Genomic DNA, 57,175 nt, shown 5'->3' with positions numbered 1-57,175 from the left:
ATGGTTTATGAGCCCCGCTCTTTATTTACATGTGATTTAAGGATAGTTTTAATTATAAAACTGCTATGCCAATATGAGTGTCAATAAATGGTATTAGTGAGAATTTGTTTTTGAGATTTAACAGACACGTCTTTATTTATTGCCTAAGTAAAGTAAAAGTCATAGAAATGATAAAACTTTATTTGTATAATTACTGGCTTAATTATGGATAATTAATTATGTTCACACTGTGCGGTCTCAGTCTTTGTTCGGGGACGTCTTAAAACCATTAAAACACACACACAAAAAAATTCACATTTTTTCTTAAAAGAGTCCAAATCTAAACAGTTAGTGCAAAGTGGGATTCTGTAACTGAAATATAAGCACACATTACATCTTTGAGGCCGCAGGGACTGTGATTGGCTCTCGATAGCATCAGTTCCTCATACACGTTTCTGACTTTCCATCTGCTTTCAGTCACTTCATGGAAGAAACTCCACCACCAAAAAACTAGCTGGTGGTTAAGTAGAGTGATGCGGGGCGCATCACACGAGTATATAAATGTTGTGAATGTTGTCAGCGACCTACGTACTCAGTTGCAGGCTGTGCATGGATTCAATGACTGAGGCCTCACAGGGTTAACTGAAAAAAAAAATGACTGGAGCTGTTGTAATGACATTATTCAATGGTTTAATGAGGTGGTTCTGAAACCATGATGACGACAGTCAAATGACACGAAGCTGTGTTGAATAAGTAGAATAAGAGTGTGCTGATGCTCGTACAGTAACCTTTACGTAAACGTCTACTTGGATCTATTTTGTTGTTAATAACCAACAAAAAAAAGAAAGTTTGAAAAACAATAGTCTCACTGGGTGAGTAGAAGAATTGGTGCCACCTGCTGTTTAGCCCTACTTACATTTGATTGGCTCAAATAAGACAGAACTGATTAAATGTTGTCATTTCTGATTGGCTGAGAAGTCCTACGATGGGCGACTGACCTCATGTCAGGTGTAACAGAGCACAGGCGGGGACCCGAGGTCGCTGATCTGCTTCCAACCTGCTTCACTGACTCATTCTGCGCATGACTCTGTACAGTAGACTATCAGTAGTCCATTATAATATATACTACACATGTACAGAATACCTGACTCAAGTGATATTCTCTCAGTGTAAGCAGCCACACTGCAGGACTCTGAGCTGCAGATTAAACATTCAAAGACACTTTTGGTCCAGACCGGTTTGGCTAATCGATAAAACCAAAGGAAGCAATAATGATGACCCGAACTGAGTTTTTGTAGCTTTCCACACAGACCATCCACTGATTCTCTTTTTATTGTGTTTTATTTTAAAGCATTTCTGCAGAGCATCTTTCTCTGCTCAGTCTGCGCACAATAAGTACAACATCAATTGAGGGAAGCAAGAAAAGAATCAGGTACTAGCCATTTTCTTTTCTCTGCCACTTCTGTTTTTTGTTTTGTTGGTCACATTTTTTCCAGTGTTATTTCAGACTAGAGTCATTACAGTCTAGTCTGGATAACCAGAAACAGAAAGTATAGGCCTGATTTCCAGGATGTCTGTCGCAAGAGGAAGAATTACAAGAAGCCAGACTTTGGTCATCTGATTTCCCATCAGATGTGTAGCTTTATTTAAGTAGAACTGAAGGTTAAGATTGGATGAACCCAACGCAAAAATATCCTGAACTTAAGCAGAATTTTATTTTATAGTGTATTCAATTCAATTCAGTTCTATTCAGTTTTATTTATATAGCATTAAATCACAACAACAGTCACCTCAATAATGTAAGGTAATAGTACTGGTGAGTGTTTCTGTGGACAAAAACACCGTTAATTTATTGTATATTTAAATGTACGCACGTTTGATTTCTTCATTGAAAAAATGAAACCTGGTTTAATTGAAACTTGCACTGTTTCCAGATGGAGCTCAGTGTAGCTGCTTACAAGCTCTGAATATCTCATTAGATTAAAGACTTCATAGACTACAGCCTACCAAAATATTACTTTTTTAAATAAACTTTGTCTACTTTGTATTTTACACTATAGCTACATTTTATTCTACCATAATATATATTATACAGACCATATAGTCTACTGTAATGTGCTGTAAATAGTCTGTACATTCTATATTATTTTGTCCATAAAAGCATGTCAACATCAACTTGTAGAACTTTGGAAATCATGACTGCAGCTCGGCAGGTTGTTTGGGAACTGGACTTGGAAGGAAACGAGACAGAAGCAGTCGATCTGCTGCGGGAACAGGCACTGAAACTTCGATTGTGCTTTAGAGGGCGGCAAACGGAGGGATTCTTTTTTAAACCAAATTCAAATATTCAGAAAAGAAGGGGGCAATGTGACTTTAAGAAAATGTCTGAAATAAAATTCTATTCAAGTCTCCGGTATGTAAAGAACGCTGGTTTATAGGTTGGAGGAATCCAGTTTCCACCCACTTGCTGTTAATGTGCAAATGTAGAAAGACAGTGAAATAAAAAGGAGGCTGTTTGAGTTGTACTCAGGACTGCTCTATTTTAGTTTTCTGAATACAACACTACACTGTGTACATAAGCTAGAACATTCACTTTTACCTTGTGATGGAGCTAGGCTAACAGTTTCCTCCTGCTTCCATGCTTTGTGCTAAGTTAGGATAAACACAAAGCTCTCAATAAGTCTGTTTTCTCAGGCAAGAGGTCAAAGTGATGGATTATAATAGTATCATTATTAGTGCTGTAGTAAAATATGAAACCTTTACTTATTTTGTTGTCATCTGTCTGATGTTGTGATGTTTAATGTGTGTATATAAACACATAATGAGGTAAACATGAGTAGAAGTAATCCCTGTGAGCCGAACACTTGGCCTTCAGAGTACACCTCACAAGCACTGGATGCCGCCCCTCGGCAGGCTTCCAGAAGTTAGCCAATAAGAGCAAAGTAGGCTGTCAAGGAAAGAGCCCGAAGATAAATTGGCTTGTTTCAGACAGGGTGAACTGAGGGCCTGTATAAAGACAGGAATGTTACTATGAAGATTATTTGAACTTTGACCTGTACAAAGCTACTCTGATCTAGCGCCAGTATAAAAATATAAAGGTCCCCTTTAACGGTGCGTTCACAACAAACGTGAAGCAGAGTTTTCACACGGTACGGATACGATCAGTCTGTTTAATAATACAGGCAAATCCACATTTGCTCGCATGAGAACCCATCAGCGGTGATCCTCTGCTGATACCAGTGAGATCAGAAATGAGGGAGGAGCTTATCGGCGCTGGTCGAGAACAGCTGGAGCTGAAAGGTTCGACTTTGCTTTTAGACAAAGAGGGAAAAAAAGGAGCGAGCTCGGAGGAAACAGAGTGTAAACTGTGAGGATGTGTTTCTGGAACTTGTTTGCAGCTTCGTCTTTATCCCGCTGGCTGCTCGGTGAATATTCACAGGTCACCAGTGTGGCTGATTCCACAGGAGGTGAAACTTTGCTTCACATTTGGCGTGAACGACACATCAGGATAAAGTGCGCCAGCCGGTTTCCATAAACTCTAACTTAGATAGCTTCCTGTAATTTTGGACAGTATCTCCAACTACATGAATTCTTTCAGCTTCTTTGTGATTAGATTCCACAGCAGGCAGATAAATTACTTATTTACATTTATTAGCAGCATATAAACATGTAGTTAATATTTTTAGTGTGTCATATATGTCCAGAGGTTTGTTCCAACTCAAATTGAGCTTTTGAGGAGCAACTACAACTGCAAGCAGAAGATTTTCTGTTATTTCTGGTGACGTGATGGCAAAAACTGCAATCCTGACTATTTTGATCAGCCGTGATCATAATTTGATTTAAACTCGATTACTTTGGAAACATCATGGATTTATTCAGTATTTAAACCCAAAATGTTTCAGAAATTTTCGGTTCATTTGAGTCTCCTTTCCTGTTATCTGAGATTACATTTTGAGTGACAGCTCTACAGATCAATATTTCTTTTTGTTTGCTTGATTAAATTGAATCCATCCAAATGGTGAAATATATCTTTATAAGAGTCCTGGTAAATTTCCTTTAGGGGAAGGCGCTAAATCTCCAGAAAAGCCATATCTTACACTGCTTATAATATCGTTCCCTGTTGCCTATCCATCTAGTGGCGCTAATACTTTATTACAAGTTTATATACTGCTGGTAAGTGTAAATATACATTCAATTTAATTAATTGCAAGAGAGTGATCTAGAGTCTGCAGCTGTGTTGGATACTGAAACTGCACAAAAATCCTTCACCTCTGCATTTCAACTGTGACTTAACATAAAAACGTTTCACGGTGAAAAATTAAATAAGATGAAGTAGAATTAAAATGAATGGATGTTAAGTCTTACAGGGGAACTCTGATGTAAACTCTGCGGTCAGGAGGAAACCCCACATATGGCAGGGATGAAAAATCCCCAGTATGGCAGGGAGGAAACTCCATTTATGGCCTGTTCCTGAAAGTCGTTCTTTGATTAAATTTCAGGGGGCTAATTAATAGATATCAGGGTGGGGAAGATAAAGAGGGGAAGGAGGAAAGTATTTTCTGTACAGATGGCTTTAAACAAATAGCACCATGTACAGTAAGCCCTCAATAAGCAGGTTAGAAACCAGAGAGGTTTACAGTTGGAGCTCTGCTGCAGCTCTCCCTGAAACACATAGCACATCAGCACAAAGTCACACTCATTGACAAATCATTATGAATTCCAAAAACATCATCGAGATGACCTTGAAATTCAACTCATTGTCAAATCATAAGGAACTCAAAATCATTTTCCGGACTATTATAAACTCATCACCACCACATTATTGTTACTTGTTATTCATAAATTCTAAATGATCAGCTTTAAGATAGTATGAACTCAAAAATTAACACAAACTCGTCATGAGTGATTATTTGGGAAAACAAAAGTTAAGTCACAAGAAAAGGACGGACAAATATCCGCAGCTATAATTTCCTGGTGTTACAGTAGAGACTCCCAGTAGCTTGCCAGTCATCCAGCTCCGCTAGCAAAGGTCCAGCTAAACTCGTCTGGGGAAGCAGAACGGCACGAGGACACGACCCGTCTCGATGTGTTTGTAGTCGGATTGTCACATCAGCTCTTTGATCACCATTAGAGGCTGGCAGCAGAGCTGTTTGTAATGGTCCAGACCCGAATTCAGGTAATGCTTTCATAGCTGATGTTTCCAGATGTTTGAGTGTTTACTGTCCATCAAAAACTGTAACAACAAGCAACTGTTTGAATTTAAGCTGCAGCTTATAGTCTTCAAGAATCGTAATACATCATAAATTTTATTAACAGTTACTGAGTAGTTACCTTTGGATTAAAAAAAAAAAATGGCCACTCAAATCTCTCGTAGCTTAAGAGCAGAGTCGTGTTGATAAGATTTTTCAGTTCCTTTCATTGTTCTGCCTTTCTCAGATGCACTGACTGTTATTTTTCATTTTTAAATCCTGGCTGTACAGAAGCAGCTGTTTCATAAGTTACATCACGGTCAGGGAAACTTTGATGGTTCCCAGTTTGTTCACATTGTGGGACTTACTGGTACATTTTAATTCTTAGTAAAATTTAGTGGCTTGTAGTGAAATTGTATACTGGAGAAGATTCTGCTTTTATAGGTAATGTTATCCCAGCAATTGGAAAGACTAGCAAACATGCTATCAGAGAACACTGACAAATCTGTCACAGTGTAAAACCGAGTCCAGCTGACAAGATTTAGTCAGTTCATTTGGTTGTTTCAATAGTTCAGCGACCAGTTTTCACATGTCTGTCATCGATATTTTCTATTAGTGTCTTCTGACATTTTATAATTCCCAGTTAAATGACTGAGTGTCCATGTCTGGGAATGTTAAATGTTTTAGTGTTTTTTGTTGGGGGTTTTTTGACAAAAAGAAAACTGTTTTGGACTAATACTGAGGTGGCGTATTTGAAAAAAACAATTCTCTGATCTTTAATATTCTGGGAAGCATGGACTTATTTTCAACGCCAAATGAAATACTGCAGTTGAACCTCATGATTTTCCTCATGACCACCTTTGTTGGTGTCAGATTGTTAATTTGTCTCTTAATCATTCATCACTGTACATAAATAAAAAAGGATTCAATTTCTCATTTAAAATATTAGCCTATAGTTCATTTGACTTAAAACTTTTGGTATAATCAAGAACATTGAGTTAACACAATGTTCAAGATTATTAAAAACATGCCATGCACATTTAATTTCATGTTAATTTTGTTTTAAATGAATCTACGCAACCATAAGTCAGTCATAACTCAGTGTGAAGTGTTTGGTTTGGTTGGGAGTTTTTATGGGGCATGCAGACATTAACAGGCAAATGAAACATCAGAGGTCTGCAGCTGCTACCAGTCCTTATGTTGCTGATCAAAGAGCTGATAAACCAGAAAACTTCTGGTCTAAGGTCTAAATATCAGTCACTGCTAAGATTATTCAATTCAAAGAGATGGCCTACTGTCTGACCAGAGGTCAGGGGGTCTGAGGTTACAGTTTAGGATATCTAAGAGGTGGGTGGTCAGAGGTGAGGGGTCAAGTGGAACCATCCAGCAGCTGTCGGAGTGCCCTCTCAATGTTGATCCGGTGTCCCAGCCTGGTGACTCCCAGCTCCACGTAGTCCTCTTTGGTGAGGGCAGGGAGATGGGAGCCTTCAATCTCGTGGTCCTGGAAGCGCTGGCGGTGTTCGGCCAGACCCACGCTCTCCAGCCAGTCACCCACATCGTATTTATTCCACAAGTTGAGGGGCCGCTGCCTCCATGGTCGTAGGGACAACAAGGGCCCACTGAGGACCGGGGAGGGGCAGGGCGAGGCATGGGGTGAAGGGGAAGGGGAACGGGATCTGGTTCGTGCACTGGCGCTTCGCATCACAAACCGAACCTCCTTTGGTTCTGAGGGGAGGCTGAGACTGGAGGACTTTAGGATGGTTAGACCGCGACCTGAGCTCAGATCTGGCCTTTCAGAGCAGGGGGCGGTAGTGGAGGGGAGTCCCACTGACCTATCAGAGGGCGAGGGAGAAGGAGAAGGGCTCCGGCGAGTGACAGGGTAGCGACTTCCAGGTCGGACTGTATAGGAGGCGCCATATCCTCTCTGGGAGATGGTGTGAAGTTCACCGAGACTGGAGAACAACCTGCAACACAGCAAATAGAATGTTTAGTTATGAGTTAAACACAGTGTAAATGATCCTTTGTTAAGCTTTATAATCATTAGTTACAACTTCCTGTCAAGTATTGTATTCTTATGTGAAAGTTGTGGCAGATAAATTGTACATTATTCTTTTCAAATTTTGAAACAGTTGTTGAAGAGAACACCCTGCATTTTGACTGTCTAGATAAGAACCTTTGGTTCTGCAGGACTTTGGAAAACTACTTCAGGCTTCTTTCTGTTGAAAAACTGGGGCTAACGCTGGGCAAGCAATTTCATATCTTTGCTAATACTGATCATGTTGTACAGTCATGAAAATTCATGTGTAGCATTGTTTCACTGGAAGTTAAACCGTCAGATCACACCGATAAACCATTTTAACATAACTTGGTTTGGTTGTTTACATTTCTGTACAGAATATATGAAGATGGCTGTGTTTCTTGTGCTACCCACAAGAAACACAGAGATTAGGGTAAGATAAAATGTCCAATTTGATGCCTTGTCAAAGGCCAACATCCTATCATGTTTCGTGGAGTACCTCAAGGCTCTGGTCTAGGTCCTTTTTATTTTGCTAAGTACCTTAGAGTTATGTCTTAAGCTAGGCTATCTCCTTCTTCTTAGTATGTAATCTGTCTTAGATCAAAGTACATTAAAATACTGTTCAAAGTACTCCTTAGTGTCTGCCTGTCTCTGTCCTAGCCCCACTCTTAGTTTTGGTGTATATTAGGTTTAGTCCTAGCTCCTCTTCTATTTTTGTGATTTGAAAATGATAACAGAAGCTATTCCCCCCAAAAACTTCCTGTACAACTTCAAGATATAAACAAATACAAGGCTTGACAGGGCTGTTGTGCTCTGTTATAGTTGCTGAGCACTAAAAAGATTATTCCTTTCAGGTGATGTGGTTATCAAAGATTTCCCTACTTTAGTTCAAAAGACAGATGGGAGAGTAATTTGAGATATTTAGTAGTTAGTCAAGGGTGGTGCATGTTAGTCAGCTGTTAGCTGATGAAAGCCATCTCTTGGTAATAACAAGAAATGTTTACCAGAGATTAAAACCTACGATTTACTCTCCCCACTGTCCACACATCTGGAACAATACAAATAACAGACTGTTACAAAACATCTACTCAAGCAAACACACTGCATGACTGCCAGATCAACAGCACACCACACCAGTATTTACAATATTTGATGTACCTGGCACCTCCTACTGGTGACCTTCGACCTGGATCGAGGGGGCTTGGCTCCTCCCCCAGAGAGTGGCTATCTTTGTTGAGCAGCTGTAGCCGATTGGCTAGATCCAGTCCAGACCCCGCTCTGCCGCTTAGCTCTAGTGCAGAAGCTGACCGGCTTGTTAGATCCACAGCTGAGCCGGATCCCTGGCCTCCCAAGGCTGCTGGACGCCCCCCCCCTTCCTCTGGACTGAGGCCCCGTCGATCTTGATCCCCACCCCCCCACAACTTAGACCTCCTTTGAAACAAATAGCGTGGCTGTCGGCCTCCGCCACTGGTGGGAGAGGAGCAAAGTGGGGAGGAGGGGGAGGATGATGATGCAGCAGATGGGAGGAGCTCACTGTCTGACGACTGCTTTAATAGGGGGTCCCGGAGTGCAGAACGTCCTCGACCGATAGGTGAACGAAGGCGAGGCTTCAAACCTGATGGGGAAACGGCGGCGGATGAAGGAGATGGGTGAGTAGCGGGTGGGGAAGATGGGGAAGATGGAGCAGGAGGAGAAGCCAGGGTGATGGAGGGTGGAAGGGAGCTTGGGGAAGACGAGCTGTCATGAAGCCTTTCATCACCTCCTTCCTCCTCATCTCCTCGTCTACCCAAAGATTCAGGACCACTCTCTCCTCCCCCTCCCTCTCCACCTCGTCGTGGCAACAAGGTGAGAGAGGATGGGGGAGGAGCAGCAGGAGGGCTGCTAAAGCCAGGAGGGGGAGTCACCAGACCAATTCTACGCAGCTCCTCCCTAGTTTCCTCATCGCTGGATGATAACAAGGCAGGTGGGAGTGTCACTGTGTAAGCCCCTCCCTCCTCCTCTGAACTGCCAACTGTGAGGCTTCTACGTCTATCAATCAGAGGAGAATGAGCCTCATTGGCCAGTGGTGGCAAAGGGGAGGGTCTCCAGCGCTCAGGGGAGGGTGCGGCAGGTGATGTCACTCCTCCCTCTGTTTCTGGGCGCTCAACTTGTCCATCTGGGAAAAGGGGTGGGGTTATGCGTTTATGCCTTAACTCAGGACTCGTTTGGGGAGTGGTGCGTTTGGTCCGCTGCTCAGGGCTTGTCTGAGGAGTGGTGCGCTTGGATCGTGGCTCAGGACTGCTTTGTGGGGTGGTGATGGGCGTTCGCTTGTGTCTGCCCTCAGGACTGGCAGCCGGGGTGGGGATTGGTGTGGTGGAGCCAGAAGCGTGTTTAGTTCGAGGCTCAGGGCTCGGTGTGCGGGCGGTGAGCGCTCGTTCTCTTGCAGCAAGTGCCAGGGCGAGTGGAGAGGACGGGTCTGAAGACAAACAACACAAGTGAGAATAAAAATCCATCCAGACAAAAACTTGAATTCCAAGGTTCAGTATATTGTCAAGGTCTAGGATCTTACCTAGGTTGTGTTTTGTTTTGCAATATCTCTTAATATTCTATCTTATGTTTTCTGAAGTCGCTAGCTCTGTCCCGGGTCCTGTTATATTCTGTAAAGTGGTTTTCTTTTGAGTTGCCTTCTACTATGCACAGTACACAAAGGCCCTGTCTGCCCTCAGTCTTAATGCCTTTACTTTGTCTGGCCATTTCATGTTTTGTTGAGAGCCTCAACCCTGTGTTCTAGGTTGTGTTTTATTTTGTAAAGTGTTCTTCTACTACGTGGAGAACATTAAGATCTTGTCTGATACCTTCTTCAGCCTTAACACTTTTTCTGGCCTGGGTTGTTCCCCACTAGTGTTTTGCGGAATACCTCCTTAGTTTTAAAATCTCTATTTTTTATTTATTTTCTTCACCGGTACCGCAAGGTTTTACCTGTATACCCCTTTTGATCTGTCAAGCACTTCAAGGCTCTACTATTCTTTTCTATTCTAAGCTTGAATTGAATAAAACTAACTTTTCCAGAGGTGATTATTGTTATTAACCCATACAAAATGTGGCAGCCTGATTCTCATTGAGAACATTCATTAACTCTGTGCTGTCAGACAGACCTAGAGGTTTCCCTGTCAGTGGGTGGAGGAAGGTATGAGGCGTCGGTGAAGGTGACAGGACCGGAGCTGGAGGGGGAAGCTCGCCGAGGTCATCCATCGAGTGGCTCTGCGTCAGAAGAGGCGGTGCCTGATTTTCGGACCCCGCTCCCTCCACTGACAAGAAGAGAGACGACCGGCGACCCTGAACTCGAGCACGCTCTGAAAGAACCTGCTGCTGGTACAGCTCAGCCCTGCTGGGGCTGCTGGGTCCACCTCCTTCTTTGGATGAATCGTGATCTTTGATCCCAAGACCTGGAAAATGTAAATATTAGGAGTCTATTTTTCTTTTGTTTTGGTGTCTCAGCCTAATTTTATTTTAAATATATTTAAAAAATAAGCAAACACGAGTCATGGTTCTCTGAACAACATATCCAATCATGCACTTAGGGTTGAGACAAACATGCCACAGACATCAGACAGAAAAATGCTAACCCTGCTCTTCAACAGGAAGTTGTTTCAGTAATGGTGACTTCCTCCTCTGGGGTTTGGTAGGCGGAGCCTGTTGTCCCACATTAGCATAGGGGTTTTCTATTGCTCTTCCCCGACGTCGCGACAGAGGTGAGTGGCCAAGGGCGGGGCTAGTGCTGTGCAGAGATAGCGTAGATGTGTGTGTCGCGGTGTGAAGCGTGTGTGTGGCGGTGTGTGTGGCGGTGTGAAGTGTGTGAGTAGCAGGGGCACCGTGAGCATCAGGCTGCAGTGGTGGAGGCGTGTCCTGCAGGATGATCATGGACCTTGCTTTCCTCTGCCGCTCGGCGTGGGTGTGGCTCCTCGTTGGTGAATCTGAAAGCTCCTGAAGCCTTGGCTCTGCCCCTGGCTTGAAACTAGAGCGGGTCAGTCCATCTCCTCGTGCTGGAGGAGGAGGAGGGAGAAAAGAGGGAGGAGGGCCAGAGTCGAGTATGAAGAGCGAGGAGGTAGAGGATGCAGAGGGTGGAGGAGGCGGTGCTGTCTGAGGAGGAGGAGGGATGAAGCTGTCTGTCAGCGAAGAGCTCCGTGGAAACCGACTTTCATTGATCAGAGCTGTGATTCTGTCGTCGTCCGGTGTGCCTGTTGTAGTAACAATGAGATGTCAAAATAAATCGACCACACCGATTGGTCTTACGAAGAGATCTTATGTCTGCATTGGATCAATGAATTAAAGTTCTTGGTATAAAGTTATCTGTGGTGTTAGCTAGCTTGAAACCAGTCTGCCTATTACAGCAGCACTATGATGATTTGGCTTTCTTCTTGGGTCATAAAATGGGAAGCCAATGATGCCTCGACTTTCCTATTTCCGGTACTCTTATGCTCAGCCAGTGACATATTTTACAAAATGTGAGCCTATGAGATAGTTTGGTGTAATGCCACATTTCTCACCAAAACTCTTGGTTCTGGACATCCCTCTGGGTAAAGGCATGGTGCTCTTCTCTGGAGCTGAAGGGGGCACCAGACCCTGACGCTCAAACAGCGACTACAGACACAAACAACACAAAGATTTTGTCAAAAATCCAAGAGTTAAGATATTTATTTGCTTTTCTATGCTAACAACTATGTACTTTTTACATATGAAGTCAGTACTGCCATGAAGTAAATAAACCCAGTTTATTTTCCTGGGCAACCAGGGTAAATGTTCAAACAAAGGTGGTTATTGGCTCAATAAATCAACCCAGGGTTTCTCAGTCAGCTGCTTATACTCTTAAATAAATGTGTTGCTTAAATGCTTAAATACTTGGTACTTTTAAGAAAAGTAACAACCCCAACGAGTAAGTATTCTTATGGTGTCTGTGATCTCAACCACATCCTTTAAAGTACAGGTGTTTTCCCCTTTCTCAGCAAAAGTGTTCAAATCAGTCTTTGGACAGAAATACTTATTAGTCACAATGTTTTTCTTTTTACCATCCACCATCTCTCTCTGGCAATGCCAAACAGATTATTCTGCTACTGACATTCAGGTGCCTGACCTGTGCCTGATTAGCAATACCTCTGAGCATGAACCCGGCTACAAACAAGCCATATTTGACTGATCTGCACAGAGACCGTTCCACCGATTTTGAAATGTTTACCGTGACCAAATCTATTTCCAGTAAGTAGCGACCAGTTCAGCTAAAATAAATGCTTGTTTATTATAGAGATGGTCCGATTCGATATTACGTATCAGTATCGGTCCAATACTGACTTAAATTACTGGATCGGATATCGGAGAGAAATAAAAAATGTAATCCAATCCATTAAATATCAAAAAAGCACCTCACAAAACTTGCCACATAGCGTAACCCAGCTCATAACCTTTACACATCGGAGGAGCATGCGTCTCACGATAGAGCGGCTGTGGCGTGTGAGACCTATTGGCGGACTGGTTGAGCATTTGGAGCCTCGCTACTGCTTCCAAACCGGCATTTAAAGGTATCCCAGAGAAGTAAAGCAAGTGTGTAAGTTCATCTCTGAATGTCTGTAAAGCATTCCCAGCGAATGCTGGGAGCGACTGCCTCTCTCTCTCCCTCTCCTGCTGCTACTTCAATCATGAAACTAATCAATGATCAGCTGATCGGCTTTTCTGACGCAAGTCCCGTCTCTCTTGTTTGTTTATCGCCCACTTTACGCCAGAAAGAGGAAACAGGCGGATAAACAACAGTGGCACGTTTAAGCTTGAGAAGCTGTTGTTAGAATTTATTTAATATTACTTTCTACACCAGGATCCTTTTCTATGTAGCTGACAGCTGGTAACTGTGCAGGGGCGGGTCTAGCAAAGTTTTGCCAGGGGGGCCGATAGGGCATTAACAGGGAAAGGAGGGCACAAAGACATACTTTTCTTTCTAATTGTCATGTCTAGCTTTTAATTAGTCCTGTCAGCGTTAACCTTGTTAAAATTACATCATTTTAATGAGGTTAACGCTGACAGCACTACTTTTAATAAATAATTATCTGAATCTTACAACCAAAGTTTTCATCTGATGTAAAATTTATAGAAATCCATTATTGTATATAGGAACATTTTATAGAAATTAAATTTATAACCTAGTAAGCTATAGTACTTTTTCCTTTGGGAAGGTACCATCTGTGCAGTCTGCAATTCTGTTGAAGAAAGATGTTGAATCTATTTAATTATTGTAGAAAAATTATTGATTTCTGTGCATTTTCTTTTTACACTTGCATTAAATTACAGTCAATTACATCAGTTAAGCATTATGAGGCAGAGGGTTGGGGATGGTTCCCTATGGTTTTTATTTGGAGTTGACAACCCTATTAGTTAGGTTGTTTAATATTTCCACTAAGTACTCTTTAAAATACCAGAATAGGGAGGATAGTGTAGGTTTAAGTTTATTAGATTGGTCAGTATTGCTGATGTATGAAATATTTTCGGTGTAGTGTATAACAGAATCGCTTTAGTTTTGGTTTTTTTTTTTAACTTGAGTATGAACTTATACAAAATGCAGCAAGATATTTAAAAAAAACATTTTATTGTTTATAAAATACGCTATATCGGATTTATATCGGTATCGGCAGATATCCAAATTTATGATATCGGCATCGGACATAAAAAAGTGGTATCGTGCCATCTCTAGTTTATTATTTGATGTTATGGGGGCTTGAAGGCTTTGAGAGAAGAAAATCTGATTAGTCTGTGTGCAGGTAAACACTGAGCTGTGAAAGCCTGCGACTCAGGAATCTCTGATTAAAAATCATCCTCTCGCTACGGTTGCTATGTGTTTATCACATTAGCTCAACCCGTGTCTTACATTGATCTCTGCCTGTGTGATACGCCGGCTGGTTGGCCTCTGCTTCACCGTCGCCGCCCTGAAGTCATCTGATGGGCGGCCCCTCAAGACGACTTCCTGTTGACTTCCGGCCAACATCTCATCCAGTTTCTCTGGAGCGACAAAAAGGAACATGAACAGACTCCTAACAAGACATGATTAAGCATCCGGTACACGACCACACCACTGTGAAAGTTTCCAAACAGCGTGACAAACACTGTGGTGAAATCATGACATCAGAGCTACATCACAACATCAGTCACCAGGGCTGCAGCAGGACTTCACGCAAAACAACTCTCAAAAGTGTCAAAATAGACAAAAAAAGGTGTTTCAATTTAAAAGCACTTAGTGTTACTGTTTTTTTTTTTTTTAGGTTTTTCAAGCATCATTTTTTTGTAGCATCCCCCCCCTTTTGGGAAAAACAGGGGTCAGGGGGTAGATGAACTTATATCAATGATGCCTTAAAAAAATGGACGCCTCAAATAAAAACCGAACATGTGCTGTTTGTGTGTAATTGTAGAAGCTATACTCGATTCAGCTACAGCCCTGAAAAGTCGCGACATCAATGGAAAACATCAGCTGCTTTTCCACCTAACATTCCAGGAGATAAAATTAGGCCAAAGTGTTGGCCCGAATTCCCCAAAATCCTAACTCTGTGCCTTCTTGTCTCCTCTGTCATCCACCCTGTGCCCTTAAAATCAGCTTTGTTGTGCTTCGATGAAGGCTGGCCAGGTGACTAACTTTGTGGGTTTCACAAAGTCCCCATCTGGGCTGGGAGGAGTTATGTTCGTGCTAATGTTCTGAGTATTTGGGGGATTAGTGTCACTTGGAGGCACGGCTTCATCTTTTGGTTGTGTGTGTGGTCAGAGGCGCTAAATTTGTTCGTAAATCCCCGAAACATGTAAGTGTGACAAATATGCAAAACCCCCTAAGAAATCAGGAAGGGGACAAACAGTGTTTCACTGCACTGCAGGGTGGGCTGCTAAATATTTGTCAGACTGCGACTCTGACGGACACCTCATCTTTAAACCATTACTCAGTCACCAGCAACCTGTCCACGGTCACTACACAAAGGCGGGTATTTGGAGTTCCAGTGGATGTTCAGAGCTTGGTGTCATTGCTGTGCGACTGTGTCTGGTTAAAACTGTCTGCACAGAAATAACCTGGACTCTGGTGGAAATGCAGCTGATGACATCACTGCGACATCATGCTAACAGATTGCAAAGACAAATGTCACCGCAGGGTCACAACACGATGACCGTGAGGTCGATGTGACTCACCGAAGCGTCTCCTCCTGGCTGCAGACAGAGCAAAGGTCAGCAACACACACCGCTACAGTCTAACTGTGTGTGTGTGTGTGTGTGTGTGTGTGTGTGTGTGTGTGTGTGTGTGTGTGTGTGTTTACCTATCTCCTCCAGGTCAGCCGTCATGGACTTGGATCGCAGGGTCAGGGAGGTGCTGGGGGCTCGTTTTGGAGGGGGCGGTGCTACAAGGCAAGATTGCATATTAGTGGTACACAGTGTGTGTGTGTTGGGGGGTGGGGGTATTTTGGTCTACAGCACTTATAAAAAGAAAGAGCGCTGAGATAAGTTTCCCTGTAAAGAGTCACATGTTCACAGATAGCCGTCATGTCACTGACATGTCAAATACACAGAAGCTCCAGTGAGCACGTGCAGCTGCCTCCTCGCTAACTAAACTTGAACTTCGTCTTGTATTTATACAATGGTTTGACTGTTACATCTATAATTACATCTTGATTTGTTTTGATTATTTATTGAAACAAGGGGGTAAAACTAAAATAAAACTTTATTCTTCCCAGTTCATTTTTATTTTTCTTATTTAAATGTTAACAGAACTGAATAAAACCCAATTTATATGACACCTAAGTTATTGTATTGTAGTCCTTTTTAGGCCTGAAAAGATTGACTTTCTTTGCTTTAAATCACTGTACACTGTTGTGTACCAATAAAATCTAATCTTACTAAGACTGGACAGCAGGTGGCTCTACCTTTTTTCCTGATCAGGTTGGTTTCAGATTTCCTGGAAACTGAGACGACTTTCATCAGGAGGCGACTTCCTCCCTGCCGGATTAGAGAGACGACCTGCCGATGACCCACCTTCACCACGTTGGTACCGTTCACCTGGAGAAAAGACAAACAACTCAAGTCATAATGCTTTAAATGTTTCACGGGCCCAAACACAAAGATTCACAGCTTTTTGTCCCTGTAGGTGATTAAAAAGTTAAAAAAAACCTGTTAAAACTGAGGTCAGAAAATATCAAGTTTCCATCTTAATCTTTTCTTTTCTGTTCACAGAGCGTGCTCATATGACAAATATGCTTGAGAATGATAAACCAACAAAAAAATATGAAAATAAAAAATAAGTTAAAAATAAAATGAATAAGAAACAAAATAAAGTATTGAAAAAAAAACATGAAAAAATGTCAGTAAATGTGTCAGCTGACTGATGTCTACTTGAATATATAATGAAGTCCGCTAGTACCTCAATGAGAAAGTCTCCGGTTCGTAGCCCCGCCCTCCATGCCACGCCCCCTTGGTCAACTGACTCCAGGTACTGAAGGGCGGGAAACGCCGGGGTTGGAGCGAACTCCTCGATGGGCGTCTCAGCTGGAAATGAAGAGAGAGCTGGTGAGTTAGGGAAGCTCCTCCCACCTCAGACTAGCGAGGGTTCAGTCCACGAGTGTGATTCTGCTTCCACAGGAAGCCAGACTCTGTGGACTGTGTAGGTGTCATGAAACACAGCAAGGAGCTTTTTTTTTTTTTTTTTAAATCTCTCCTCCTCTTCCTCCAAACGCCCACCACTCCACTACCCGTCCCTCGGTTTCTACCTTTAGCTCCTCTGAGGACGAAGCCAAATCCTTCGCTCTCCCTCTTCTGCAGCACGGCTGTCTTCTCCTCGATCACATAATCGCTGAAACATGAAGAAAGAAACGAGGCTCACAAAAGATCCCTCCATCTTCTATTGCGCCTCCAAGGTTTGAACCACTTGAAATGAAATTGCTTTTAAAGCATAACTACAGATGACGACGAACAAGTGATAATCGTTAAAACATTAAACTGTCCTCCACCAGCTTTTTGAGCCACGCTCTCAATGCTCTGCAGACATGAAATGAATGATTTATTAATAAAGGTACTTTTTGTAAAAGCCTCAGCAAGGACAGCAGCTGAACATGACCTCTTCATCAGGGACCCGAGCTCAAATCTAAGTATAGTTGGCTCTCAGACAAAGTTTGGATTCAGAAGACAGACATTTTTTCTGCTTTCAGAATCAAAAACTTTCCTTTTTGATAAAGCTCACAGTTAGAGCCAGAGCAGGAGACCCTGCACCCTCTCTTAGTGATGGTGTTATATGAACAGCTCACTGAAAAAGGCCATAAACACTGATAACACACGAATCAGGGAGAACTTCACATTCACATAAATGAACATCTCTAAATGTTTATTAGTTCTTCCCCAGCCTGGCGTCTGTTTTCCGGCAACTGAGACAGAAAAGCTGAAAACATCAACAAGCGTCATCTTAAACATAAAAATTTCCTCTATAGTTTGAAACAGCCACGGTTGCTGAATCACCGGGTTACACCTGAGAGGGTCACCTGTCTCATTAGGTCTGTCACATGTTCATGCATGCAGCAGAAGAATCTGCAAACAAAACCACTTTAATGAAGATGATCCTGATTCTGAAGAAAGTCGAACCTGCCATTGAGTTCCTATAGGAGGTGTAGTGGTGCTGTGTTACCTGTAGGAGGTGTAGTGGTGCTGTGTTACCTGTAGGAGGTGTAGTGGTGCTGTGTTACCTGTAGATGGTGTTAGTGGTGCTGTGTTACCTGTAGGAGGTGTAGTGGTGCTGTGTTACCTGTAGATGGTGTTAGTGGTGCTGTGTTACCTGTAGATGGTGTTAGTGGTGCTGTGTTACCTGTAGGAGGTGTAGTTGTCGTAGGATCCTACAGTGTAGTGTCTAAACAGTCTCTTGGTGCGGTCCTCTCGCGTCTCTGAAACATACGTGTTACATATGTATGTTACATAGCACATTATTTATTAAATATATCCCATCAGATGCTACCCATATGGTCGAGTAAATGAACGCAAAGTTAAAGTACTGATATATAAACAATGCTGCTTTCCCTCTGTGACGCACAGCAGCATGTTCTAGGCGCAGAGAAGACCCTGACCCTGCTGTGGATGTGTTTTTTTACCCAGTCTTGGGTCGTATTGTCTCATCTGGACTTCTTCCACACAGTCGGCAGGAAACCAGCCGGTTCGGCCTTTAACGCTTCCTTCCCAGAATCCTCCTTCACCGATAGAGAGAACTGTAAACACAGCACACACTCATTATCACCACCTCACACATGCGTTGCCTCTGTTTGAGCTCATTATTGTGATGGAGGATTATTAATGTAGAACTATGCAGATATAAAGGTTTTTTAAATAAATAAATAACGTGAGGTCTGAATCTGATTATGGAAGTTTTGTATTCAGTGTTTATTTATTCTTAATTCTTTGGCCTTTGTTTTGGTGATAGTTATATATCCTTATTGAGTTATAAAAGTCAGACATTTAGAGTTTGTTTAGCTCCTGATTTACACTTTCGATAAGAATCATTATCCTGGTCAAACCTTTGACCCGCTCTCCTCGGTGCAGCTGGATCTCTCCAGTCCCCTGAGGGACGTGGGACCGGGTGGCGATGAAGGTGCGTCCCGGGACGGCGCTATACAGCCTCCTCTTCCTCATCTGTGGGGTCGGGGGAGGAGAGGAGGGAGGGCTGGTCTCCACATGACCTCCCCCACTTGGACTGCAGGTGAGAAAGGAGATACTGGCTTGACTACACCTTAAAGGACATCTTGTAACCAACTTTCAAATAAAATCACTGAAAAACCATTTTATGAGAAAATGAAACAAAACATTTTAAATGTAAAACTGAGAAACCTGTTATATACACATGCTCAATTTGAACCTGCAACCGGCTTCAAAAAAGTTGTGTCAAAAACCAGAAACACCTAGAAAAGCTGTAACATGCTGGAATGGAACTGGATTGAACTGGATAAGCAGTCGACACGATGGATGAATCTACAGTTCATAATGTGATCAAAAGATCTCCGTGCATAACGGATATGTCTGAGGACTTGCAAGTAACCAATCACATTGTTGTGATGTTGTAGTTTTGCGAGAAACCTGTTGACGACCACTCAGGAAGAAAATGAGAACCTGGAATCTGGTAACTCATCTGTAAAGGCACCATTAATGCTGAAAGATGTATAAATGAGCTACACCGGAGCATCTTTTGGAGCCTCATGTGCTGCTGACCAGAAGATGTATTTTCAGGGATGATCTTGCTTATTTCAGCAACACAAAGCCAGCATCCTTGTTAGTATTAGGTGAAATCATGCACATCTCATGGGTAACTTTTACATGTGTAAAGGCACCATTAATGACTTATAATTACCTGAGTCGGCGTGTGTGTCGGCGTAGCGAGTGTGTGTGCGTGTCGTGGTGCGTCTCCAGGCTTTGAAGGGAGGGGCCAGGTGAGGAGGCAGGGCTTTCCAAGGCATTGTCACTGGCTGAGCGAATCAGGGAGCGAGGAGATGACAGGCCGTTTCCAGCTGTTGTCCGGGTCAAGCCCATGCGGCGGCGCTTGGTATAGGAGGGAGTTTCTCTGAAGGGAACTACTTGGACGCATATATACAAACACACACACACATAAAAACACACAGAGAGTTAATATCCAGCCACTGTGCTAACATTGACACACGCACACGATTTAAATGTGTTGAAACTCACCAACGTCAGACGTTTTGTGGATTTTTATGATTTCTGCCAGATCAAAATTCCCGGCAATGATTGCCACCTGCACACACACAAGCCAGGAGTCATAAAAACACACAAACCGTAGGGCTCAAAATTAAACTCACAGCTTTTTAATCTCGTTTCCACCTGAAACACGAAACATCACAGGAGCAGATTGAACAGATTCACATTTCTGTATCTCTGAAGTTGCAAATAATTTCCGGAGATTTCCAGAGAGTTCCAGGATTTTCAAAGTAAAATTCTCTTTCAACAAGTCTCCTGGTTAGAAAATAATAAAAACTCACAGGTACAACATGAGGCGTGAAAGCACAAGATTAAAGAGAAACTAAAGAGCCAGTATAGCAGCAGGCATCCAATCACAGAACTGCAAATGTGTCTGTGAAGCTGAGATGTTAACATAATTAGATGTGCTGATGGTTAAATGCAGTGGTATCATTTCTGGCATTGAAACAAGCGCTCCTTTCTGTTTTTGGTGGGCTAATTATTTTTTCCAGTAACTGCTGTGTTTTGTTTCTGTAGCTCTAACTTTAACGTTTTTTTGACTTCCTGGTCTTTATGTCGAGCAGGGTAGATATAGTCTTGTTTGTATTTCATTTTTTTATTTATCAGAAATAAAAAAATAATAAATGCATTATATTAAATTATATATTATATTACATAAATTAAAAAAGAAATAATAAAATAATAAATAATTCTAAAAATATTTTTTACTTAAAGGCACATAATGTTCCTTTATTTGTATTTTTAAACGGTCTATATATGTTTCTTATTTTATAATATTGTATAATATTGTATCGGAAATGTTTTTTTCATTAGATTTCTTTATGTTTATCTTATTTATTTAGTCTTTATTTGATTTTTATTGATTATTTTGGATATTTATTTATCATTTTATTTGTTTTTTACTTCAATAGAAGGTTAAGAAAAAAGACTTTGTTGTTGTTTTTATTTTATTTATTAATTATTGGATTATAATTTTTGAAACTAAAAGCTCATTTTAAAGTGTAATAATCTTTTTTTTACTTATTTTCATGTGAAAAGCTGTCTGGTTGTTTTGGTTTTTTTTTTTTTTTACTTTAAAGGCTTCTTTTATTGATCTGCTGATTGATTGACTGGTTTACCTGAAAGGCCGTCTGGTTGTTGTAGTTCTTGATGTCCTTGTTGGCTCCTCTGAACAGCAACACTCGGGCACAACTATCCTAATGAAAAAAACCCCCAAACCCCCAAAATGTGACTAACAACATACATTACACCCACAGGCCGCCATCACATGACCAACATGTGCATTACCTCTTTGTGTGTGTGTGTGTTACCTGGTTGTACAGAGCGCAGAGGTGCAGTGCAGTGTTTCCTGATGCATTCTGGGAACTCATGTCAGCGCCATAGAACAGCAGGTGCTCCAAGTGCTGCACGTTGCCATAGCGACATGCCTGAACTCACACACATGCGCCCACACACACAAGCACACACACACACAGAGTCATAATTGTACAGGGCTTGAACTTGCCATCAGTGCAAGTAATTTTCCTGATTGTGTGTTTGTGTGTGTGTCACCTGATGGATTTCCTGCCACCCGTTCTCATCTGTCATCCCTGTAACCATGACAACAAGTACTCTTAGTGCTAAAGTGTTTTTTTTTAACACAAAAATATGAATAAAATAAATACATAATAATAGAGCTCCACAACATATCAGATGATTCGTCAGATCGGTCCTATGAGACCCCCTCATACCGATGGTGGCGTGGTCCTGCAGCAGCAGCTCACAGCAGTAGGGGGCGCCGCCCACCATGGCCGAGTGATAGAGCGGAGTGAGGCCTCTGCTGTCCTTGTAGTCTGGAGATGCCCCGAGGTCCAGCAGAGTCTGAGGACCAGGAGAAACAACAAAAATGCAGTGATGTTAAAGAATGAGCAAGTACTTTGAACCTGCATTGTTTCTAATGCGCAGCCGGGGGAGACTCCTCTGCACCCACTGTGTAGAAGTCTATGAAGTAAAAATCTAAATTTAGGGTCTTATTAGTACTAGAAAGGACCATAAAGCAGTAAATCCAACCCTCACGTGTTACGTGCAGATTCATCCCCATCACTAAGATGGTGAAAACAGTCAGCTGTGGTCTCAGTGATTTTAATTCATGGGCCATAAACAGCTTATTAAATCTCAAGTGAGCCAAAGAAATGAGGAAAATATGTTCAATATTAATTTTTTCTCTTAGATTAAAGATGCATTCTTTAAATTCCAATAAAGTCTTTAATTTAAAATGGTTAGAGGAACTGCAGGTTTTGATGGTTTGGTGTTAAATTTGTTTTTGAAATGATGGTGGCAGCAGTGTGGTGGAAACATGTTGGCCAACACGGAGCAGTTTGACATTAATCCATTTAATAACCATCCTCCATGGAGGTCAAGCAGACACACTAATCATGAAATTACTAATTAATTAAGCCACTGCTGCTGCAGGAGCTGCTTTTGTTTTTGATGTAGTTGGTTTTGTGTTTTCTTGCTTTTAATTAGGATATATTTACCAGACAACGGACCAGTTGCAGGAACCAAAGTATGGAAAGAATTGCGCTGAGAGACACTGATTCAGTAAAGGACTAGATGTTACAATCCCGGACAATGTACTGCTTTTAATGGAGAAAATCTTGAGGGATGGCTGTTATGAGGAAAAGCAGCCCAGCAACTTTACCAGCAGCACACATCGTTGTGTGCCTCAAATCTCGTTCTTTTACCCAGGCTAACCTGACATTTTCCCTGGTTAGGTTCAGGGATTAGAGATCTGATCTAAATTGTTAAAATTTGGGACACATCGTCAGTAGTGGACCTTGGATTCATCGGGTGTTTCGACAATTATCACTAGACATCGTTATCCAAGGAGGCCCTGCCTGCTGAAAAGAAGTGAAGGATCTGTTGGTTTTGTGAGGAAAGAAAAGATGAGAGATAAGTGTGTTAGCCTAACTATTAGCCTAAGAATCCGTCGTCAGTATTATATGAATCATGATAAAACACGCCTACCATGTTTTGGGTTCCTGCAACTGGTCCGTCGGGTTATTGTCTCCCCAGAAAAACTTTCCATGTGTTTTTTACTATTTCTGTTTTCTTTTTTTTACCATTTTTGTTGTCGTGTTTCCTATTTCTGTTGAGTTTTGTGTGCTTTTGCAGCGTTTTTCTTATTACTGGTGTTTTCTTAAGTTGCAGTCCATTTGGCCTCTCAGGGCCACCGTATATATTCTAGCTATTCTAAGTTTCTGTTCCTTTAATCTTGTTTCCTGTAAAACACGTTGTTGTATAAATACTGCTCTCTGGCTTGCTTATGTTAAAAAAAATGTATTTAATGGCATTAACTCACTAGCTTGAAACACTGAACAGGCAGGCAGCAGCCGACATTTATATAAAGGTGAGTTGGTGGATTTTATCAGGTGATGTGTTTTTTCAGTCGGGTTTTTTTAAAATGTTGCTGTCAGATGGAATGAGTCACTCTGTCCTCACTGAAGAAACATCGCTGTATATTAATGTTAAACCCAGACAGGAAGCAGGACTTTGGTAGCTCACAAGATGGAAAAGCTCGGCTGAAATGTCTTTTTGTTGGCTGAAACCTACAAAAATTAGCGAGCTGTGGTGTGATTCAAAATAAAGTGAACACATGGAGACAGAACCAGAGAAAAAAAAGTGTTTTCTTACGGTGAGGGCGGCGCTGTTTCTGCAGAGGACGGCCCGGTGAAGGGCAGTGATGCCGTCCCTGGTCCTGAAGTCCAGGTGAGCTCCTCCATTGCGAAGAACTTTAATCAGCTCGCAGCTCTCCTCCAGCTGCACGGCCAGAGTCAGAGGACACTCTGAGGCACATGGAAACAAGTCTTTGTTAGGCTGAAGGAGAATATCCATCTTTAAAGTCAGTAACAGCTCCACAGCTGTGAGGGCAAACTGAACAATGACACTCGCCGAAGATCAGACACTCCTGAGAGAAATAAAATCTGGAAAAACTGTATAAACGTACATTTTCACGTCTGCCTCATCAAAGCTGTAATTAGAAACTAAAAAACAGCCTCCTAACAGTGAGTCAGGAAGTCTTAAAATGGATTCAGAGGTTGGTACATAACAGATAACAGAAGGGGTATCGATGCTAATCAGAAAACCACCTACAAGTTGTTTAATATGTGAGAAGCAACATGGAAACCAAGTGGGGATGATGTTCAATTCAATTCAGTTTTATTTATAAAGCACCTATATCACTGCAGAGCATGTAACAGACCCACTGGTTCATCGTGTGGATGTCACGGTTTTGCCTCTCGTAGGCGTGAAATGGACACGCTTAAGTTGCAGTACCAGCAGGGGGCAATAATTTATTTAAACCCAGTCGCTGCTAACCAAGAAAAGTATGAAGTACATTCCCGGCTCCTTCTGTGTCAGGTAAGATTGAGCTGCACATGCAAGTGTGTTAGTAATGTTTCTTTAAAAGTTTACCCATGACTGTTTTCTAATGGCTTTAAATACCTTTACTGCAAGATAAAGATGCTACAATAACAGAGACAATCAAAGGACCCTGTTTGAGCAAGCACTTGGTGACACTGGGAAGGAAAAACTCATTCATGCCTGGCTCATGGATAGATAAAGTTGGGTATCATCTGCAAAGCAGTGAATATGGATGCGGTGTCTTCTAATGATGCTGCCTGAGGGAAGCATGTGGTGGGTTCAGACTGTAGGATGTTTCTCAGACTAATCATAGCTAGGATGGTTTTGGGAAAGAAGAGCCAGTGATGGTAAATGGACTGGTTCATACATACTTTTCTTCTCCACTTCAGCATTTTATATAACATGTCTCATTCACCCAATCATACAAATAAACTTTTACTTACTTCCTATCTAACATTCAGACACCCTCTAATAAACATTTTGGTAGCTACTTGGGGTTCCTTGCCTAAGAAAATTTGGCATGGAGACACCCACCAACCTGCCTACTAATACATAGCCACTCAAAACTTCATGGAAAGACAACAGTGTTTGAACTCTTTAAAACTGAACCTTTTTAGTCCTTCTCTTTGTGTAGCAATTGGCTTATGGAGGACTTTCTCTCACTCAGATGGAAACATTTGAAAATCCAAATTAGCTTTAACAGTCCCTTTAAATACATTACACAGATACAGATACATGCTAATTATGCTCAGTAGCATCCAGCCAATAAATACAATACAGAAGTTTAATTCAACAAAACTGGAGGTCAGACTTCTTGGACTGTTAGTAAAATGAATTGCACAGCAGAAATATGTTTATATTTATATTTCCAAAATGCAATTTCACACACTGAAAAATGATGCTGAAGGGATTTGCTTCTGCTCACCTCCCGTGTCAGAGTCGTGAAAGTTGGGATCGAGGCCTTTTTCCAACCACTTGGAGACCTTCTCCACATTCTTCTGGTGAACATGTTCCATGAAGCGCTTCAGATTGGCCTAACAGGGAAAGAAACACAACATAATTTTCTTATTTACTGAATAATATTCTATGAAGAAGCAGCACAAACTCCCTAAATTAAATCTGAGGTGAGTGTGGAGGAGTCGCAGTGAAGCAAACGCTGCTAAAATTTCCTGATCCTTTTTGCACTCTCAGCCAAATATAAATAACACATCTCCGAAAGCATCCCTCTGCATATTAAATGTACAACTATTTTTGTACATATTTATTTAAATCCTTTCATTATTTATTTCACCCAAGCTTCATATCATCACTTGCAGCAGTATTGTAACTGTGGGAATACAGCAGTAAAACTCTTTGTGTCCTTATTTAGAGACAAAGTGTGAGCATTTTGCATTAATACTGTAATAATTCTGCAGCATTTAAATCTTGCATTAACAGTATTGTGTTTCCTACCTTGGTATGCAGCTTTGCCAGCTGTTTGTCGTCCACGTAACTCTGGGTGTAAACTCTCCTCTTGTAACGAAACTTCAAAAAAAGAGACACAAACAGTCAAGTCTGGAATAAACTGAAGCTACATGATGCATGTAGAGGAGATTTCAAGAGTTAGCGTCATGTTTTTAAATCGGTCTGTGATTAAAAAGATCACCAAACAGCCAAGAGCAATAAGTGTCATTCCCTGTTAAAAATATCTGACATTAACCTCTTTCAGTAGCGCCCTCTGGTGTATTAGCAGCATGTTTATGTGGGAAAAATTGCTGGAACCACAGCAAGAAGTCTATTTTGAAAGGGGTGGGGCTTACTGTGATATCACATGCTCATTGGCCAATTGTGAATGACTCATGATTAGCTAATGAGCATCTTGTAAATAATCCCCGTTATTGATTTTTATTGTGACCATAACTTAATGACCATAATAAACTGATCAAGAAAGTGTTTACAGAGCTCCATACGGAAATCTGTTTTCACAAACACGTCTACCACTGCAAGTTATTTGGAACCACAAAAGTCGCCCTCTACTGCCCATAAGAAAGAAAGCAGGTTTAAGGTGCTTCAGGGAAATGTATGTAAGCTACATCCATATTTTATACCAGAGGTTTCAAACATTAGGCCCTGGGGCTAATTTTAACTGTATTTTAGTTTATCTTTAGTAGTAAAGACTTCCTCTAAGGTCTAATACAGAAAAAATTAAATGACAGAAAGGTTCCTGTTTTTTTTCACTATCTACTATTGAAATTGTTTATTTTTTCCTTACAATTTAAGAGTTGCAGTAGTCATTTACTACAGCAGCATTTCTTTTTCATGCAGAAAAAACTGAAACGCACTGTTGAAATTGCACTTCTTCTTATACTAAGATATCTCAAGGCTTAAATGTGTAAATAATACTGACAGAAAGGGGAGTTTCACTGGTCTGGCCCAGTTAAGGTTAAAGTAGGCTGTATGTGGCCCATGATAAAAAAAAACAAACGAGTTTGACATCCCTTGTTTTATACTATCTATGGTATTGATAGTTAGTTGCATTCTACTTTTCAAAAGAGACTGGGGGATACTCTGACTGCATTAGTATGATGCAGATGTTTGCATTTATACTTGTGCACAGGTTTGTCTGTATCATTAAGAGTTAATTTTACTAAAAAACAACAAAGGGAGAAAACTTCACAGCCAGGTCTGCATGCAGATTAAACAAGAGAAAACAGCCTGCTGGAAGAAAGTTGCTCTAAAGAGGTGTTGTTGATATTCTAATCCACAGGTTCAAATATCTGTTTGTTATGTATATCTTCACTTAAATGTGAAAATTGAAACTACATGGGTTTTTGATTAACTGAACTTTAATCTAGAAAAATATTACAGGGTTTTTTCTAAATATTACAACACTTCAGTCCTAATATAATGTTCTATAAGTTATAGCAGTACTGTACGTTTTAGTATGTTTCAGTGTTGTAGAAACACTGAGGTAAAGTTTACCTCCAGGTACGGGATGGGTGTGATGGGCGGGAGAGGATACTCCTTCAGCAGCCGCTCCTCGTCCAGAAACTTTCCGGCTCGGCCGTTGAACGCCGGCTGGAAGAGACCATAGTTCAAAACATCCGACAGAGACTGAGTCAACGTCACCAGAACCCTCTGCTTACTGGTCCAAACTGGTAACTCTGGGTCCAACCGCAAACACTTCTGAGAGAGCCAGAGACAGAGAAACAGGCGGACAGACAGAGAAAGAGACAGCCGGACAGACAGACAGACAGGTTTGTGCTGTGCCTTATGTTTATATACAAACTGTACATCGACACACAGTACGCCTGTGTGTGTGCGTGTGTGTTACCGTCTGCTGCAGGTCCGGGATGCCGATGCGGACGACGATGCTGTTCCCAGTGGGCGTGTCCTCTCCCTCGTCGTCCCTGGCAACAACAGAGCCTGCCGGGTTGCCGTTTGTAACCGCCTGTTGCCGCGGGCGATCATGTTTGGTGTCAGCAGCCGGACTCAGAGGCATGTGGCTGAAACAGAAAGAATGGTGATTATGACTGCTGCACTAATCACAGAGCAGATATAGGCAAAACTTTAGAACCTTGTCACACCCGCTGGATTTAATAATGCCATTCAAAGCTGCTGGTAAATCACTGAGACAGCTCTGCCACTCCCAAGTCATCATGGATGGGGGACTGTTTTAACCCAAACCACAATCTTCATGTCAAACCAACCAAGTAGTTCTTTGTGCCTAAACTTAATTAGGCGGTTCTCAGTATCTAAACCTGACCAAGTTATTCTCAGTGTCTAAACCTGACCTAAATCTAACCAAGTAGTTTTTTGTTAAAAGCACAAACAAATAAAAATGAAATGAAGCAGTGACTGGCAAAAAGCTAAACCATTTGCACAACAAAAATATGCACAAACAATAGGTTCCAGATGACCATTAAGCATGGATTATATGGTTGCAAAAATTGTCTTAGAAATTCCACACGCCAAACACAACAGAATGGACAAGTTATCGTGCCATTTTAGTTCTTTAACCTACTAGGACCTGCTGTCCACATATGTGGACATCACATTTTGGGATGTCCACATATGTGGAGAGTGCATGCTCAGTTGGTGCTGTGTATGTGTAATGCCCCATAGATGAATCTATGCGGTTCCAAAAAACTAGCAGACAGGTACGTGTGCCTTGGATCGGCAGCTGATGATTTTATTAATGTCACTTGAACCCAAGCAGAACCCTAGCATACTCACAGAAGAAACTAATACAGATTCAAAGAACTGTTATCTCTTTGCAACAAGTACAGTGGGGCAAAAAAGTATTTAGTCAGCCACCGATTGTACAAGTTCCCCCACCTAAAATGATGACAGAGGTCAGTAATTTGCACCAGAGGTACACTTCAACTGTGACAGACAGAATGTGAAAAAAAAAAATCCATGAATCCACATGGTAGGATTTGTAAAGAATTTATTCGTAAATCAGGGTGGAAAATAAGTATTTGGTCAATAACAAAAATACAACTCAATACTTTGTAACATAACCTTTGTTGGCAATAACAGAGGTCAAACGTTTACTATAGGTCTTTACCAGGTTTGCACACACAGTAGCTGGTATTTTGGCCCATTCCTCCATGCAGATCTTCTCGAGAGCAGTGATGTTTTGGGGCTGTCGCCGAGCAACACGGACTTTCAACTCCCGCCACAGATTTTCTATGGGGTTGAGGTCTGGAGACTGGCTAGGCCACTCCAGGACTTTCAAATGCTTCTTACGGAGCCACTCCTTTGTTGCCCGGGCGGTGTGTTTTGGATCATTGTCATGTTGGAAGACCCAGCCTCGTTTCATCTTCAAAGTTCTCACTGATGGAAGGAGGTTTTGGCTCAAAATCTCACGATACATGGCCCCATTCATTCTGTCCTTAACACGGATCAGTCGTCCTGTCCCCTTGGCAGAAAAACAGCCCCATAGCATGATGTTTCCACCCCCATGCTTCACAGTAGGTATGGTGTTCTTGGGATGCAACTCAGTATTCTTCTTCCTCTAAACACGACGAGTTGAGTTTATACCAAAAAGTTCTACTTTGGTTTCATCTGACCACATGACATTCTCCCAATCCTCTGCTGTATCATCCATGTGCTCTCTGGCAAACTTCAGACGGGCCTGGACATGCACTGGCTTCAGCAGCGGAACACGTCTGGCACTGCGGAATTTGATTCCCTGCCGTTGTAGTGTGTTACTGATGGTGACCTTTGTTACTTTGGTCCCAGCTCTTTGCAGGTCATTCACCAGGTCCCCCCGTGTGGTTCTGGGATCTTTGCTCACCGTTCTCATGATCATTTTGACCCCACGGGATGAGATCTTGCGTGGAGCCCCAGATCGAGGGAGATTATCAGTGGTCTTGTATGTCTTCCATTTTCTGATGATTGCTCCCACAGTTGATTTTTTTCACACCAAGCTGCTTGCCTATTGTAGATTCACTCTTCCCAGTCTGGTGCAGGTCTACAATACTTTTCCTGGTGTCCTTCGAAAGCTCTTTGGTCTTGGCCATGGCGGAGTTTGGAGTCTGACTGTTTGAGGCTGTGGACAGGTGTCTTTTATACAGATGATGAGTTCAAACAGGTGCCATTCATACAGGTAACGAGTGGGGGACAGAAAAGCTTCTTACAGAAGACGTTACAGGTCTGTGAGAGCCAGAGATTTTCCTTGTTTGAGGTGACCAAATACTTATTTTCCACCCTGATTTACGAATAAATTCTTTACAAATCCTACCATGTGAATTCATGGATTTTTTTTTCACATTCTGTCTCTCACAGTTGAAGTGTACCTCTGGTGCAAATTACTGACCTCTGTCATCATTTTAAGTGGGGGAACTTGCACAATCGGTGGCTGACTAAATACTTTTTTGCCCCACTGTACTTCAACAGGCAGCACATCAAGGCACAGATGCCAAAATACACCTCGTGTTAAGTTCACAAAATACTAACACTCCAGAATGAGAACCCTTTCAGTAGTGAAAGATAACAATGAATAGTGTGCTTATTCAGACAGGCCATGTAATCAAACTCAGCTGAACCTAAACCAGTCTGCATGAGCCAGTGATCAGCTGTTACCATATAGACTGTGCTACTCAAGCTGCTTTAGACTGGCTAGAGTTGCTGCACATCTGCAAGTGACTTTGCAACCTGTCTCCAGTCTAAATCCTTCATTTCACATTGTTTCTGAATGAAACCCATGTCTGTTGCATTATTTCTATTTATTACCTTCTATGTGCCTTTTTGTTGTCTGTCTATCCTCACATTGCTTCTACTTGTTGTGCTCAGTTTCCTCTGACACAGTTACTGGGTCAGCTTTGCACACTTTTGCTTTGTTGGGACACACAATCATGGACCCACTTTAACTTTTAAATAAAGTTTAAATGAAGAGATGTCCAGACCTTAAAATCATATTAAAATATGGATTGAAAAATGGTCTCTATTATGACAGAGATATTGGCATGAATCTAACAGCCTCTTACAGACATCTCTCACAGGGGATATTTTGCATTTACAGAGGTTAACAGTTAAAATGGCTGCTTTCCATTAGTGTTTTCCACCGCACACCAAATGTAGCACATCAGCGTTCATGTAATTAAACACCAGGTATCTTCATAGTTTAATTCTCTGTGATCGTGGGACGATATCTTATTCATATAGTCTTCTGCTGACTCTGATATGACCTCCACCTCCTCCAACGCTAATAATGTCCTCAGGATGTTACATCACATCCTGTTTTTCACCCCTTAACCAAGCGTTCACACAGTGGGAAGTGTCTGTACAACAGTTTGACTAAAGTTTAGTTGCTGTGTGAAAATTATTAGACAGGGAAGGGAAAGGAAAGAGGAGAAAGAGGAGCTGGATGAAATTCATTCCTCAGTTATCTTGCAATATTCATTCTGAAAATAATGTAGTATTTTAATAGTACTATATGTTTTGTTGAAAATTGTAACATACATGTTTTGATAACGTTTTATGATCTTTATTATTTTTTAAATTAAAAGGAAGGCCATATCAAAAGGATTAAAGGAGCTGCACTAGATCAGAATCAGAATCAGAATACTTTATTGATCCCTGGGGGAAATTATTTTTTGTTACAGTGCTCCATTTTAAACCAACATTAAGACAAGACAGACAATACGCTAACTAAGAATAGTACAATATATACATATATATACATACATACATACATAAGTCACTTATAAATAAATATTTGGAAAAGAAACATGTGTAGCTGTAGCAGCAAACAGTGTGTTAAGTGGATGCGTTGTACAGGGAGATGGCCACAGGCAGGAATGATTTCCTGTGTCGTTCAGTGGTGCTTTTCGGTAATCTCAGTCTCTCACTGAACGAGCTCCTGTGACTGACCAACATGTCATGGAGTGGGTGGGAGGTGTTATCCAACATTGTCTTTATCTTGGACAGCATCCGCCTCTCCGACACCACCTTGAGGGAGTCCAGCTCCATCCCCACAACATTGCTGGCCTTACGGATCAGTTTATTAAGTCTGTTGGCATCTGCGACCCTCAGCCTGCTCCCCCAGCATGCAACAGCATAGAGGATCGCACTGGCCACCACAGACTCATAGAAAATCCTCAGCATTTTCTGGCAGATGTTGAAGGACCTCAGTCGCCTCAAAAAATAGAGACGACTCTGGCCCTTCCTGTAAAGTGCTGTGGTGTTTTTAGCCCAGTCCAGTTTACTGTCAATGTGTACTCCAAGGTATTTATAGTCCTCCACAATGTCAACACTGACCCCCTGGATTGAAACAGGGGTCAAGTGTTTCCTGGTCTTCCTGAAGTCCACGATCAGTTCCTTGGTCTTTGCCACGTTGAGCTGCAGATGATTCTGCTCACACCACGTGACAAAGGAGTCGACCACAGCCCGGTACTCTGTCTCATCATCCCTGCTGATGCATCCAACCACCGCAGAGTCATCAGAAAACTTCTGAAGATGGCATGTCTCTGTGCAGTGGCTGAAGTCTGTGGTGTAGAGGGTGAAGAGGAAGGGGGAGAGGACAGTCCCCTGTGGTGCCCCTGTGTTGCTGATCACCTTGTCAGACACACACTGTGGGAGACGTACATATTGTGGTCTTCCTGTCAGGTAATCAACAATCCAGGACACCAGAGAAGCATCCACCTGCATCGCTGCTAACTTATCACCCAGGAGGGTTGGCCTGATGGTGTTGAAAGCACTGGAAAAGTCAAAAAACATGACCCTCACAGTGCTCGCCGGCTGGTCCAGATGGGTGTAGACACGATTGAGCAGGTAGATGATGGCGTCCTCTGTTCCGAGACGAGGCTGATAAGCGAACTGAAGGGGATCCAGATGTGGTCTTACTATGGGTCGCAGCTGGTCCAGGATGAGCCTTTCCAGGGTCTTCATGATGTGGGAGGTCAGTGCCACGGGCCTGTAATCCTGGGGGCCACTGGGACGAGGCGTCTTTGGTACAGGGACGAGGCATGATGTCTTCCACATCACCGGGACCCTCTGCAGACTCAGACTCAGCATAAACAGTTTATGAAAGACTCCACACAGCTGGGGGGCACAGGTCTTGAGGACAAGGGGACTCACTCCGTCTGGTCCAGCAGACTTGCATGAGTGAAGTCTCCTCATTTGCATCTCAACCTGGTATTGAGTGAAGGTGATGGGTGGGGGAGGGGTGTCAGGAATCTCACAGGAGGCAACATGTGAAGAGAGAGGCTGGCACAGTGGTGTGGCTCTGGATTCCAGGCTGACTGCAGGTGAGGTTGTGGGGGTGGGAGCAGACACTGTGGTGTCGAATCTATTGAAAAACAGATTCAACTCGTCGGCTCTATTCTCACCTCCCTCAGCTCCCCTGCTGTTGGTTGGCCTGAATCCAGTGATGGTCTTCATGCCCCTCCACACCTCTCTCATGCTGTTCTGCTGGAGTTTCCACTCCAGCTTCCTCCTGTAATTGTCCTTAGCCTCTCTGATCTTGTCCTTTAGTAACACCTGGATCTTCCTCACCTCCTCTTTGTTGCCCCCTCTGAAAGCCCTCTTCTTGTTGTTGAGGAGGGCTTTGATGTCCTTAGTCACCCACGGCTTGTTATTTGGGTAACAATGAACAGTCTGAGCTGGAACAATGGAGTCGGTGCAGAAAGTTATGTAGCCTGTGATACACTCAGTAAGCCCATTGATGTCCTCGGCGTGAGGCTCACAGAGTGTTTCCCAGTCGGTCACCTCGAAACAGCCCTGTAGTTCCGCTATTGCCTCCTCTGACCACCTCCTAACAGTCCTGGTGGTCACAGGTTCCCTCCTCACAATTGGCACATAGCGGGGGGTGAGGTGAATCAGGTTATGATCTGACCTACCAAGTGGGGGGAGGGAGGAGGAGCTGTATGCATCCTTGACGTTAGCATACAGTAAGTCTAAAGTTTTCTCTCCCCTGGTGGGACAGTCCACATATTGTTTGAATGTTGGTAGTGTATTGTCCAGTGATACATGGTTGAAGTCACCCGAGATCACAATAAAGGCACTCGGGTGCTGAGTCTGTAGCCGAGCTATGGCAGAGTGGATAGTGTCACATGCAGCTGTGGGGTTAGCAGAGGGGGGAACATAGACAGCCACCAAGATGACGTGAGAGAATTCCCTGGGTAAATAATACGGCCTGAGTCCAACAGCACACAGTTCAGTGTCCGGGCAACAAATCCTTTCTTTGATTGTTATGTTGGCAGGGTTACACCACTGGTTGTTAACTAAAACAGCAAGCCCACCTCCTTTACGCTTACCGCTAGCGATGCTGTCCCTGTCCGCCCGAACAGTGTGGAAGCCTTCCACGGAAGCATTCTCATCGGGAATGTCCTGGTGCAGCCATGATTCGGTGAAACACATCAGGCTACACTCTCGGTATTCCCTCTGACTCCGTACCAGTGCTGAGAGCTCGTCGATTTTAATTGCCAACGATCGCACATTTCCCATCACGATAGACGGCAGACACGGTTTAAACCTCCTCCTCGCTTCGAGCCTCCGCTGTCTCACCGTCACCTTTTTTCTTCTCTTCTGTCCTTGACCTCTGCATCCCCGATGTGTTTTCCTCCAAATTTCAGCTGGTACTTCTGCGGGCCTGGCCAGCGAGCCGGCCGGCATCAGGGCGATCAGCTGATCTCTGGAGTAAACAGTCCGTGCGTGTAGGAGATGTGCCGCGGTCCCGTTCCTTGATAAAAGTAACAGTTCCACGGCCACCAGAAGAACAAAAACTCTCTCAATCCACGTGATTGAGTAAGAGATAGAAAACGGAGGAAAATACAAGTCAGAAAAAGAAAAAAGAATACGTAAGAAAAAAGAGCTAAACTAAGAGAAAAGCAGGAGCGACTGTAACAGGCTGCACGCTGGTTGGCGCATGCGCACTTATTAGATATTCAGCAGATTATTTCCAAAGAGTTTTTGTCACACATTAAAGCAAGTCATGGTGTTCCACAGGGTTCCATGCTCGGACCCATACTTTTAACTGCAATTATACATGCTTTGCGTCAGAAATACTATAAGAAAACACTGCACACATTTTCACGCCATTGCAGATGACACCCAACTAGAGCAGGGCGATATGACCAAAAATATTTATCACGATATACATTTGAAAAATTGTGATAACGATGTAACTGACGATATAATTGACACTAGACAAAATACTTTACAACTCCACAACTTTATTAGTGAAAAAAAATCAATGTATTTTCACTTAAACAAACAGCTGTTTTATATGTGCATTAAAGTTTTATAAAAAATTTGCAGTGCAAATGCAAATTCCTTGCTGACAGTTTAACCAAAAGGCATTTCCAGTGGAAATTGGCCAACATATCCTCAGCATAACCATGTATAATATCCACAAAACTTAAAAAGAGGTTATACACACACAATACAGTAATATTATGTTGAAGCACAGTACGTACCACTCCGCGAGGCTCCTGCCTACGATATCCTAATGCTCAGACAATCCATCAAGCGGTGCGGCTTCGTGCCTTAGCAAAGTCGTACTAAAACATTTGACAGATTTTCGAGCGCTGTGTACTAGAGATGGACCGATCCGATATTACGTATCGGTATCGGTCCGATACTGACCTAAATTACTGGATCGGATATCAGAGAAAAATAAAAAATGTAATCCGATCCATTAAATATCACGAAAGCACCTCACAAAACTTGCAACACGCCGTAACTCGCCTCAGAACGTTAGCACGTCGGAGCAGTATGCATCACGTGATAGAGCGGCTGTGGCATGCGGGACCTGTCGGTGGTCTGGATAGCATGTGGATCTTCGCTAGCAACCCGGCATTTCATCTCCGACAAAGTTATCCCCGAGAGAAGTAAAGCAAGTGTGTAAGTCCATCTCTGAATGTTTGTAAAGCATTCCTGCGTTAAGCTTAACAAACGATATATGGAGCAACTGCCTCTTCTTGCTGCGACTTCAATCATGAAACTGCTTAATGATCAGCTGATCGGCTTTTCTGTCGTGAGTCCGTATCGCTTCTTTGTTTTTGGCCCACTTTGCACCAGAAAGAGGAAACCAGCGGCTGAACAACAGCAGCACGTTTCAGCTTGATAAGCTGTTGTTAGAATTTATTTAATATTACTTTCTACACCAGGATCTTTTTCTACGTAGCTGACGCTGGTAACTGTGCAGGGGCGGATTTAGCAAAGTTTAGCCAGGGGGGCCGATAGGGCATTAACAGGGAAAAGGGGCCACAAAGACATATTTTTCTTTCTTATTTTCATTTAAAATGTCTAGCTTTTGATAAATAATTATCTGACACCCAAAGTTTTAATTTGATGTAAAATGAATAGAAGTCCATTACTGTATATAGTAACTATTAAGTCTAATATATATATATACCTAACTAATATGTAAGCTATAGTACTTTTTCCTTTGGGAAGGTACGATCTGTGCAGTGTGCAATTTTGTTGAAGAAAGATGTTGAATTTATTTAATATTTTAATATAGTGAAAAATAATTGATTTCTGTGCATTTTTTTTTCACACTGCATCAAATTAAGGTTGATTACGTCGATTAAGCATCATGAGGTGGAGCGTGAGGGGTGGTTCCCTATTTTTTATTTATTTATTTTTGTTGTTGCTGGGAGTTGGAACCCTATTAGTTAGGTTGCTTAATATTTACGCTAAGTACTCTTTAAAATACCAGAATAGGGAGGATGGTGTAGGTTTGAGTTTATTAGATTGATCAGTATTGCTGAACTATGAAATATTTTTTTTGCATACAGGTATAACAGAATAGCTTTAGTGTAGTTGTTGTTTTAAACTTGAGTATGAACTTATACAAAATGCAGCAAGATATTTAAAAAAATAGTTATGTTGATTAAAACACACTATATCGGATTCATATCGGTATCGGCAGATATCCAAATTTATGATATCGGTATCGGACATAAAAAAGTAGTATCGTGCCATCTCTACCGTGTACCACATAAAATCGTTTCGAGGTCAGTAAACACAACCAGAATTCATACATAAGGCACACGGGATTATAAGGGACAATGTCAATTTTCAGAAAAATCAAAGAATTGATTTTAAGTGTGCCGTATTTTCCAAAAAACACGGTAATAACGACGGCCCGCTAGCATGCTCTACCAAAAATAGTTTTTTGTTGTGTTTCTGACGGACAAAAGCTAAACCAGTTCCACACCACTGAAGTTGCAGCATTTTTGCAAACCAATTCTGGTTCATCCTTTTCATTCAACAATCCGCTTTCGCCCTCCTCATTCTTAGTCGCTGCCATGTGCGTATGAAAACAAAAGCACTGCGCATGCGCGTTTTACCCATATTCTATCACGATATTTCATTTTCTTATCGTTGCCCAACATTATACCGATATTACCGTGAACGGTATGATATGGCCCAACCCTACACCGAACTCTATTGATCATGGCTGAATATCAAAATGTAGATGGTTGCTGCATTTAGCATGTGAAGTAGCAAGTATCCTTAGGCAAGATAATGAACCCAAGTTTTTCGCAAAGTGTTCATTGGACTGCGAATGGAGTAGAAAAACATGATTTGAATGGGTGAATGGGGCATGTTAAAGTGCTGTTAGTGCTATAAAAGAACCAGTCCATTTAACATCCATTAGGCCAGACTAGAACTATGTTAAAGACATAATGGCCTGGATTACTTGTAATTTTGTTCTTTTAAATTCAGACAAAATGGAGGTTATTGTTCTTGGGCCTAAAAACCTGAAAACCACAATGTCTAATCAGATACTTAGTGTGCCTCCAGCATAACTGAGGAACATGGGAGTAATTTTTGGACAGGACATGTCCTTCAACCAAACATTAAACAAAAGTCTGATGGCAGTAAAGAGAAACATCATGTCTCAGAGTGATGTTGAAAAACTAGTCTACATAATTATTATTTCTAGGCTAGACTTGTAATTATTTCTTATCTGGTTGTAAAGCTCCCTGAAAACTCTTCACTTGATCCATAACAACACCCCATCATATCATAAAGCCCTCATAATACCTTAATATCCCAACAGTACACTTCGCTCTCAGAGTGGAGGGTTATTTGTGATTCCTGACTTTCTAACAGTAGAATGGGAGGCAAAGCTTTCAGCTCTCAGGCCCTCACCTGTGGAACCACCTCCCAGTTCAGATTCAGAAGACACCCTCTCTACCTTTAAGATCGATCGTCAAACTTTCCTTTTTGGAAAAGCTAATAGTTTGGGTTGGATCAGGTGACCATGAACCATCACTTTGTTTTCTTCGTTAAGCTCAGGCTGCTGGGGGGACTTCCCATATTGCAATAAGCATTTCTTCAGTCTTCAGGTGTTTCTTTGCCACTACTGGATGTCTTTAATGTTTGTCTTCTCTCTCCTGTAGTTTGTCTTTTGTCCTGTTTGTTGTCAGTGGTCCTTATGCTCCTCTATTCTCTCTTTGCTTTCCCTTCACTCTGCAACCAGTCACAACAGATGGCTGCTCCTCCTTGAGCCTTGTTTTCTCAGAGCTTTTGTCCAATATGTTCTCATTCCAGGGGCCAATAAGATGCTGTTTTGTCAGAAGCCACCTGTGTACAATATGTCCTTTGGCATAGCTGCCTTGACCCGCCAGCTGCCACAATATGAACCTCAGAGAAATAACAGCTACAAACTGCATCTTTGTCAGCAGGTTAAAGTGATGGAAATGGCCTAAGTAGTGAAATGCTCTGCCAGGAAGCAGAGGTGTGGACTCGAGTCACATGACTTGGACTCGAGTCAGACTCGAGTCATTAATTTTATGACTTTAGATTTGACTTGAAAAAATGTTCTAAGACTTGTGACTTGACTTGGACTTTTACACCAATGACTTGGGACTTGAATTGGACTTGAACCGGTTTACTTGAAAAGACTTCATATTTTACCCCAAATATAAAATTTAACATGCATATTATATAGAGATTGAAAATGTGACGTCATTCACGGGTAGAACCGCAAAGGATTCTGGGAACTCGTGGCAAGCGGTACTAGCGCACGCAGGCTTTCAATTGAAATCAGTTATACAGCGATAAAAAGAAACACAAAAATGTCAAGAAGCCGTTGTATTATTAACTGCAATAGCCGGTCGCATGACAGCCACGGGAAGCCGACGGGTAAAGAGATCGGTTGTTATCGGATTACGTCGTTGAAGAGAAATTGTTCGAGCCATGTTTCCGAAGTAACAAAGAGGTGACGGGTGGCCTGGATTGCAGCCATTCAAAGATCAAATATAACGTCCCAGAACACTCCAGCTCACAGGTTAGTCTGCTCCAAGCATTTACACGAAGGTCAGTGTTTTTTAGTAGTTAATACGTCATTTTCATAACATAATTAGTGATATAGGTTACAAGCAAGTCTGGCGCTGAACAGAAATTGTCGCGCTATGCTCCTTTGTTTATTGTGCATAAATAGTGAATTGTCCTGACACAATATTGTGTTTCGCTTCTGTTATTATGGTACATTGACAAAAACATATACTTTTATTCACAGGATAAAACAGGTTTTTTGTATCACTAATTGCCCAGTACGATTACAGCATACAATATTATTGTCACTGCTACATTTCTGTGATGCTACCAGAAATTATTTCCACTACTAATTAATTACCCTTGAGCTCAAAGGTCCTATTAATAAACAGTTAATGAATGTGTATTTATGAAGACGATTTGTGAGACTGGTAAACTTATGATACGCATGATGGTCTTTCGTTCTACACGGTGCATTTCAAGGTCCTGCACCCATCCGTCGGTAAACTGTACCTGGGCTTGTTGCAGTGACCTGAAGTTACTAAACTTCATGAGTGTATGCACTCACTCCAAGAACCGTATAATTATAAATATGCATATAAATATGCTACGATGAGATAGCTGACTTCATCTAACTAGCAAATGTTTTCCAGGCTACGTTGGTGATGCAGTTTTTTTTAATATGTATGATATTTTTGTCATGCGATTTTAAAGCCGGTCCTACAACCGCATCCAAGAATAACATGCAGCTTATCTCAGAACTGTCGGTGAAAATTATTCTTGGAGCTAGGTTTAATTGAGCTGCATTTTAAAGAGGTGCAATTTCACAATTTGTGTATATTTTCTAAGTTCACTATTTTGTCATGTGTTGAGAAAAACACAGATTTTAAAATTACATGGTCTAATATTTACATTTAGCATATAACTGCAACATTATTTTTTCGTTTTTTTTTTTTTTTTAAAGACTCGAAAGGACTTGAAATTCAAAATTTCAGACTTGTGACTTTACTCGGACTTTTACACCAGTGACTTGAGACTCGACTCTGACTTGCCTGACATTACTTGAGACTTGACTTGAGACTTGAGGATAAAGACTTGCAAAACAATCACTTGGTCCCACCTCTGCCAGGAAGTCATGTTTTATGTCCTGTGAAGTGCTTGAGTTTTGCGCTTTGGTTTTTTATTTACTTCCTGATTTGTTTAAGTTGCAAGCACCTTTACTACAGATTATTTGGTTTGGTTAAGATATCACAAACAACTTGGTTACCTTTAGGTACTACAAACTACTTGGGTGGCTGGGGCCAGGAGGTAGAGCACTACTGCTGCTCCACTCTGCATGCCAAAGTATCCTTGGGTAAGAAACGAACCCTAAGTTGCTCTCCGACGTATTTAGGTATTGTTTTTGGTTCCTGTGTTGAGTCACAACAACAGGTTAATTGGAAATGAAAGCCACATCAGACCACGTGTGTCCTCGAGATGAAGCATGAATGAAGAAGACTGACTGTTGTTTCCTTTTAAAGTGAAGCTGATTTTTTTCTCCCTGCTGTTGTGCTTGTTGGATCTCTTGGTCTTGAGTGTATAATGTTATTGGGCCTTCACCTTATACCAGAAACATGCTTGATGACTGTTGTGATTTTGAGTGATTTAAGTAAAAAAAAAAAAAAAAAGGGAAAGCAGCAGTTCCTGTGATAAGAAGGACACACCAAACCTGCGAAGTCCTGTGGTTGAAAACAGTCTAAGAGACTCTGGACATGAAGCAGAGAGAGACTCGACCTTGTCGTTAGCCTTAATGGACAATACTGACAGGCCAAATGGTCCAATCGCTTCCACCGAGCTAAAGAGGTCAGAGGAGAAAAAAGCTTTAACACAAGTCCCTCCCAGCAGCTTCTCCTGACCGATGCTCCTCTTGCTGCTGATGCTCTAACACTGCATTAGTACTCCTTTAATCATTGTTCATATTAATCATCACTGCTACTAATTAACAGCTGATTACCCCTCACGCTGATAAAGCTGGGCAGAGCCGGAGTCAGAACTTAATGGCTGCTTCCATTACAGCTGAGGATGAAAGCGAGGAAGACGGGGAGGCGAGGATGAGTTGTGAGTTGTCATAGAAACTGGAATAGCAGGGAATCCTGTGCTAACCTCACTGTGTCACTCTGTATGTGTGTGCGTGTTTTTAAAAAAGCCTCCTGATCTACATGCTCGCTGTTGCTATGGCAACGGAGTTGAACAATTTTCGCAGATCCCGTTTAAAACATCAACCTGCTGACTCTCTCTCTCCTCCTCCTCTCCTGTCTGTCATGCTTGCTCAGCCATCGCAGCACTAAGCTTAAAGTCTATATGTCCATCCACTCCGAGACACTTCAGCTGCGTTTAAAGAAATAAAAGCTATGGGAACGCAATGATTTTCAGCGTAGGATCGATGTAAGCTGACGGGAGGAGAAGCAGATGGGAGTTCAGAGGCAGTTCAGCTATTTGAAGATGGATTTATGAACTCAGCAGGACCCACTCATGTTTAAAGGACCACACTACTGCTTTCTTTTTAATGCCTGTTCTTAAAAACAACAGACTTGTTTCCCTGAGGTCAAAAAGGCAACTCCTTAAAAGGCTCTTCGACAACACGGTTAAAAAAGCTTAATATAAAAGTTTCATATAAAAACAATTAAACTTTTAAAAACAGACCAATCTCAGTAGGGCAAAAATTACAATCATGGTTATTTAACACCCAGCTTTTGAAAAAAAAAAAAAGCATATGTGCTGTTCACCACAGGACTAAGAAGCTGATTTGGTTTTATTATTCATATGCTGTCAAGGATTTGGCTGGATTCATAACAACAAGACAAAACCAGAGCAGCATTGTGAGGAGGGAGGCAACAAAATAATTGGTTTGGTTGTTCATAATCGCAGCCGCACATCTCAGGATCAGACCAGACTAGAAATTAAATAACATCTGATGATTTACAGAATTAAGTATGATGTTCATTTTGTAAATTATGACTCTCATTAGATTCAGAAAGGACAATGAAACAGGGCAGCTGGCAAGTCATGACTCATGAGTGTCCTGTCCTGTGGTTTCTCTGTCTAAGTCTCTCCTCTGTCACCTGCTTTCAAAGCTCAGATGGTAACTGTGATTTTAAAGCTTCAAAAATATGATTTCTCGCAGGTGATGTCACAGTGCCCACCTCCATCTTTTATATCCAGTCTGTGCTTGAAAGTACTGATTGAAATGATAAGGAAAGTGTTTAATGAGGTCGTAGATCAGGTGACCTGCCAATGTCCTAACATGGCCATACGCAGACACTGATCCTTGCACCTCAGCAACCTTGACGCTGCAGCTATGGTGATGCTGATCCATTAAAGGTGTTACTAGAAACAAATAATAAAACCATAAGATGGATCTGTTGCGTCCCTCTGCAGCCCCTCATCTCTTTGCAGCTGCAGTGCAAGAGTGTTCAGCTGTTGCTAATTGACCACACCTAGTCAGGTGTGGATAAAGGCAGCCTTTCATGGTGGCTCACTACTCTTAGTGGTACCAGGTATTTTAGCCAACGTTGTTATGTATTAGTCTCCATATTTATTTATGCCGCAGCTTTTGAGCCGGCTCGTAACATAAATGGGGCTCATCCTGGATAGACAAAAAGGTGAAGAGAGGCCAGGCGAGCTGAGTATGGTGTAGTATTGTTCTGGTATTTTTAAAAAAATATTAAGAATCTAATCGTGAGCTGCTGCCAGATCTGCTTTGATGACTACAAATATGATGAAGGCAAAATAGAGAGTATGAACACTTAAATTAATTAAATTAAATCTGAACAAACCTCAATGATATGGTCGAAATGCCAAATTTTCATGGGATTAGTGACAAAATACGAGGCGCTATCTGTTCCTTTGGTGTTGTGTTGGCCAATCATGCAAAGTTTAATTTCATTACATTCCAACTCCACAAACTTTTCCAGCTTGTGGACTTCAACTTTGTGCACATGCGCAGTAGTACTTCTGAACACCTGGACACTTAGTGGACATGAAGCAGCTGTTTGGACCTTTTTAGTACCCTCGCACTCCATAAATAGCTATGTTTCAAGTGAGCTTTGAGCGGAAAGTGAGCTTTTGAAAACTGTCTGAATTTGTTGCTTGCTGCATTAAAATCTTTCCATTGAGTTCCCAGCTTTAAAGATCTCAGATACTGAGAAAGTGTCCTTGAATGCACCAGCAGCGGATTTTCAAAGCGGTCCCCGCTCTCAGCAGCATTACTACACAACCATAATTTCAGTTTTCCATAAAAGCCAATACCCCAAACACACTTTAAGCTGATTTTGACAGCATGCTGAAGTGAACTGAGGGTAATCAAGCAGCGCCAACAGGACACAGAGAAGCGGCTCCCTGAAATGAATCACTTCCTTTCATTTACTGCAGTAAAAGCCCCGTAATTGCTGATATATTTCACTCTAACATCTCACCCTGTGGAGGAATCCTCAGCAGACAGGATGACATGTCAGCCTGTAAAACGTCACAGGACCAAATTAAAAAGACTCTTTCATTCCTTTTACACCAACACACAGCTATTTAGAGCTAGAGCAGGCTCGAGAGTTTCCCAGCATGCACTGGGCAGAGGTCACACAAAGCTAAAAACAAAAACATTCATAGAAACACGTATGCAAGGTTTATAAAGTCTTTGTTCCTAAGACGTTTTCCTACTGTTGACTTGTTCGTACTGTTAAAGGTTAATTCAGGATAGTTTTACTGTAGGGATGCAATGATAATTTTAAACGATCATTTGGGCTTCTGACAACTTCGGTAAAATCAAGATTAAAAACATCATCAATATAAATATCACAATTGAATCATTTTTTTCTAATCCCTGTTTTTAAAAAAAAATTGAATTCTGTATGACGTTTTATAACTTAAACTCTACATTTAATTTAAAAAACGGTGGGGAAAATGGATTTAATGATGAAATGGAGAACTTTTATTTATTTATTTAGAATAGCAGTTCATTTTGAGTTTGATGCCTGCAAAAAAACTCAAATAAAGTTGGGGCTGAGGCAGAGTTTTCACTGTGTTGCATCAGATCTTCTTTTAACAACATTCTGTAAGTGTTTTGGGAACCGAGGACACAAATTTGTGTAGTTGTTAAAGCTGAACCCTTTACAGTTCTTGCTTGATGTGGGAGTTTTTCTGGTTAAATGTTCAGAGTTTTGTTTGTCATCATTTCTGCTCCAAAACGCTTCTAATGTTTCTATGGGGTGACAGGTCCAACATCCTGGATCATATCCATATGCAGACACTGCACCCTCCTCTGCCATACAAACTGCTAAGGAATGGTTCGAGGAACACGACAAAGAGCCCAAGGTGTTTAACTGCCCTCCAGTCTCCCAAGATCCCAATTAGCACCTGAATGCTTGAGGCGTTAGAGTAACCCTGATCCATGGAGGATGTCTTAAACGTGCTTTTTTTAAAATTTGCCTCCCACTTTAAATACCACTGCAGACCACCATATACACTACGACAATAGCACTCTCCTGGAAATTATTCATGGCCGATGCAAAATACTGCTCCAAAAGAGCCGAGCCTGTTAAACAGGCCTCCAGATTCTGATACTCTGTCTTTGGCATGGGCCAGAACAAGCCTGATCCAGGGAGACTTCACCCCACAACCCTAAGGAATATATCCATTTCCTAACGGACAAGAGGAGCTTGGTTGGCACACAGAGGATCTAAACAAAAAGGCAACTGGTTTCAAATGCTGGAAGACAAAGGTTTACCAGTCAATCTAAGCCTGGGTATTAACCAAAAGAATGAGATCATGAGACCAGTACCGTGAGAGTTGAGGCTCAGGTGTGAAATTGATGGTTTTCAGGGTTTTTAGTGGTTTTTAGCATTATTTTTTTTTCTTTATCATTTATCATTTTTATCATTATCCCGTGTGTTATGAATAAATCTTCTTTTTTGGTACCAGTACTGGTTTCATTTTGTTGTATTTATCCGCGACAACTTAAAGGCCAGTCCGTGAAAATATTGTCGGACATAAACTGGTCCGTAGTGCAAAAAAGGTTGGGGACCGCTGCTTTAAAGGGTTACCTCTGCAAACATAGTTTTATATGCCCACTAGGAACCAACCATTAATGCGATGCTTGTGATACACGATGATCAAGTCATTTTGCCTCTGGTTTTAGAGTCAGACAATCCTCCTGCGTGTCTCTCCTTGGTGCTTTTCTGAGAATATCCAGCTGGGAGGAGACATTGGGGTAAACCCAGAACTTCCTGCAGATCTGACATGGGAGTGCCTCGTGATCTTCTAAGAGGAACTAGAAAACAATGCTAGAGGAAATGACATCCAGAGGACAATGCTCAGCCACTACAACTGTAACCTGACTTTACATGAGCAAAACAAACTGGATGAATGGTTTTAACCTCTTAACATCCACTAGTATAGTTTGTGTTAGCCACACAACAATTAGGCAAATAAAGTGCAACACATTCATTTTGGTCTTGCAGTGTTTTTTTTAACAGATTTTTTCCCCCTTTAAATCCGTAATTAGGAAAAACTATATATAACTATAAAAGTATATAAAAGGTGATTGTGAAATAAACTCTGACGCTAACCCTAACCTTAGACAGATTACTGAAAGATGTTATATAAGTCATCTCGTCTGTGAGCAACTTGGGATCCCCCCAGGAAAATGCTGCTTAGTCTGCTGCCCACATGACCCAACTTCAGATAAGAGGAAGACAATGGATGGAAAAGTGGATTTTTTAATGTTGTGGCTGATCCATAATCCATCTAATAGCAGTGGAATACTAGTGTGGACAAAAAGTGAGTGAAATCCCAGGAGACACACTTACTGTAACCTAGTTTTTTCAGCTCAGCTCTTTTGTCTTCTGCCGCTGGATTTCTGTTGTACAAAATGAGCGGAAAATTGTGTTATTATCAATTTGTCATCAGCTCACTGAGTGTTTCTGTGCTCCCTGTTTTCCCAGTAAATAATGGCTCCTAACACCAAAAGAGGAGGTCATATAATATCAGTGTACTGCATCTGTGCTTATTGAAATAACCTGGTGCACTCTCAAACACAGAGCTTGTATTAATGTCCAGCTCTGTCCACTTGCTGCCTTGACAGTTCCCACTGCAATCAGCTTTAAGTTGCAGGGTTTGATTTTCAGCCTCCACTTCAGCTTCCACTTCAGCTCTACCAATCAGAGACGCTGAATCACTTTCCTGTCATTCAAATAACCTTTCATAGAGAGAGAAGGTGGTTGACTGGAGTCAAGAAACACTAAACTGACTGAAGATTATGTTTTCTCTGCTTGTGATTAGCATGGTGAGACCCGAGAAATCCCCCTCTCTGTCTGTTTAAAAAGGCAACAAACACTTCTGAAGCCAAACTCACCGACGAAGCATTTCTGAATAGCCCTGCAGCTGTTGAGGTTTTCACTCCTGTGTGCATTTTTCTTTTTATCTCCACCTGTTCTGAGGGTTTTGAACTGAGACACTCTCATCGGTCGTAACAAAAGAACGCACAGAAAAAGCCAAACTGCATTTTCATGCCTCAGTGCCTGAAATAAAAGCTCAATAAATTAGAGCTTTTCACTGTTGTTTTGACGGATTAACCTTCAAAATGAAGGCAAAGACAAAAGGCGAGCCAACAATGTGACAGCTGTTCAAATATAAATTTGCGACGTGCACTGTTGATGAAAAGCTTGATTACACAGGAGTTTCTAAATGCTACGTGTCCCCAGGATTAATCCTTTTTATGCATCCCATCCACTGCTTTTCTAGAAGTCACGTTTGCTGCCTCTTCATTTGTCTGAAGTTGAGGCAGATGTGAGGTGGGGAACGGTTCCCTTTTGGAAACTCCCAAAAAGTGATTATACCATCCGACAGAATAATGAAGTGTTCTCAAAAACACATTTCATTGAACTATTTTTGTAAGTGGCAGTTAAATAAGCTGGCCCCTTATTCCAGCATGGAATCTAAGAAATCTTCATTGTCAAGCTACACTGCTTCTTTCAACAGTATCACGCTTTCTCGCTTGACACAGTGTGCAAGGTTGGAGCCATGTTGAGTTTTCCCCAACCTGTGGTGTCCCTCGAGGCTTCATTCATGGTCTTATTCTTTTCTGAACTATACCTGCTTCCTTTAGGCTCTACTTTAAAAACGGATGTCATTCTATGCAGACGATACTCTATTACGTTTACTAGTAAAGTTGAAGACCTAGCAATTGGTTTTACATTGTTTAGGGGCCCTAAACATCTGGATGTCCATAAACCTTAACAGCAAAACTGAGGTTCTGTTATTTGTTAGTTCAGACATTGCCTGTGCTCCTGATTGAAACACTATACTTGTCACGGTTCTGGGTCCGTTGGACCCAGTATTTTGAGTTTATTATGTTTTGGTTTATTTCTGCTTCATGGATTGTTTTCTTCTCGTAGTGATGATGATGATTATTATTTCTTGTTTCTGTTTATCCGTGCTTAAGGATTTGTTCTCAGTTATATCTCACGTTTAGTTTAGTTCAGATTCCATGTGTCATTCTGTCTGTCTCTCAGTGTAAAGTCTGCATGCTTGTTTAGTAATTCATGTTTCCTGTTTTATTGTGAAAGTCTTTGTCTTATGTTAGTGTGTGCAGCTTAGCTCCCCCGTCTCGTTAGCCCTGATCTCTCCCAGCTGTGTCTCCCTCCTGTTGCCGATTCCCCCGTTACTACCCTGTGTATATAAGCCCTGTGTTTTCCCATGCTCAGTGTCGCGTCGTACCCTCAGAATTATGCCTGTGTGTCCTTGGTCTCAGTGTTCCATCCTCACTCCATGTTTGTTTTTCTGCCAGCAATAAAGCTGACGTTTTTTTGAGTTTCAATTCTGTGTTCGAGTCCTGCATTTGGATCCTCATCTCTGCCTGCCCGCACACAGAGCCCTGACAATACTGAATCCTTAGTAAAGTGCTTTAGTGTGACTTTAGACTAAAATAGACCCGCAGGCTCTCAACGTCCTGAAGGGAAAAGTAAACAACCCTTCTAAAAGTAAAAAAGGTAAAAGATAAACTCTAGGCAAATAACTCTAAAAGTCAGTACTGGTATTTAACTTGACTTGAGAGGGCTTGTCGTGTTTTTGTGCAAACAAACTGCCCCTGAACTAAACATCTGCCCTTTTATAGTGGATATTTTGGCATCAGAAGCCATAATTCAAACCTTTTATGGAAAGGTCTACAGATATATGACAACATTTCATAATTCACAGAATCCATGTACAAAAAAAAAAATCATAAATTGCAAATATGACCTTAATCTTAATTCAGGTCTGTATTATGTTCCTAATTGGTGTCCGTTTTTAAAGTATTTCTGTCATTGGTTGATACAACCATTTACTCCTGGTACAGGACTTACACAATGCAGTGTACAACACAAAGTCATCTGTTTCTAAAAGGGTTTTAAAACAAGGATCTCAATCTTATTGTTAAGAAATATGTTATTGTAACCCTGGTTAACATAGCTGTCAATAAATAAAAGCCTGTTAGTAAAAACAGTCATAAGAAATATATTACAGGTGATAAATAGTCAATAAATAGATCATAAAGGTTAAAAAACTTGCTAATTCATGGTGTTTTTATGTTAAGTCAGGTAAGATGGCTAAAATATGTGTTCAGACTCTTATTGTGAAAGGGCACGCTGCAGCGTGACTCCTGTGACCAGCCACACCCAACCGGGTTGTTCCTTCCTTTTGATGCTGTAGAGCATATGTGTCAAACTCTGGCCCGCGGGCCAAATTTGGCCCGCAGCCTAATTACATTTGGCCTGCGAAGCCATACCAAATTACTATTAGAGCTGGCCTACCGGTATTATACAGCTAATATATATATTTAGTATTAAGCTTTGCTTGTTCCATATTCAGTTTTTCAGCAAAACTTGTTTGAGTCCATAAGAAGAGATTCATTCTTAAATCTGGAGGAAGATTTTTTTTTCAATAAATATTAACGTTAGCCCGCGACCTTGTTCCAGTTTTAAATTTTGGCCCACTGTATATTTGAGTTTGACACCCCTGCTGTAGAGGGAGAAATGCAGACAGTCCTTGCGGAGCTGCTGCCTAAACAAGTGAAAAAAATATTCAAAAACAAGCCAGAAGTCTACATAAAGCCATTTTTGTACTCTGGAGAATGTATTTTGGTCTTTCCAACCTGTCCTTGCCTTAGTGACATTCTGAACATAACTGAACGGGACTTGGCCATTAAGGTTTGGATTGGGAAATGCCGAGCTAAAATCAAAGCTTGATTCGCTGAGCAAGAAACAAGATGGTGAGCCACCAACAGACCGATTGAACTGTGCTGAGCAGGATAACGGGAAAAGCGCCCCCTGCTGGAGGTTGCGCTCTTTCGCTGAAAAAAAAAAACTGGTAGGATTAATCCATACACCTCTGCAAAAGAACAGTTGACTCTCAAAGCACCGGATAAGCATTCAGAGTAATTCTGGGATTAATAGTTAAAGGACACAGAGACAACTTTTCTTTTTTTGATTGTTTGTTTGTTTAAGGGGTTATTCAGCCTTTTGCTGAATTGTTTTCAGTTTTTTTTTACATTTTTTTGTTCTTTGTAACTTATTTTCTGGTCTGTGGTCTTTATTACACGCTACACTCATTACTACTCTAGTAGTCGAACCTAGCTGGTCCTAGTGTACTGTAACGAAGTTTTACATTATGATTACCACATTCATGAAGTTCACCACAATTCAGCATTATGGTTCATGTTTCAGTTTTTTCACATTCTCAGAGAAAAGAAAAAATCTGCCCACACATGTTTTAGATAGATGGAATAAAACTGAATAGTTTGTCGATCAATGGCAGTTTTTACCATATCTGATATTTATCAGATGTCTTTTGATGACCTGCAGGTATACACAAATGCTTCCATGCAGTTTCTACAACTGATTTCTATTCAGGTCTAAATTAATGGTCTTTTATTGGATCTGAACTGCTGTCTTCAAGGGAAAAGTCCTGAGATTTTTTTTTTATATCCACTTTAAAGGCAAATGTCTTCAGCCTTAAAGGAAATATAGTTTCTATTTTCTTTGTACAGATCCTACCCTGCACTAGACTTTGAAAAATGAAGGTAGAGAGGAGCCCAGCTTGTTAAATGTTATACCAGAGGACCTTAACCAAATGGCAATATGAGACAAGTTAGGAGTATAAATCCTCTCATTAACTAAAATGCCAAACAGCAGACGATCTATAAGAAATTTGAGTAAAGTTCTAGTATTGCCCTTTCATAAATCTGACGGAGAAGTAGAGCTAATAAAAAAAGGTTAAAATCAATTCAGCAAATAGATCTTCAAACACCTGGAAAATGTAGACAGGTTCAGTTTTTTTCTTTCCATCTCTCATTGCTTCTTCCATTTTGTTTCATCCTTCTTCTCTTCCCATTCTTCCCTCCATCTCAGCCGCTCTGAAAATCAGACTTTCACACCTGAGTGAGCAAAACGTTTCTGCTACATATCGGCAATCAAAGTATATTTTCCCTGGTAAAAGCGCAGCTCCTTGTTATCTTTGTGCTTGCTGTTGTAAATGTTAATGGGTCCTTCAGGTAATACTCAGTGGGAGCAGGAGCAGCTTTTGTGTTGCTCACAGTGACTGTTTTCCTCCACTCTACCCTGCAGAGTGCTCTGTTATGTAATGTCTCCTCGGGTTGGTCCTCAGGTTTCTTTCAGGACCAATCTGATCAAGGATGTTCTGTGCTTCTCCGATTTAGGCTCGACTTTTGGGAAAAAGTAGAAATTGTTTGTTCGATTAGAGCAGCAGGAGACTTTGTCCTGAAATAACTTGGGGTCAACACTTTGATCATTTCCAGTTTTTGTCCTGAGTGGAGCCACTGTCCTCCCACACAGAACAATGCTGAGGCTACATTCTTCATCTGGAAGTAGAAGTGAGGTCTAAAAATGCTTTGGTTCCTGAAGACCACAGGAAGAGTCCGATAAGAATTGATTAATAGTAAGAGTTTACACACAAACACTGAATTTTCTCTGTCACCAGTTGGTTGATGAACATTAACTGCCCAATGATAAGGCATAGAGTCCATCTATTTCAAACAGAATCTAAATCTTTGTGAATCCCGTAACAGGTGTATTTTTCTATTAACTCTGAGGTGTCAAATGGGTTTCATTTATTGCAGCTTGTTGATGGATACCAAAAGTATTAGAGACAATCCCAAATGAATTCCAACTTGTGCTTCCAGTTCTTGTTTCAGTAATTAAAGACCTATGCTGTACAATCATCCCACCGTGGAAAAGAACAGTTCAACGAAATCATTAAAAACAAATTACCATGAGATATGCATGACCACAGCTGTATTTATGGCAGTTTAGGCAAATATGTAAATATGGTATATGTCACTGATACATTAAGGTGAAGACCATAGAAAGCCTTCAGTTTCTCTCAGTACATTTGAAATTGATGAGCTGTCATGTGATGAATACCAACCAAATTCCATTAAAAAAGGCCTTTTTTACTCAAAAAAACATTTTAAATCCAACGAGTGTATCAGCAGTCTACATTTTGACATCTGAAAGTTAAGTATAATTTTAGTTGACAGCTGGAAAACTGATAAAAAGCTCAGATGTACTTTCACGGCCCTCTTGTATAATTCAGAAAGACTGAATGTTCCTCTGTAGTGAGAAGAGCGTCTGTGTTTCCAGCTGACAGCGATCACAGTCTGGCTGTTTTACACACCGAGTGATCAGAATAAAATAATTTGGAAAAAAAAATTAGCTTGACGTCCTGAATTTCAAATTCTGTTTCAGAGGCTGAAAGAGAAGGAAAAAAGCACAGCAAGTTGTCGAGTGAAGGCTAAGTGAGAAGCACGTTTTTACTTGTGCTGACAGTTTGCCTTCAGCCTACATACACACTTCCACCTTGTTACAATAGAACTGGCCTAAAGCCAATTAATCAGGCACTTCAGATATTGCCGTTACTATTGGAGGAGTCAGGAGGGGAACACCGGGTTAGTTTTCCTGGACTCGAGGTCAGAAAGGGGTCTTCGTACCTTTAAATATTTTTTTTTCTTTGGTGATTGTTCTTTAATCACGTTGTTGTGTTTTGTTACTCAAGTACTTGTCCAGCATTTCATTCAATTATTTTTTTAATTCTGTTTAGTTTTCTTTCAGTTTATATCAAGTAGTTGAGTTCTAGTTAATTTTTTCACTAGTTTCAGTATTAAATTCTCTAGTGTATTTATGCATAGGTTTGATAACATATAGACTTTATACTCAGACAACTTTGAATTAAACCTATGGGAGAGTTCTGCAACAGCAAAGGTGGCAGCAGAGGCATAACTTCCAAAGGTAAAAATTCGACTGGTGATTCTATACATGCATATTCAAAATGACTAAAAACAGCCATGAAGAGACTCAAAATAAGCCCAAAGAGAGAAAAAATGGCTTCCTCCTCCACTACTGACAGGGCGCCTCAGCTGCTTTCACTGCAGCCAATAGCTGCAGGATGTGAGCGCTGTTTGAATCACGGCAGCAGAAAAGCTAATTCACTTCTTCTTCAGACCTGCAAACATGACTCAAGGTTTGCAATGTTGTGGCATGAATGTGAGCCAGTGAGGAGTGTTTTTTATGCTCTTTATAGACTGAGATATAAAAAAAGAGACTTCATTGACCTTAAATATGCTGGAGGAACCTAAATGAAGAGGTGGATGAACCAGCAGAAACGGGGTCCTATATTAGACTGCAAATGAATGAGTGTCTGGAAGTGTTTTAAAATATCACACTTGTCCTTTTTTTCTTGTGTTAGTCCTTTTACTACAAATCCTGTCCTGAAGCAAACAGCGATGTAGCAGCATCAAGTCTCCGGATCGACAGTTTCTCAACACACACATCTGAAAACTGATAGATGATCCAGGATAAATAAAAAATAAAAGACTCACTCCATGCAGTTACAGGCTTTTATCCAGGCAAATTACTCAGTTGTTGAATCAGTTGTTGATGAAAATAACTTACAAATTTACTTAAATGCTTCCAGATTTTAGGTTCAGAATATAATGTCAGTGCTCCATAAATGTATGTTCAGTCATAATAAGACAAGCCATCTTCTTACATCATTTTCTCAGGTGCTATGATACTGGCCTAAGATTGAAAACACACTTTCATCTGGATATTTGTTTGCTTGAAGCGGCTCTAATTGTTTTTCATGTAAAATCCACAAAGCTCAGTTAGAAGATTAAGAAAAGACCACATAATGTCCTAAAATCACTGCAATGTAGAATACTGCTCAAATGTCTTGAACCACCACTAATGTCTTTATAATTTGCTTTTAGGAAGTGTGACTTGTAATGTTTTTAAAGTGCTCTTGAGTAATAGTTGTTCAGAGTTTCTTAAGGACATTGACGGCTTTTTCATTGATTTTCAGTGTAGTCCTTGAACCTGACAATTTTCAGAGGACTAATAGTGGGAAACTTGGTATATCTCAGCATTGAGTGCAGTGTTCAAGTCGAAACTGTAAGACAGGAAAATACAAAAGAAGTACCAGGCCCAAAAACTATCTACAGCAGACAATCATTACCTTAAAGTCATGTGTGTAAGAAATAAGAAAAAACTGAAGTTGATCCATCTACTGTTTACTGAAGTCTCATTGGAAATGGTCTCAGTGGAAAGCAGCTATCAAGAAACCCTTCTTGAATAAAGGAAACAGGGAGAGGAATTCCAGAAGGAGGTCCAACAGTGAGCGTTTACAGCCATCTGTAAAAGATGGTGGAGGCTCTGTTATGGTCTGGCTACATTTGAGCCAGTGGTGTTGAAGATCTTGACAAAAAGGGATGGAATTATGAAGAAAGTACCAATAGATTCATTTTTCAGCATAACTATGATTCCAAACAGACTAATGTAATAAAGGCATATCTGGACAGAAAAGCACACAGTTGAACAATATCATTCATGGATTGGCCTCCCCAAAGCCTGGACCTCAACATTTTGAAGAAGTGTGGGATCAGAATAAAAGGCAGAAACATCCAAAGAAGAGCTTTGAATGTCCTTCAAGAAGCCAGCAGAAATGTTCATGAAGACTATTTTAAAAAAATTACAGAAAGCTGGCTCAGACAGTTCAAACTGTGCTGAAGAATAAAGGTGATCATATCAAATATTGACCGTCAAGTTTGTTAGAATGTTACAAACTCGATTTCTGTATGCTCTCAATATATTGTGTTTCTAGCAAAATGAGTGGTGGCTCAAGTCTTTTGCACAGTGCTATAAAACCGCTAAAAACAACAAAATGACCTCAGAAAAACTAAATATGTCTCTAAAAGAATGAAATGACCAAAACCAAACTGACTAAATGACAAATGACTAAGTAGCCTCATAAAAAACACCCCCCAAAAAATTACCACAAAAAGACTACAATGACTAAAATCAGAGTCAAAGCACAAAAAATAGCCAACAGTGAGAACAAAAAGATTAAAAACAGTCATAAAACAACTAATATTGACTCCAGAGACAAAACAAATGACTAAAAAAAGACTCCAAATGGACTCAAAGGGCAAAAATGACTTAAAACAAACTCAAAACAGTCTCATAACAGCTGAAAGTGACAACAAAGAGTCAGAAATGGCTAAAAGCAAATCCATCATCGCTTCAAGTGCAGAGAGGAAACCTAGTAATATCAAGATAGATTTACTCACCTATCGTCAAGAGTCCCATCAAACTTTTCCACTGTCCTTTACTGAGTTCGACTGGTCTCTTCTGGTCTTTCCTGATTCTGTTTTGGTCTGGGTTACTGGTTTCTTTGGTTTCTGGTCCTGGGGCAGCCTGGTGCAGCCTGGGGTGCCTGCTTCCTGTGTCTCTGAAAGGTTTTGATTGGATGAAGATGTGGTGTAATCCTGTAGTAGCAGTAGGATGGGTGCTTTCTGCAGCAGATGGAGACCTTTATATTGTAGTGCCTTTTGTTGAACCCTTCAAACTATGAAAGATTTTGTGTTGTAATACTGTAGTTAAAGTGTAGTAATCCTGCAGGGGAGTGAGAGGTCTCAGGGTTTCAGATTGTGTTCTGGGAGCTGCCCTGCCCATCCTGTAGAAAGGGAGGAAGAGAGATGAGGAAGAGCGAGAGGAAGACGGGTGGGAGGTAAAGGCGAGGGAGGCCAGGATATAGAGGGGGAAAAGAAGGAGAAAAAACATGTTAGGAGATGGTGGAGCAGTGTGAATCAGAAGTGGGTCAGACACAGCTGCATTTCACGGAGGCCATTTCAGGTTCACTTAGTTACACAATATGAAGTTGTTAGCATGGCAACAAGGCTGCAAACCTTTTTTCCTTATCCACTGCCATGCTGGCAGAATTATGTAAAGTTTTACATATTGATTTATTTCTCAGTTTCTATTCTAAGCCGAGTACAAAGAAACGTGAACTGGCTGAGGGCCTCACTGCAGCAGCTGAAGCTCGTACATGCTAGCAGGGTTGATTAGCTGCTAGCATGTACGAGCGAGCCAGTGCATGGACTGCAAACTGACACTCAAAGATAACCTTGAACCATGAGACTTAGCATCAGGGAGCCAGTCGCCAATTATTTTACTCATTAAGTATTTCTCTATTACATTTGGTAAGTAAATTCTGTTTTATTTTTCTATATTACATTTATAGAGCTATTTTACCATACAAAATGAACTCCATTTTTTTCCTGTAAATTTTTAACTTATTCCGCTTTTTAAAGTCTTTGGATTTAGAGCTAATTTAACTAGTTTCAGAGAGAAGATGAACTGCAGAACTGCACCAAAACCCAGCAAGGATTATTTTGAACTATAAGTCAAGCATGGTACTCTAGTAGAGTCCAAGAATAAGAATATGGAGCTGGAAATGAGCAAAAGGTTATTTCAACTTACACTTGTCCTTCTATTTTCTTAACCAGCAATCCAACAGTTGCTTTAATTCGGTTTATTCGATTAATTCGGCTACATGCACTGTTGGGGAGTAACGTAATACATGTACCGGCGTTAAGTATTTAAGATACAAAATATGAGTAACTGTGTTCCGTTACAGTTACCTTTTCAAAAGGTGGTATTCAGAATACAGTTACTTTGTTGAAATAAATGGATTACATAGCGGTCTTTTCTTGTTTCATATATTAAGCTATGCTCTCTCTATTTTTGGTAACTCCACGCTGGTGGAAACCCAAACAACACATGCATGCCTTACCCAATGTCCACCTACTGCTACTCATTTTATATTAAGATTTAAAAATCTAGTTGGTATTGGTATGGTGAGTAGCCTTCAGTAATAGTAATGAATCACACAGCAATAGTACATTCATGTAGTTGTAAAAAGCATGATAATACATGAAGCAATCCAAAGTATTCAGAATACATCACTCTCATTCAGTAACGTATTCTGAATACGTTACAAAATACATTTTGGGGCATGTATTCTGTAATTTGTAGTGAAATACATGTTAAAAGTAACCTTCCCAACACCGGACACATGCCAGTTTGACTTGTGTTGATCTGGAATTGAGAGCTGAATACAGACACCAGAATGGCTGGTTTACTGGAATTTCTTATGCCTGATCATGATAGTGCTGGCAGGAAATCTCTATTCCCGTATCCAACAAACCTAACAAACTGTCCTGCAAACTCTTCTGTGATTCTACCATATATTACAGGTTATTCACCCTGATACTTTTAAAGCTTATGTTGTCTCCACTAGTCTGTTCATATATATAGTCTCCAATGTGTCCTGACTGATGCAGTCACCAAGATTGGGCATTCTTTTATTTATGTATTTTTTACAATTATTTTATGCATTGCCAGCTTTAACTTATCAATGGTGGCAGAGTGCTTGAGATTCAGATACGAAAGACCAACAACATATGAAGATCAACATCTGACTCAAATTTGGCCCTACAATAAAGACCAAAGTTATGCATGACCAAATCTGAAAAACAGACTGAGTGGGAGTAACCTCTGGTAGCCTGTTAGCTTATGGTAGCCTACTTGCAGGCAGTTGGTGGCTTGCTAATTGCTAACAGCATGCTAGCCAGCTGGTCTGTGTGGGTCTGTCTGTAAAACCGGAATGTGTCCACAGCAACGCAGACAGCAGGAGGACATGTTGCAAACAAGAACACAATTTAAAACAAGTAAAGACAAAGATTAGAAGGACTTCCTCTGACTCACGCTTCCTGTTT

General features: G+C 41.2%; 1 protein-coding gene and 1 long non-coding RNA gene across 3 annotated transcripts; one reads left to right on the top strand and one right to left on the bottom strand.

The window, feature by feature from the left end:
• Positions 1-6,284: 6,284 nt before the first annotated feature.
• On the bottom strand, positions 6,285-55,071 carry shank3b (SH3 and multiple ankyrin repeat domains 3b). 2 transcript variants are annotated; one of them, XM_080292063.1, is made up of 26 exons: positions 54,686-55,071; positions 27,629-27,800; positions 27,277-27,480; positions 25,768-25,839; positions 25,241-25,349; positions 23,587-23,738; positions 21,645-21,774; positions 21,466-21,503; positions 21,225-21,341; positions 21,033-21,110; positions 19,885-19,951; positions 19,550-19,769; positions 18,723-18,898; positions 18,303-18,416; positions 18,023-18,098; positions 16,938-17,020; positions 16,592-16,716; positions 16,098-16,230; positions 15,495-15,575; positions 14,072-14,202; positions 11,712-11,805; positions 10,791-11,402; positions 10,320-10,610; positions 8,344-9,640; positions 8,190-8,233; positions 7,000-7,132 (listed from the first exon to the last, which is right to left on the bottom strand). In XM_080292063.1, the coding sequence occupies exons 2-25, from the start codon at positions 27,794-27,796 to the stop codon at positions 8,203-8,205; spliced, it is 4,599 nt and encodes a 1,532-aa protein (XP_080148189.1). In that variant the 5' UTR covers positions 27,797-27,800; positions 54,686-55,071; the 3' UTR covers positions 7,000-7,132; positions 8,190-8,202. The 2 variants fall into 2 exon arrangements, with proteins under 2 accessions (XP_080148188.1, XP_080148189.1); XM_080292062.1 differs by lacking the exon at positions 8,190-8,233 and having other exon boundaries at positions 6,285-7,132.
• On the top strand, positions 9,520-10,700 carry LOC145421581 (uncharacterized). The gene is made up of 2 exons (XR_013902968.1): positions 9,520-9,659; positions 10,314-10,700. It is a non-coding gene; the product is annotated as an uncharacterized LOC145421581 (long non-coding RNA).
• Positions 55,072-57,175: the final 2,104 nt, after the last annotated feature.

The sequence above is a fragment of the Astatotilapia calliptera genome, chromosome 17, assembly GCF_964374335.1.
Source record: "Astatotilapia calliptera chromosome 17, fAstCal68.1, whole genome shotgun sequence".
Lineage (NCBI taxonomy): Eukaryota > Metazoa > Chordata > Actinopteri > Cichliformes > Cichlidae > Astatotilapia > Astatotilapia calliptera.
Note: the sequence above shows the minus strand (reverse complement) of the source record. Positions and strands in the feature narration are given on the sequence as shown.

Bases quoted from the DNA above. Each gene is read 5' to 3' on its own strand.
- shank3b (XM_080292062.1), bottom strand. From the start codon at position 27,796: ATGCCTCTGAGTCCGGCTGCTGACACCAAACATGATCGCCCGCGGCAA. The intron at 21,342-21,465 runs GTGACACACACA...GTGTGAGTTCAG, and splicing joins GGTGGCAGGAAATCCATCAG to GCATGTCGCTATGGCAACGT. The intron at 19,770-19,884 runs GTGAGTTTCAAC...GCGTCCAAGTAG, and splicing joins CCACAAAACGTCTGACGTTG to TTCCCTTCAGAGAAACTCCC.